The following is a 72089-nucleotide window of genomic DNA, read 5'->3' as shown; positions in this document are numbered from 1 at the left end:
CTGAATAACAACTACTGAATAACACCTGGGTCATAGAAGAAATTAAGGAAGAAATTAGAAAGTTCTTACAGTTCAATGACAATGAAAACATATCACAACAGAACCTCTGGGATACAGTGAAAGTTTATAGCTCACATACACATAAAGAAAACAGAAACAACACAAGATAATAATCTTATAAAGCAACTAAACGTGCTAGAAAAACAAGAACAAATCAAACCCCAAACTAGTAGATGGAGAGAGACAACAAAGGTTATGGCAGAAATTAATAAAATAAAGACAAAATAACTATACATAAAATAAATAAAATGAAAAGCCATAAAAGAAATCTGATAGCCCGCTGGTGATATTGATGAATAAAAGAAGATGAGATTCAAATAATAAAATCAGAGATGCCACAGGAAACATTACAACAAACATCCAAGAAATTTAAAGGATTATAAAGGCCTGCTTTCATAACCTATACTTATAAAAAGAAGGAAGACCTAGAGGAAATGGATGAATTTCTGGAGACATACAAACTGCCTAGCCTGAACCAAGAAGACATAAAAGAGTTAAACAGGCCAATAACACACAACAAGATTGTGGAAAAAATCAGAAGTCTTCCAGCAAGCAAAAATCCAGGCCCAGAGGGATTTACCACTGAATTCTATAAGACTTAAAAGTGAACTAATATCACTATTTCTCAAGCTTTTCTGTGAAATAGAAGCAGAGGGAGCAATCTCAAACTCATTCTATGAAGCCAATAGCACACTCATCCCCAAACCAGATAAGGATCCAACAACAACAAAAAATAAATAAATAACAGAACTACAGACCAAATTCTTTGATGAAAACAGATACAAAGTTCTTCAATAAAATACTAGCCAACAGAATCCAGAAACACTTGAAAAAAATCAAATTATGACCAAGTAGGCTTCATTCCACAGATACAAAGCTGGTTTAACATACACAAATTAATAAATGTAATTCATCCATCAACAGAGCCAAAGAACCACATGATCATCCCAATAAATACAGAAAAGCCTTTGACAACATACAACGTCCATTCCTATTAAAAGCTTTGGAGAAGCTAGCAATAGAGGAACATTCCTTAAACAATAAAGGCTATTTATGACAAAAGCCAACATTATACTGAATGAAGAAATCTAAAATGATTTCCCCTAAAATCAGGAACAAAGCAAGGATGTCCACTCTTTCCACTCCCCTTCAATAACACACACACAAAAAAAAACATAAAAGGATTCACATAGGGAAAAAAGGAACCAAACTATCCCTGTTTGCAGATGACATGATCTTTTTTTTTTTTTTTTTGGGGGGGTCCGGTCGTGGGGCCTGAAATCTGGCCCTGGGTTCTGTCCCTCAGCTCTTCAGCTAAAGGCTAGCACTCTACCACTTGAGCCACAGCACCACTTCCCGCTTTTTTCTTTTTTTTTTTTTTGCTTATGTGGTGCTGAGGAATCGAACCCAAGGCCTCATGCATGCAAAACAAGCACTCTACCACTGAGCCACCTTCCCAGCCCAGAAGACATGATCTTATACTTAAACAACACCAAAAATTCCATCCTCAAGCTCTAAGAGCTGATCAACCACTTTGTGAAAGTAACAGGGTACAAAATTAACCCCTTAAATCATCAGCCTTTCTGTGCACCAACAATGTACAAGCAGAAGTGGAAATCATGAAAATAACTCAATTTGCAATAGCTTCGACAAAACAAACGAACAAACAATTTTTCTAACTTGGGGAGGGGAAAGGAAATAACAAAATGCTGAAATAAGGATATAGGTTGACCCATTATAACAATGAGATGTACCAGACACTATGCTGAAAATGAACAACTTGGAAAGTGGGGAGGAGTTGGGGAGGTGGGGAAGGAAGGGATGGTACAGGAAAAACAAAGGAGGAGGTAACAATGCTCGATAGGAAATGTACTCATTACCTTACTCATGTGAATATAACACATCTGCACAGTCTTTTTACAATAAAAATATATGCAAAAATAACTAAGAATTAACCTAACCAAAGACAAAAAAAAATCTTTTTAGTGACGATTATTAAAAAAAAAAAAAAACTAAAGAAAAAAATCGAAGAGGATACCAGGAAATGGAAAGACCTTCTATGTTCATGGATAGGTAGAATTAATATTGTGAAAATGTCTACTGCCAAAAAATATTCAAATTCAAGACCATCCCTCTCAAAATCCCAATGATGCTTTTTCCTGAGATAGAGAAAACAATCCAAAAACTTGCATGGAACAACAAAAGACCTACAATAGCCAAAGCAATTCTAGGCACAAAAAGCAATGTGGGTGGTATTACAATACCAGACCTCAAACTCTACTACAGAGTCATAATAACAAAAATAGACCCAAGGATCAATGGAGTAGATTAGAAGATGCAGAAAGAAAACCATAGACTTAAAGTTATCTGATATTTGATGAGGGGACAAAGACGTATGTCTAACCTCTTCAACAATTGGTGTTGGGAAAACTGGACAGTCGTATACAGAAAACTAAAAGTGGATCTTTATCACCCTGCACTATTATCAATTCAAAGTAGATCAAAGACTTTAAGATCAGACCAAGAACTTTGGAACTACTGCAACAGAGAATAGTAGAAGTATTAGAACTTATAAGTATAGATAGAAACTTCATGAATAGAGTCCTAGGGGCATAACACCACAGAGACTTGACAAGAGGGACTATATCAAAATAAAATGTTTCTGCACAGCTAAGGACATAGTTATTAAACTAGAAAGACAGTCACCAAACTGAGAAAAGATCTTTATCAGCAATATGTCAGACAAAGGCATATGCAATATAGACAATGCTCAAGAACCTAATCCCTTCCAAATTTAATAAACCAATCAGTTATTGGGGAAGGGAGCTAAGGAGAAACTTCTCAGAAGAAGAGGTAAGAATAGCAAAGAAACACATGAGAAAATGCTCACCATCCCTGGCCATAAAGGAAATGAAAATCAAAACAACTCTGAGATTCCATCTCACCCCAGTAAGGTTGGCCAACATTGTGAATTTGAACAACAACAAATGTTGGTGGGGATATGGGGAAAAGGAATCCTATGCAATGTAAACTAAGACAACCACTCTGGACAGCAGTCTGGAGGTTCCTCAAAAAACTAAACATTGGGCTAGGAATGTGGCTTAGAGGTAGAGTGCTTGTCTAGCATGCATGAAGCCCTGGGTTCAATTCCTCAATACCACATAAACAGAAAAAGCCAGAAGTGGCGCTATGTTTAGTTGTAGAGAGTGCTAGCTAGCCTTGAATAAAAGAAGCTCAAGGACAGTGAGGCCCTGAGTTTGAGCCTCAGCACTGGCAAAATAAAGCAACACAAAACCTTCACTTAGACCTTTCCTACAACCCTCTACTAGGCATTAGCTCTGAACCTCATGAGTCAGGTTATCAAGACACCTGCATATACATATTCATTCCTGCACTATTTACAGTAGCCAAAATATGGAAATAGCCCGGATACCCCACAATAGATGAGTGGATCCAAAAACGGTGGTACCTATACACAATGGAATTTTATACAGCCACTAGAAAGAATAAAATAATGTCATTTTAAGAGAAATGGATGAAACTAGAACCAATCATGTTATGTGAGCTAAGCCAAGTGCAGAGACCAAAAAATGCATGCTATCTTTGATATGCATAAGTCTAAAATGCACTGGGATATGAAAAATTATACAGGATTCTAAATACACACAGTGAAACCAAAAGAGATTGCTCTTAGGAGAGAAACACAAAGGTGCAATGCCTATTTATATTTATATAAAATATTCTACATACTAAAACATACTCCAAGATATGGAAACAGAAGACATTTTCTTTTTTTTCTTTCTTTCTTTCTTTTTTTTTAGTTTTTCATGATTCTGTCTTCTTTACACGTTATGTATGGTGTGTTCACATGCCTATCTGTTCAGGATGGTGGGAGGGAGGGCATAGAACTGGAGGGAAACAAGGTGAAAAGTACAACAGTGGAGCTCCCTGAACACTGATGAAAGTGAACTGTATAACTCATGGATGGAGACTGGAGGGAGGGACTGGGAGAGAGTGAGGAAAGGGAAGACACTATGTATGAAAAGAAACGTATGCATTTCCTGACTCACATAATTGTAATCCTTCTGCATATCACCTCTATAATAACAATAAAGCAAATTAACTGTGAAAAAATAAGATTTTGACACTGAAGGAATCATTATTTGTTATAGATTGATTAAAAAACAATTTGGTAACTGTTAAAGCAAGTGTTTTTTTTTTTTTTATAAATAACAAAGGAGGAAAAGCAATTCTCTTATTCACACTAGCTGACAAAAGCGTAACATTTACTTAGACCCTCTTTTTATCTACTGAATACTTAACATAAATGCCATGTTTGTAGGAATCCTTCACCACCATCCCTTAAGACCACGTGGAGGCATGCAGGCACAGAAGAAAGATTATCATAAGGTTTATTAGAGGGTCATATATCCCTGGGAGAGGGAGCAGGGGTGTCTGACTCTCCAAGCTGAGGAAGTGAGGTGGAGGAATGCCTGGGTGGAGAGAGGGAGTGGCTAGCTGTAAGGCCTGAGCTCTAGGGCAGGGAGGAGCTCGGGCTTGGGTAGGGCTGAGGACCAGAGGTGCGAATAATACTGATAGTTACGATATTTCTATTTATTTGTTGTATCTATTCTCAAAACACTATACTCATTCATTTGTATCTTCATATTCTAGTTTATTCTTTTTTTTGCATTTTTCATTAAAGTATCATTTATCACATGAAATATTGAAAATGATACCAGAATAATGTGGGCATGATTATATAGAAGGCTGTGAGCAAAGTGGGCATCATTATCATCAATATTTTTCTGCTAAGGTTGAGAAGATCCAGGAACAACATGATTTTACAAAAATACAGTTCACACACACACACACACACACACACACACACACACACATACACACACACACATATATATTTAAAGTAATTGTTTTATTTTGGGCTCTGGTATAATTAAAACAATTATGAAAGTAAATTGAATTAAAACAATTATGAAAGTAAAAAAAAATGAAGAAAATGTTACCAAGTTATTAGTTCATCAATATTTTAGAGAAAACAAAAATCTTTTATATGCATTAAAATCTTTCATTTATGTTACACATTGATTCAGGTAAAATCTCCTTTAGACTACCTTCATAATACATGCAGATAACATTTCTGTGTTTCCCCAGAACTTAGTTAATTATCTATTAGCTGTTGAGCTTAGTGTGTTTATTAAGCCTCGGTGAGAACAGCCACTGTCCCTCTGACTTTATATTTTGTCAACGTTTAGTTCATGATGTTCTTGATAAAATACAGGTTATTTTTAGAAACTTACAGAATTTTTTTAGAGTGAAGAAACATGAATATGATCAAAATGATAAACCTATATGGAAATAGAATGATGAAACCGGTTTAAATTGTTTTAAGAGAGGGATAAGAAATGAGAGGATGAAATTGATCAAAGTAAATGAAGCACATGTATAGAAATACAAAAATAAAACACCTCAGTACAGGATATTTGCAAATAAAAACAAATATGACAAAAACTCCAGATAATAGGTTGCAAAAGAAAAAGATTATGTGTTTACATAATGGAGCAACTTTTTGTGTTTCTCTGCATTTGCTTTCATTCATGACTGTTTTCAATAGCCTCTGAGAAATTCAGGATAGCTGAGCACTGGTGGCCTGGGACTGAAATCCTAGGTAACCCTAGCTAATCAGGATAGGTTTTACTCCATATTGAACTCTGTCCCAAATGACCTCAAACTACCATGGTAATTCAGCTTCCTAAGTAGCTAGGATTGTAGTCAATGGCCTTGGTAGCCAGCTGCCTTGATACTGTAAGTCTGATTCCTGTGCTGTGCTTGAGGGTGGGGTGAAGACAATATAATACCTTGTCTTGACTGACTCTGGTTGGGGCAGACCTGAACTTTGGATGAATTCGTCTCATTAGCATCTATAGGAAATATGTGATATAGTTATGCCTGGATACATGTTATTAGAAAGTGATGAAGAAAAAAGAATCTAGTGAATTTATTGTCAAAAGCATGGTATTGTGATGGTGAGGTTAAAGTGATTCTTGGGAAGACACATAAGAGAAAAAACTTCCCAGAACTAGTTTTTTTGCCATAATGTAGCTTGCTGGCTTTCTTTTTTTCTTTCTTTTCTTCTTCCTTCCTTCCTTCCTTCCTTCTTTCTTTCTTTTTTTCTTTCTTTCTTTCTTTTTCTTCCTTCCTTCTTTCTTCCTTCCTTCCTTCCTTCCTCTCTCTCTCTCTTTCTTTCTTTCTTTCTTTCCTTTCTTTCTTTCTTTCTTTCTTTCTTTCTTTCTTTCTTTCTTTCTTTCTTTCTTTCTTTCTTTCTTTCTTTCTTTCTTTCTTTCTTTCTTTCTTTCTTTCTTTCTTTCTTTCTTTCTTGTCGGTCTGGGGCCTGAACTCTGGGCCTGGGAACTGTCCCTGAGCTCTTTAGCTCAAGGTGAGCACTCTACCACTTGAGCCACAGAGCCACTTACGGGTTTTTCTGCTTATGTGGTGCTAAGGAATCAAACCCAGGGTCTCATGCATGCAAGGCAAGCATCCTACCACTAAGCCACCTTCCCAGCCAAGCTGAGATTTCTTAGTGTCTTCATAGGTGTAGCTCTCTATAATACTGAAAGGAGAGAGGGGTCAATATTTGAGGGACAGAAGAGTTTGAAACTTCAGGCATCTCATTTGACTTGAGGATGCTATAGGACTTCTAATTGAAAATTTACTTGAAAAAGAGTTTTTCTTGAGTCTAGCAGCATTTTGGCAGACTGAAGAGAAGCTATAAATGAGACAAGTCATTAGAGAGCACGGTTTCCTTGTCCTAGAAAAATAGCAAGCACCAATATTTACTGTTCTCCATATCATTACAAGATGTACCAGTCACAATTAATCAATCACATCCTCTGGAGAGAGCAAATCATTAACACATCTCATTACATCTTTCATCCTCTCTGCTGACAGGAGACTTGATTATTCACGGTACGTGTGACATGACCATTTAGTATTTAATTTGAATCATAATCCAAAAAACTAAGTGAGTCTTAAAACATTAGATATCAAAAGACATTTGGCTGAGCTTATTGACACAGCCCTTGCTTATTTCTCTCTAAATAATTATTCTCCAGGAAATATTAGAAGTTTTATAAATAGAAGTTTTTATAAATAATAAATGTAGACTCAACTAATATCCTGAAAATGTGTCCATTAAACACTTTGTGACATTGTATAGGTGTGACATAGAAGAGAGCATCTGTATGTGGGTCTTTATGAGATTATTTTGCTTACATTAGATTACCTCAGGTATAGATGAATACCTGAATTTATTACCTTATTTAAAATACAAACAAACAGAACGATGCTTGCCTCTCTTGCTAACTAACCATTATTATCTTTCATCCTTTCCAGATTGTAATATCAAATAACTTTTTACTAGGTTACCCTATATTTCCATTTACAGAACACAGAATGACAATAGGAGAAATAAAATTATGTGCTTGTGGAGATTTATTGAAGGATGACCTGTAACAAAATATAGGATACAAGCCCTGAACTGGTGACTCACACCTTTAATCCTAGCTACTCAGGAAGTTGAGGTATGGTTTAAAGTCAACCCAGGCAGGAAAGTCCATGAGACTGTTACTTCCAATTAGTCACAGAAAAAGCCACAAATGGGGCTGTGGCTCATGTGCTGCAGCATTAGCCTTGAGCAAAAGGAAGGTTCAGAGTTCAAACTCTGGGATCAGCAAAAACAAACAAATAACAACAGCAATGACAACAAACAATCAGGATACAAATAACTTGAAGGAGGAAGGATTTGTTTGGCTTGTGATTTCAGAGGTTTGCATATGTAGGCTTGTATTGAGGTAGAGCATCATGGTGGTGAATGGATGGTACAGTAAGATTGCACACATAGTGGCCAGGGAACAGACAAATAGGAAGACACCAGATACCACATATACCCTGCAAAAGCTTGAGCCCAGTGACTTATTTCTACAACTATGCTCTACTTTTTAATACAACCTTCAATTATGAATTAATGGATTAATGCACTGTTAAAATTAGAGCCCCCAGGATCCAAGATCCCATTGCCTGGTATTGAGGTCTTTAACACATGAGCCTTCAAGAGACATTTTAGGTTTAAACCATAACACACATGTGATTGGAAATGATTTCAACTTTGTAGCAACTTCGAGAAGTAATGTTCATCCACCACACTGCAGTTATTTCCGTATTTTCCTCCATCAGCTTATTTTGCTTATCATCATCCTTTAGGTTCTGTCCATAATGAAATGAAGGGTCACATATTGATTTTCTTAAATTTGGAAAACGTAAGCAGTGATTCATTCCATGCGTTAGTGAAATCATACAGTTTTTCTTTCTTTCTATGTCTGATTTGTATTTCTGAGCACGTGTTTATTTTTTAAAGTCCCAAATCAGGGACTGGATGTGATAAGTCCTGCTTTTAATTCCAGCTACTTGGGATAGACATCAGGAGGACAATGGTTCAAGGACAACCTAGGAAAAAAACAGAACACCTCTCAACCAATAAGATAGACATGGTACATTCTGTAATTCTAGCTGGCTACAAAGCACAGGCAGGAGATTTCGGTCTAAGCTGGCTCCAGGCCCAAAGTGTGAGACCTTATCTGAAAAATAACATAAAAGGTCTGAACTGAGGGTTTAGTGGTAGAGCATCTGACTACCAAGTACAAAGTTCTAAGTCAAATTCCAGTTATCATAAAGAAGGCCTAAATAAGCAAAGACAAGAATAAAATACTGGCTGAAATGGAAGAGGTGATATAATTCAGAAGATACAAAGTAGCAGACATGTAGGATGAACATCTCTACAGAATTCTATAGTTAAACTATGTTACATTGGGATTTCTGTGAGAGAAATAGGTGTTACCTGCTCTTGCTTCTGGCTGAGTTCCTGTATCTGACAAACTGATGATGGCTGAATACGTGAACTGGCTTTACCACAGCAATATATTAAGTCTGTGTTCCATAGCAAATACATTTATAGGAAAATATTCAATTCAGTTAAAATTTATTTTTATTTTCCCCTTGGCATTACTTGAATTTGAACTCACGGTCTTGTACCTGTGAGGTAGGTAGGGTACCATGTGAGTGACATGCCCAGGTAGGATCTGGCATCTTTGCCTTGACTAACCTTACATCATACTTCACCTACCTATGCATCCCAAAGCTGTGATTAGAAGCAAAACCCAGCATGCCTAGTTTATCTGTTGAGATGGAAATCTCACTAATGTGTTCTTTAAATTCATCCCAAACCAAGGTTCTGCTCATCACAGTCTTCTGGGTGGCTTGGATTACAAGTGTGAGTCTCCATGTTTTGCCAAAAAAGTATCTGTTCAGTTTATAGGGTATTCCTGTATTTAAGACACTAAGGTACTTTTTAAATGTACTCTTAGTTGGTTATTTTGCACACTTCTTAACAACCCCCTTCATTTTGGAAGAGTTTTCATCTAATAGGCTTGGCAAAGTAATTATATATGCTAAGGTAACTTTCAAAAGTTAATGGAAAAAAAGTGGCCGTGGAAACTTCAGATTACATGGGTTGGTCAGAGAAGCCCTGCTTAGTTCACTGACACAGAGAAAGAAACAGAGTATTCCAGGCACAGGGTAAGGAAGTGCATATGCCTGCCCTGTGGTAGGCTAGGAGGAGAAGAATGAGGAGTTTATGGTAGAGCCAGAAGGTCTCAGTGGAGAGATAAGTTGTTAGTGTGTGAGGCAATTAGACAGTATTATAATGGAGTTTTAGTGATCTAGTAGCCTATATAAGGACTTTAGATTTTTTTTAACTTAAGTGAGATGGAACTTTGAAGAGTGATGAAATAAACACATTTTTCAAAGTGTATGTGTGTGTGTGTGTGTGTGTGTGTGTGTGTGTGTATCTGTGATGATACAATATTGAGGAGGGAGATGAGGGGTGAAGCACCATGTAGACGCCTATTGTGATATTCTTGGGAGAAGGTGATGGTGTCCTGGCAGGGTCAAAACTATGAAATGATGATTAGTGATAAGATACATGATATATTTCAGAGGAAGAGATGAAAAGATTAATTGTATAATTAATTATTAATTGCCTGTGAGATGGGACCTAGAGAGAGAGAGGAAGAGAGAGAGATTTGCTTCAGGAAGAGTATAAGATTGGGGCTTACATACTGGTTCAATGATATTTGCCAGGAAGAGAAAATCGGTGAAGGGAGAGGATTTTGAGAAGATGAAATTCATCTTCGGTTATGTTCTGTTGGATACCTTAACTAGTCACAGTTCCTCAAACACTTCATGTAGCCCTTATTTGTAAGGGATCTTTGTGGCTGAGAATCAAAGAACCAAGAACAAATCGTACTGCACTGAGAGTACTTTATAATCCCCTTGTCCTTACTTTTATTATTTGTGATTCATGTGAAGATGATTTTCCAATTCCAAATTCTATTAGGACTTCTTTTTTCCAGAAACACTTCACTCTGTCTTAATGATTTAGTTGGGAGTAATTCTTTCCTTCCACGTTGTACTTTTTAGCCACTCATTGTTCTTCATGATTATTACTAGCTTTGGTATTCTGAAATCAGTGCCTGATTTTTGTGAAATCATCATCATTTATCACAATATTCTGGTGCATTATTATTTCTCTAAGTGTGATTTAGTTTTGCCATAACTTATTTCTTTATTAAAGCTATGAGTCAACTTTATAACATCATCTACTTTTACTTTATGGGATCTATGCCAGAGATCTTTGTTCTTGGCTAACACAGCTACTTGAATGGACATTTGTTACTGACAAAGAATACATTTTCTAAAACAACCAAATCAAGAAACCAGTGATACAATTTATTTCCTTGACAAAGTAGTAGATATAGATTCCCATAAGTAGAAATTTAACTCAGAAGCTAAAACTAAATTGGGAATTTTCTACCTGTAGGTCTCAAATGAAGTACTTAATAATCCTAAATTTCAGATTTCATCTATAGAATAAAATATAGTACTATTCTTGAGTGATATTTTTAAAAATAGTGTGACAATGTAGTTCATATTGGGGCTTTTGGCTACAGTCCCAGCACTCAGGAAGCTGGGACAGGAGAAGCACAAGTTCAAACCCTGCCTGAGCTACATCCAGATACCCTTTTTCAAAAGAAAAAAAAAGTATATTATGTACTTCATGTAAGGTCCATTCCTGGATGGTGAGCAGACCCAGCCCAGTACCTGAGTTACCTAGGCAACCGGGACACCTGGAAGAGGTCACATCTGCATCCGCTGAGGTCACATCTGAATCTGATGTGGCCACACCTTTCTCCCACCTGGTCCCACCTCTTACCTGGTCCCACTTCCCTTTACCTGGACACACCTTTCCCTGCCCCTACCCTATATAAGGCCTAACTCAGGGCCAGATGCCCTGGAGTGTCAACCTTGCCTGGTCCCAGCAGGTCTACTAAATAAACCTACCCCTTACCTGAATACCACGTGCGTGGTACTGTTCTTACTCGGCTACCTCTTTTTAAAAACCTAACATAAATGGTGCCGAGACCCAGGAAGGGCTTAAAGTCAGGATAAGTGGGATTCTTCTCTGTTTCTTTTTTTTTTTTCAGGTAACCTAACACTTCATACATGAGATAAATTATAGCAGAATAGCTCAAGAATTGTATCTCTGGCATTACACTGATAATGGTTGCTATAGGCATTCAGAAATGAGAGATAACACGTTATCTAGTCCAGGACAGGCATAGAGATCTTAGTGAGAACACTGGGATTTGAACTTAATATTGAGGAGAAAAGATGAATGGCAGAAATTTCAAGCAGATAAAAATCAAAGGAAAAAACATCTTTACAGAACTGAGGAGAGTTCATAAGAGTATTTTCTGGCATGCTATGACTTTTGTCATATGAAACAAACTTTTCTGATGAAATTTTTTCCAAAATTATCTTGGAAAATAAAGTATACAGCTAAGAAAGACAAGTGACCATGTATGTAATTTCTCATTTGAAAAATTTTGAAAAAAACTGTAGGGTGCTTATGGTAATATCTTACAGATCTTTTGGTTTGTTGATTTTCCTAATGGCTTGGATTTTCAATAAAATCCTATCAAAATATAGAAATAGCCAGGCACCAGTGGCTCACGCCTGTAATCCTAGCTACACAGGAGGCTGAGATCTGAGAATCATAGTTCAAAGCCAGCCTGGGCAGGAAAGTCCATGAGACTCTTATTTCCAATAAACCACTAGAAAACCAGAAGTGACATTTTGGTTCAAGTGGGAGAGCACTTGCCTTAAGCTGAAGAGCTGAGGGACAGCACCCAGGTCCAGAGTTCAAGCCCCATGACAGAAAATATATATATATATATATATATATATATATATATATATATATATATATATATATATATATACACAACATATATATATGGAGAGAGATATCTTTTAGCAATTTTATAAGTTTTAAGAGTTTATTTTGAAATCAAAGAAGTTTAGATTGATTATTTATCTGGTGCTACCTTTAGACATACTTTAACATACTTTAATTGAACTATTTTTTGCTACTGGCAAAGTGAAAATACAAGAAAAAACATTCTGGTTAACATCTCATATGTTTTTCTATACTACCTAAATACCTATAAGTGTCATATAAAATAAAAAAACAATAGATAAGACAAAATACTAGGTAATATTTGGAATATGAATCCAGATGATTATAAATTTTGCTTTGGAGAGCAAATATTTGAAAACTTTACACTAAGGCAATGACTAACCATGTAATTAGGAAACTACAAAGCTGATAAACAAGAAGGATGTCATGTGGAGAAAATAGTATAGTTGAGTATAAGTGTAAAGATTTAAAGGGCTTGCAAATTCTGTGTGTGTGTGTGTGTATGTGTATGAGAGAGAGAGAAAGAGAGAGGAACTCAAGAGAGGAATCAATGATAAGCAGGGTGTGAAAAAGATTGTCACTGTTGTTTTTTATGTACTATCTGAGTTTTTGTTTCTTTTGTATGTTCTTCCCCCATGGTATAACCCCTGTTTTCACTATATTTGATTCAGATGCCCTACATCTTGTATCTACATTTTGTTTCTAATTTGGAGATGGGATGGGAAATAACAAAATGCTAAAAAAATGATACAGGTTTATCCATTGCAACAATGAGATGTACAAGATACTATGTTGAAAACAAACTTAACAACTTGTTGTGGGGGTGAGGAAAGAAGGGATGGTAGGGAAAAATCAAAGGAGGAAGTAACAATACTCTACAGGAAATGTACTCATTACCTTATTCATGTAACTATAACCCCTCTGTACAGTATCTTTACAATAAAAATATATTTGAAAAGACTTTGGGGTGGCTCAGTAGTAGAGTGCTTGTCTTGTATGCATGAGGCCCTGGGTTCGATTCCTCAGCACACATAAACAGAAAAAGCCTAAAGTGGCTCTGTGGCTCAAGTAGTAGAGCGCTAGCCTTGAGATGAAGGCTTGAGATGAAGCCTTGAGGGACAGCGCCCAGGCCCAGAGTTCAGGCCCTGCAACTGACAAAAATATAAAAAAAGACTATGATCTCTGAAGACATTTACCTATCATGCTAGAGGTAATGAGGAAAAAGTGAAAAAATTTTGCTGTGTTGTATTTAATTGGCAATGCCATGAAGGTGAACTACCTTGATAGAAGATCTTTCTGTCTTTCAGTGGAATGGACAGAACACAGTCCCAAAGTTTGCTCAGTGTCCTGGATAAGTCCATGTGTTACAGCTGTGGTCACTAGGGAGACACATGTGGGAGGCAAAGTAGATATTAATAGGTGGGCCTTTAAAGGAGAGACTTTGGTCATGAGTGCACAGGAATACACACCTTTGAAAGGGATTACTGGTTTCCTTTTCCTCCTCCTCCTCTTCCTTACCCTCCTCCTCCCCCTCCTCCCCCTCCTCCTATTCCTCTACTCCCACCGCTACTCCCACTTCCTTGTTCTTTCTCTGTGGCAGTCTTTCTCTGCCTCTCTGGGCAAGGCAGAATCATTGATTTGGGAACAATTTCTCTATTAAGTGTATTTTAAACTACTTTTCAGGTTACCTGATAGGTTCAGGGCAAACTCTAGTAAAAGAGCCTTTTTGAAGGGAGGCAGTAGTGGGGCTTAATCTCAAGGCCAGAGCTTGGGCATTATGCCTTGTTTTTCCATTCAAGGCTGATTCTCTATGGCTTGAGCCTCAGCTTCACTTCTTATAACAGTGATTTTAATGGAAGGGATAGTCACATGGACATACAATTTTATCACCCTTGATAACTATTGTCTTTCATTCTAGTAAATAATACAGGATGAAAAGAAAGCAGGTACAGAAAGTGAGGAAAGTAATGTTTAGTTCCATATATGAAAAATAATTAAGAAAGCTGCAGAATCACACATGTGTATTGGGTAGATCTAAGAGAAAGTGAGAGTTGGGGCCATGACTTGGCCTGGACATGAATAGCTGCCTGACTCCATCACTTGTGTGATGAGTAATAATTCCATCACCTAAAAAATGTGAGCTACTTTCAGAGTTATAGGGGATAAAGAGATTATAATAGATTACAGAGCAGTGCTACTTCAGAGAGTGAGAGACTATCATGAGAAACTCACGGAGCAAGAGATTCTGGGATAATTTCTAAGCATCTCATTCCCTAAGTGACAACAATAATTTTTCATAAAAATTCTACATCTCTTAAACTTGATCTTTATGATTTTATTGGATTGCACATGTTAATAATTGTTTACACAGAAGTAATTTTCTAACTTTTATGTCTTTAAGATAATCGCTGCAATGATCAAGAAATCATTGAAAGTTGATGACATATTTTAATATTTCATAAAAGATGATAAATCCTTTGTCACACAAGTATCCCTCATATTAGAAACTTTTCTCCATTTCACAGAACTGAGTAAAAGCTCAATATTGAATAAGAAAAACATTCTTTGATTGATGGGAAAGCATAGGTTTTAAATCACAAATTTCTTAGATATAGCCTTGACTTGATTCCCACATCTTCGTGTGAGTTTGGACAAGTTTTGTTTTTTTTGTTTTTGGTTTGGTTGTTTTAATCCCTCTGAACCTCAGTGTTCCCAAAGTTAAAATGTATTTAATAATACTTCAGTTACTGTGAGAGTTATCAGAGATAAAGGAACAAACTGATCATCCATAGCGCCCTGTACATGGTAGTTTCCAAGGCTTTTCCTGGAAGTAAATGCTCAGTATATTAGATTCCCATCTTCTCTCCTCAAAGAACAAGTGCTCACCACACAGCTTTCAGCTAATAATACAATCTTGGTGGCAGCTCCAGAAACAGACTGCCAAATTGAGACATGAAAGCTGCTAGCACATTATCTCCAATTTTAGATTGAGTGTCTTGCGATGAAACTTGCATATGAATTACTCTGAGGCTGGGTACCATCAACCTAAGACAGACTATATTTACCTTAAATGTCTTCTTTTTCTTCTCACTTGCAGAGTCCTGTGAGAAAGAAGTCTATGACAAGTGCTGTCAGAGCAACATATCTAACCATTTATTAACACAGAAAAATACATCATCAATTAGATGCATCAAGATGTGTTGTAATGTTGCTAAGAAATCAAATTGCCCAGTTTACTTTCTTGCTTTGTTTTCATGTAAATCCTTCCTTCAAAAGGATAAATTTCAAGATAAAATGTGTTTATAGACCTGGCATGTCTTTTTCTTATGTTGAAAAGTTTCCTTTCCTTGTTAGGAATGGAAAAGTCTCTAATGAAGGATGGTTGTCATTATAAGCAAGGCTTATCTACCACCATACTTTCTCTAAATTGTGATTGTCTACTCACTTATCTTTCCTTTCTCCTGACATCTAAGCATCTGGAAGGTTTGGAGTAAATTTTATTTGCCTACTGAAGACTGCCTACAACCATCCTAGAACTCATACTTATTAAGCATTTAAACAATACTAGTAGCTGGGTACTGATAGCTTACTTACCCCTGAGACAGAAATCTGAAGATTGCAGCAAAAAGTAGGAACTGGCAGTGTCACTCAAGTAGCAGAGTGCCAACCTTGAACAAAATAGCCACGTGAGAGCATGAGACCCTGAGTTCAAGCCTTAATGCATGCAAAATAAATTAAAGAAAAACTGAATAATAAAATAAACACTACTAAAGTAATGAGTACATTTAGCTTAATCAATCAAGATATAACCATCCTCTACATACTATCTGATTCTTGAGACTGATCTTTCCTTTCAGTTTGTTTGTACACCCTCTTCTCTTTCCCTTTTTACATTTCTTTTTTTCTTTTCCCTCTTGAATCTTAACCCTTTTCTTCATTATTTTGATTCCTGTAAGTTACAGCTTTCTGAAACCATGGGCTATTTTTAAATAAGTATGAGTTCAGGATCTCAGTTATCTGCCAGGTGTGGACATGCAAGTCCTTGAACTCTTCATTTGTGCCCAACCTGTAAGGCAAGTTCAATTTTCATTCTGAGGCCAGATCTTTGGTAGTTGCTGTTTGTTCTTCCTTGAATCTCACCACGCCAGTGTAGGCTCATGGAACTCCAAAACTCTGCTTGTAGAATTTCTCTAATCTTGTTCTCTGCACTACAGATAAAAATGAATTGTGTTGCTGGGTCTCTGTTAAGAAAATTTCAAAGCTGGGCGCCAGTGGCTCACACCTGTAATCCTAGCTACTCAGGAGGCTGAGATCTGAGGATCGTGGTTTAAAGACAGCCTGGGCAAGAAAGACCGTGAGACTCTGATCTCTAATAAACCACTAGAAAACCGGAAGTGGTACTGTGGCTCAAGAGGTAGAGCACTCGACTTGAGCTGAAGAGTGCAGGGACAGCCCCCAGGCCCAGAGTTCAAGCCCCAGGACAGACAAAAACAGCAACAACAACATCAAAAGAAAATTTCAGCCTGTGCCAAGGAGACATAGGGTTTCTCCTATTCCTTCCTGTAATGTTTTCAGCACGTCTGCTTTGACTCCGAGGTGTTTGATCCATTTGGAGTTGATTCTAGTGCAGGGTAATATATAAGGGTCTAGCTTTAGTTTTCTACAAGTGATTAACCAATTTTGCCAGCACCATTTTACTGAAGAGGCTGTCTTTCTTCCATCCTTTGATTGATATTTCTTGCCATTGACCAATACCTTTTCCTTTGGGATCTGAAAATAAAGATGCACCCAGTTGTTGCTTGTTGATCATGCCTATAACCATCTCTGACTCTGACCCATGATCCCCGCTGTTCACTTTTCTTTTTGAGTACATTACTTGTTTATCATTGTTATCCCTTTTCTTCGTTGTTGTTTTCCCAGTGCCCCTTCCCTTCCCCACTTCCCAGACTCCTACCCCCCTCCTCCCCACCCATCCCTCGCTGCCCGAAGTAAAGTTCGATCCCAATATACTGTCCTGTGGGTATCCTTGTTGCAATGGGTCATCCTGTGTCCTTGTTTTAGTGTTTTGTTATTCCCCTTCCCATCCCTAGATTAGACAAATGTATATACAAGATGCAGGGTATCAAAATCGAGCACAGTGACAACAGGGGATATGCACTGTTCACATTTCATTCAAGGAAGTAGTGCCATTTTTGGATGCTTCGTGGAGAGAACAATGGCTTTTAGCTTCCTGACAGGCTGGTATCTTGGTACCTGTATTTTGTTTTCTCATTTTACGTTGTATTTTCTGAGTGCCCATTGCAGGTTTTAGCTTCATCAATATATTTTTAATTAAAGGGAAATAATTTCATTTTAGGACTGGAATTTAAAGATCAGTACTCAATTACCTGGTAATAACTATTTCTAGAGGAAAGGTGAAGAACATAAAAATATATAGACAGCACCTAACAGCCATTTTCACTTCTGTACCTTTGCTTGCTAAAAACTCTGCTTAAACATTGAGGAGTGAAGTGAAAGAGGCAGAAAACTGGACTGCCCTCATCAAAGTAGGCAAGCACCCCTGAATGACTTTATTTAAAGGTATGGAGTAACATTAATGCTTAATGTAATAGAAATTAGAAGTTATGAATACTAACCACTCATTTTTGCTTCTGTGCGAATTGCTTTGTGCTAGATGATTTTATGGTTTTTGTATGATTTTAACTGTGACTGGTTTTAGTTCCTCAGTAGTGGAATGTCAGCCTGGGAGCCTAGAGTTGCTTAGTAAAAGACTTCAAAGACTTTACGCAAAGTCCTCAGAATCATCCCCAAAGCTGCAACGCCCTACCCAGAGGCCGGAGCAGTAAGGCCCTAAGATCTAAAATATACTTGGAACTCAAAAAATTAAACCCCCCAACAACAAATCCTCAAAGAAACAACTGCCCAATAAATAAGTGGGTGAAAGACTTAAAGAGAAACTTCTCTGAAGAAGAAAGAAGGATGGCCAATAGACACATGAAGAAATGCTCAACATCCCTAGCCATAAAAGAAATGCAAATCAAAACAACATTGGGAAGAAATATAATGTTTTAAGAAACCTAAGCAACTCCATTTTTGTTTAACACTCCATCTCAGTTCTGCGACTTGACTCGTGATCCACTTTAGCCCCAATGCTAGGAATTTATGACAGAAAGCCATGCACAATCTTGGAGCCATAGATGGCATTTGCTAAAGGCAGGTGTTAGCCCCCAAATGGTGTTGCCGCCCCCCCCCCCCCCAGCCACCTAGGACTAAGAGTTTCTAACCAACCAGTTCTTCAGAGCCCGGGGCAAGACATGCCATGCATTCTGTTGGTCTGGGTGTGACTTGTAATGGTCAAGCTATGGACCAAGGACATTTTGCTGTAAAGGTCAACCAATCATTATTTGCCCAGCTTAGCTTGCTTTAAATGTAAATGTTAACCAATCATGTAATTTTTTTATGTAAAAGTTCCTTAAAGTTGTTTGTTCAATACTATAAAAACTGTGCTGATTCTATGCTCAAGGCCTCTTAGCGTCACCAGTTACCATGGGTGCGGAGGACCAAGCTCGAGCTTGCAATAAACTGGCTCTTTGTTGCTTACATTGATCTTGGTCTCTGGTGGTCTTCTGGGGGTCCCCGAATTTCAGTATAACAAAGGTAAGCATCTATAATATTCTAAACCAATTGGCAGGAATTTATTAGCAGCAGTAAGGATGGTTACACATAATAGTCAAAGCCATAAAATATACATATTTGATCATGGTCATTTTGCACTCTGTTCATCTTGCTTGTGGATGGCAGTGTTTTTAATGGTTATGGTGTATTAGAATAACATCAAAAGTCTTGGTTCTAATAAAAAAGTATTGAAAGTCATTATTCATGTATTTAGCCCATTTTTCAATTAAGTTAGTAGAGTTTGTCTGATACTGAGTTGCAAGAATGACTGATGTGCTGTGAACATTAATACTTCAGTAGATGTTTGCCTATAATTCCTCCTATTTTGTCAGTTGCTTTACTATGCATTGTTTGCTTCCCACAGTTCTTAGCTCACCGTAGGCCTGTTGCTTTTGTTACGTGTGTAATGTCCATGAGTCTAGTGTCAGTACCATTGTTATGACTTTTCCCTTACAGTTTCTCATTTGGGATTTACAGTGTTGAGTCTTACCTCCATTTTTAGTTAGTCATACAATCATTTACATGTGGTTTTCTTGTGAGTTATTAAGAATAGTTATATATTTCCTGTTAAGTTTTTAAAAAGAGGTAGCTGAGTAAGAACCACACCATGCACGTGGTATTCAGGTAAGGGGTAGGTTTATTCATTGTTCTGGCTGGCACCAGATCATCTTGGCCCTCTATGCAGCTGAGAAAGGCCTGGGAAAGACCTGGGAAAGAGCTGGGGAAAGAGCTAGGAAAGAGAGAGCTGGGAAAGAGAGCTGGGAAAGAGCATCTGGGCCTGGGCTAGGCCTTATGGGTGGAGAAAGGTGTGGCCACATCAAATTCAGATGTGACCTCAGTGGATGCAGTTGTGACCTCTTCCAGGTGTGCCAGTTGCCTAGGTAACTCAGGTACTGGACAGAGTCTTTGCTGCAAGGAGGGTGGGGTAGGGTGGGGTCTGCTTGCCGTCTCCGAGCCAAACTTACATTCCAACCTTTTAATAATCATGAAGTAGGGCGTGGATTCTCTCTGGCTACTTCCTGCTGACAAGGGGTGTCGACAATAGGGATAAAAGGCTGGAATTTGGTCCCCTCCCAGAGAAGGCAGCAAGCAGCAGCTGTCCCTTGGTGGCCTTAGTCCTTAGATGAAGTCTTGAGAAGTCTCATGAGGCATTGAGGGGCTGAAAATACTAGAGAGCAAATAAACGGCAAGAGAAAGGACTTGGGGCTGAAAAATGTTGGTAGAAATGTCCCTAGCTACTTCTGACATCTGGTGACTAGGTAGGAGAAGTCAGGTAACAAAGGCAAGAATATAAATTCCTGTCCAGTTAATAGGTAGAAAGATACAGACACTAGATGGGCAGGCTTCTTACTTCTATTGACCGCCCGGTTCTGGTTAATTTTGAAAGGACAGAAACAAAGTTGCTGATGTGACATCATCTCCTCTTGCTCCTCTCCATGGTCCCTTGTTCCCCAGACTGGCTGAGTCTAGGTGCTTGTTGCTGGATGGTTTGTCCCAGTTGGTATTCAAGGAGGATTGAACTCAAGGCCTGGGCACTGTCCCTGAGCACCTCTGCTCAAGGCCACTGAACCACTTTGAGTTACAATACCACTTGCAGTGTTTTCTGGTTCGAGTCTTGAGCCGTGCTTCCAGCCTGGCTCTTTGCAAGTTAGGTGAGAGATGGAGTCTTAGGGATTTTTCAGCCCAGGCTGGCTTTGAACTGCAATCTTTGCCACAAAAGCTCTTTATTATTTCCAATTAAAGCAACAAGGAGAACAAATAGAATAGAGTTTAACTGGTCCTTATCAAGAATTGACAAACAAATATTCTGCAATGACAAAACTTGTTAGTGTAAGGTCCGCCCCTGGATGGCTAGCAGACTCCACCCTCCTCGCAGCAAAGTCTCCACCCATTACCTGCGTTACCTAGGCAACTGGGACACCTGGAAGAGGTCACATCTGCATCCGCTGAGGTCACATCTGAATTTGATGTGGCCACACCTTTCCCCGCCCTTACCCTACATAAGGCCTAGCCCAGGCCCAGACGCTCTCTTGCTCTTCTTTTCTAGCTCTCTCTGCTCTCTCTGCTCTAGCTCTTTCCTCTCTCTTTCCCAGCCATGTGGAGTGCCAACCTTGCCTGGTCCCAGCAGGTCTACTGAATAAACCTACCCCTTACCTGAATACCACGTGCATGCTGGTGCTGTTCTTACTCGGCTACCTCTTTTTAAAAACCTAACATAAATGGTGCCGAAACCCAGGATAAAGGCTGAAAGTCAGGATAGCTGGGATTTCTCTGTTTTTTTCCTCTTTTTTCTTTTTTTGTTCTTCCCTTTTTGCTCTGAGGAATACCCACAGTTCTGACGGCCTTTTGCGAACCAGTCTGTCTGTGGCGGAATCAGCGCATCGATACCATTGCTGCCTTCACATCCATGTCCACACCACTTCTCTACTCTGGTGAGTGAAACTACTCTACGGCTCTCTGTTGCTCAGTCTCTGTCCAGACGTGGCGCCACGCCAGAGAGCTCCTATGGCCTTTAGCTGAAAGGCCGGTCACCTCTGAAGCTGAGGACCCTTGGTTATGGGGGCTTGGCCATTTCTCTCTAAAGGGCTCTGGGGGAAGTTGGGACGCCGCTTCTGCCTGGTCAGCTCTCCTTCACTCACCAGACTGACTCTACTCATTTAATGGGGTGCTACGAATCACGCCTGAGCTGTGAAACCCCTTTGAAATGCCTCCTGCGCTCCCTGGAAAGCCAGAGAACCTAATTTTATGCCGTTCTCAGAAGTACACAGTTTTTGCTACTGCAATGGTAAATGGTCAGAAGTTTGTTTAATTTCAGGCTCTCTTTGCTCTCTTTCTGCCATTCATGTCCAACTTTCTACCCTTTTTTCTACAACTTTTTGGCTTGTGCCTTGAAGAGTGCGTCACAGGCTGGGTCCCAGGGACCCCCCTCTAGGTTCCCTCTCAAAGGCTAGCCAATGTAGGCTTGGTCTATTTTTTCAGGCTTTCTTTGCATTCTTTCAGAAATTCGCCATCTTGAATTCGCCATCTTGGCCAAGTGGTGGATTAAGGGTTTGGCCCCATCTGACCCTTAACCTTCCACTAAATTTACTACTCCATCTATTCTAAGGTGCCTTGCTAACAAGTTGCTCTTTTCACAGGCCCTGGTAATGGAGGCCCAACCATCTGATATGCTTTGTTAGCAAAGATGTCTAAATGTTGTCGAAATTTTAGGTTTTGAGTTTTGCCTTTTTTGTTTTGTTTTGTATATTCTACTACTGACTACATGGTTCTAAAATACTGGGCATATCTATGCTAAAATTCTCATCACATCTAATGAGTTTTGTTATTGCAGGATATTTGTTGGTCAGTTCTTGATAAGGAGCAGGTAAGCTCTACTTATTCTACTTGATCTCCTTGTTGCTTTAATTGGAAATAATAAAGGGCTTTTGTGGCAAAGATTTCAATTCAAAGCCAGCCCAGGCTGAAAAATCCCTAAGACTCCATCTCCCAACTAACCTGCAGAGCCAGGCTGGAAGCATGGCTCAAGACTCTTATCTCTAACCAGCCAAATACTGGAAGTGCTATTGTAACTCAATGTGATAGAGCACTAGCCTTGAGCAGAAGTGCTCAGGGACAGTGCCCAGGCCTTGAGTTCAAATCTTGAATACCAACTGGGACAAGCCATCCCAGCAACGAGCACCTAGACTCAGCCAGTCTGGGGAACAAGGGAACATGGAGAAGAGTAAGAGGAGATGATGTCACATCAGCTACTTTGTGCCTGCCCTTTCAAAATTAACCAGAGCCGGGAGGTCAGTGGAAGTAAGAAGCCTACCCAGCCAATGTCTATACCTGTCTACCTATTAACTGAACAGGAATTTATATTCTTGCCTTTGTCACCTGACTTCTCTACCTAGTCGCCAGATGTCAGAAGTAGCTAAGGACATTTCTACCAACATTTTCAGCCCCAAGTCCTTCCTCTTGCCATTTATTTGCTGTTTAGTATTTTTTTCCAGCCCCTCAATGCTCATGAGACTTCTCCAGACTTCACCTAAGGACTCAATCCACCAAGGGACAGCTGCTGCTCACTGCCTTCTCTGGGAGGAGACCAAATTCCAGCCTTTTACCCCTATTGTCAATGCCCCTTGTCAGCAGGAAGTAGCCAGAGAGAATCCTCGCCCTATTTCATGATTATTAAAAGGCTGGAATGTAAGGTCCGCCCCTGGATGGCTAGCAGACTCCACCCTCCTCGCAGCAAAGTCTCCACCCATTACCTGCGTTACCTAGGCAACTGGGACACCTGGAAGAGGTCACATCTGCATCTGCTGAGGTCACATCTGAATTTGATGTGGCCACACCTTTCCCTGCCCTTACCCTACATAAGGCCTAGCCCAGGCCCAGACGCTCTCTTGCTCTTCTTTTCTAGCTCTCTCTGCTCTAGCTCTTTCCTCTCTCTTTGCCAGCCACGTGGAGTGCCAACCTTGCCTGGTCCCAGCAGGTCTTCTGAATACCTGAATACCACGTGAGTGCTACTGTTCTCTCTCTGCTCTAGCTCTTTCCTCTCTCTTTCCCAGCCACATGGAGTGCCAACCTTGCCTGGTCCCAGCAGGTCTACTGAATAAACCTACCCCTTACCTGAATACCACGTGCGTGCTGGTGCTGTTCTTACTCGGCTACCTCTTTTTAAAAACCTAACAGTTAGATGTGATGAGAATTTTAGCACAGATAGGCCCAGAATTTTAGAACCACATAGTCAGTAGTAGAATATACAACACAAAACAAAAAAGGCAAAACTCAAAACCTAAAATTTTTGACAACAAAATGTAGACATCTTTCCTAATAAAGCACATCAGATGGTTGGGCCTCACTTACCTGGACCTATGAAAAGAGCAACCTGTTAGCAAGGCACCTTAGAATAAATGGATGGAGTTGTAAGCTTGGTGGAAGGTTAAGGGTCAGATGGGGCCAAACTCTTAACCCACCATGTGGCCAAGATGATGAACTCAAGATGGTGAATTTCTGAAGGAATGCAAAGAAACAAATAGATCAAGCCTACATTGGCTAGCCTTTGAGAGGGAACCTGGAGGGGGGTTCCCGGAACCCAGCCTGCATCACACTTTTCAGGGCACAAGCCAAAATGTTGTAGAAAAGAGAAAGGGAGAGAGGGAAAGTTGTACATGAATGGCAGAGAAAGCAAAGAGAGCCTGAAAGCAAACAGACTTCTGCCCATTGCAGTAGCAAAAACTGTCTACATCTGAGAATGGCATAAAATTAGGTGCTATGGCTTTCCAGGGAGCACAGTAGGCATTTCAAAGGGGTTTCACGGCTCAGGCATGACTGGCAGCACCCCATTAATAGGGTAGGGGTGGGGAAAGGTGTGTCCAGGTAAAGGGAAGTGGGACCAGGTGGGAGAAAGGAGTGGCCACATCAGATTCAGAAGTGACCTCAGCAGATGCAGATGTGACCTCTTCCAGGTATCCCAGTTGCCTAGATAACTCAGGTACTGGGCGAGATCTGCTCACCATCCATGAATGGTCCTTACATTCCAGCCCTTTGATAATTATGAAAAAGGGCGAAGATTCTCTCTGGCTCCTTCTGGCTGGCAAAGGGCATTGACAGTAGGGGTAAAAGGCTGAGATGTGGTCCACTCTGGGAGAAGGCAGCAGGCAGCAGTTGTCACTTGGGTGTTGAGTCCTTAGATGAAGTCTGGAGGAGGCAAGTCTCTTGGATGAAGTCTGGAGAAGTCTCATAAGGCATTGTCGGAAACCTGAACAAATGGAAACTCTGACAATTTTCAAACCTAGAATGGCTAGCCTTTGAGAAGGAATCGGGGGGTGGGGGGAGGGTATTCCTGGGACCCAGCCTGTGTCTCACTCTTCAGGGCACAAGCCAAAATGTTTTACAAAAGAGAAAGGGAGTAGGTAGGATAACAGGCATGAGCCACTGGTGTCCGGCCTCACACTTCTTAATTAGTAGGATATCCATTGGATTCTTGACTGTATTGTCCTCATCTCTTCATTTGTTTGTTGCTTTTCCCTTGACCCTCACTCCACTCCTTTTGAGTACCAACTTTCTCTGTTCTATTTTGAACTTTGATTCTGTTTTTCTTAGGAATTACACTATTTGAATTCTCCCTTGAATCTACTGTATTTCATACCACCCAACCTATTTATTTGTATTTTCCCACCTATGAGAGAATACATGTGAGATCTGCCATTTGGTGATTAGTTTATTTAGCTTCATATCATATCTTCCTGTTCCATCCATTTTCCTGCCAATGACAAGACTTCATTCTTCTTGTTTTATAATGCTCCATTGTGTGTCTTCATATACATTGTATATTTATTTATACATTTAGATAACATAAGGTATAAGATTTCCATATTATAAGCACAATTACAGATTCAGATGACTGATTTTCAATTCAGTTGCCCTTTTCTATTTTTAGAAACAGCAGGAGATTTTTATAAGTAAGACCTTTCTATTTTTACACTTTGAGCACACCCAGGTTACCAAGGTCTCTCTAGTATGTGGTGACTATTGTTTCGCTAATATCCCTGTTCACTTGATATCTTTAGTTTCCCCTCCTATTTTGTACGCTGATTATATTTTTTCAAGCTTTTATTTTTTTCTACTAGGGAATAGCTGAACTGTTAGCACTACTGAATTACTTCTTACTTAAAATGTGAATGTAAATGTGAATTTTTACCTCTAACAAGTAATGGGAATTTCAGTCACTTGATAGGTGGAAGATGTGTTAAAGCAGGGGTCTTAAAATTTTCTTCACTTTACAACTGTTTATGTCTTTGAAGTAAGGTTTACATATCTCCTTTCCATAGTCATTCTTCCAAACTTTCTGTTTATGGTACTGCGGTGAGGCTGATGGAGCAGAAATAGGAAGATGTTCATATCTTCCAAGATGCTTACTCTTTGAGCTGCACAAATCTTTATCATCATCTTATTTTAGAAAAGATAATATTTTATTTATATGAAGAGTCAATGAAAGCTTGTTTCACACATTCCTAGTTTGAAAATATATAAGTTAAATATCAAAAATCAGTCATGTTTATATTCAGGTTTTGAATTCAAAAGCCATTGTGTTTGTTGTTGTTGTTTTTAATTTCAACCTACCAAGGATAAATTCAATATCCAGTCAAAAGACGTTTACATGAAAAACTATGTTGTAATCATTTGGTAAGTGCTACATTTTGGATTTATTTTGAAAGACAAAAATATTAATTTTTAAAGCCTCCTGAGAAAAATGGACAATATTTAGAATATTAAATAAAAATGACCTGAAGACGTTTTTAGTTATAAGCAGGTAAAATGAAGAACATACATGTGTAGAGAATTCTTGGATAGAGAACATTTTGATTAAGTAGAAACTAAATTTCAATTTGTAATCACTGTGCTCAAGTAAAATATTTCAAAATCCTACCTACACTAGCAAAACTACTAGTTCCTTTTCTACTTCCTCATGAGGTATTTAATTTTGAGGAAATTATTCTACACCATGAGTTTAAGGCAGTTATAAGAAAGAAAATGGGATGTGATAACAGCTTCATGGCATGTGGTGTACTGGATCATGTAGTTCCACTTTATTTGGGGACAAACTTAAGTCTAATTAACCAAAGGATCAAGGACACAAGGTGAAGTCTAATGGCATCAATCCAATGTCTTGTACCCTCAGCCCAAACCTGAGGTACCTGGAACATTGTTTATCAAACATGAAGTGAAAGTGCTGACAAATTCAAATACAAGGCTGTATTTTGGAGGTTAAAGCAAAGTGTAAGCAAGACTGAAGATTTCAGTCTTTATTTTAGACAATGAATATCCATTCAAAGGGAGAAATATGTATAAAATCCTAAATATTCTGATTCTACTTAGTAGTTATATCACTAATTGGTAGATATAGTATAATGTTGTTGGTGAGTCTAGGCTAGATCTCAAGGCCATTTTTACCAGGCCTTACTTATTAAACAGATGCTCTTAGCAGTAGAACCACACTTCTAGACTATTTTGCTTTATTTATTTTTCAGAAAAAGTATCCCACTTTTGCTAATCATGGCTTCTATCAGAAGGGTAGAAGCTACTTTTTGAGTGGCTGGGGCCACACATGTGTGTCACTATGCTGTAATTTGAATAAGAAGTGCTAAGGGGTTCTGTGTATAACATTTCACTTGTAAATACAGTAAGAAAAGAGGACTACTTGAATTATGGGTACATTGTTATTGCTTATAGTGTGTAAGTGTCATCACATAGATATATCTGAGACTTCAGTCCTATATTAATATAATAGTATTTTACATATAAAGCACATACACACACACACACACACACACACACATATATATATATATATATTGTACACACACACATATATACATCAGCCCTACTCATCCATTCAAGTAACTTGGCTCCTTTTTCACATATGTACGTTGAGTATCATGAATGTGTTCACCTACCCTTCCTCTTTCCATCTTTCTGCACCATCTCCCCTCAAGCCCCACTCGCCACAGACAAAGCAAGTTTTCAGCTTACTTGTTTCATTTTGTTAATCTGATAGTTAACCCTTGAAAGGAGTTACATCGCTGCAATCTCTTTCTTCATAAGAATTTATGTTAAAGTTAATTTTTATATCGTAGGGCATAGAGCTAAGTGCACTTTAAATTAGTAATGCCTCAACAGTCAAATTTGAAACAAAAGAAACAATTTCATGGTAAAACTAAATATCTTGAACAAAATTTTATTAGGATTACTTGTGATAATAACACTGAATATTTTAGTTGTTCTATTCTTATTAATAGCATAGGAAAAATTCTGTTTGTATGGACATTTATCCTGGAGTAGTTGCTGAATAAAGAAAGTAAAAAAGCCTGAGTACTCTCTTTTAATGTTCATCCATTCAAATTAACTTATTGATATTGGTAAGGAAGACGATAGAGTTTTAGGGTTGAAAGAAGGAATGCAGTGTTTTAAATCAAGAAAAAATATCTGTGTTATAGAAATAATTAGTTTAGATCGATTACTGTTCCATTGGAAGGTTAGTGAGATTTGCTTTCCCTTCCCCAGCCAACCATACATATGGAACTTACAAAGTTTTCCCTCTTAGCTGGCTTGAAATTCCATGCAACCCTCTCCTTGTCATAAATATTTAATAAACTGACACTTCTGTTTGCCAAGGCTTTTTGTGCATTGGGTAGAGGATTTTTATAAACTGTTCAAGTCACAATACTTTAATTTTGTGCATGTGTATTATTCCAAAATTTGTTTTATGTGCCAATTAGGCATTGATTTTTAAAATTGCTTATATTCTCTATGTAAGCAAGAAGTAGATTTTATATTATAGTACAAAGAAGATAGGAAACTAGATGTATTTAATGTGCATTAGTGACTAAATGATTCATTTACTGATTCATTCATCTTTATCTTTTGGAATATGTGTTCCATGTGCTCAATGTGCATATATAGTAGAATACTATATGGCTAATTTTGAAGAAATTTATATTCTCTTGTTATTGTCTGAGCTCCCTTACTATGAACAATACTATTGCATGCTTCAACTGTCTGAAAAATAGTCCTCTTGCTTGAGTCAATATAAATCTTGTACTTTATATTGCTTTATACATATTATCACCAACACTTAAGCAAACATATTGTCAAAATGTTTATATTTTATTCTTCATTTTTATTAGACTGACAAAAAGTGCAATCTGTGTTTTAAGCAGTCTTATTAAGATATTGAAAAACCATCTATGTGGAAGGGAGGAATAGTAAAATGGAGATTCAAGGCCAACCTAGACAAAGCAGTTAATGAAAGGCTGAAGAATTATATACACATATAAAATATCTGTATATTCATAGTTACATATATAGCCAGGTACTTGTGGCTCATACCTGATTCAGGAGGCTGAGATCTAATGATCACAACTCATAGCCAGCTTGGGCACAAAAGTCCATGAAACTAGAATCTCCAATTAACTACCAAAAAAAAGCCAAGACTGGAGGTATGGTTCAAATGGTAGAGAGTTGCCATTGAGCATAAAAGCTCTTAAACAGCAGCTAAGCCCTGAGATCAATCTTCAGGATGAGTGCACACACACACACACACACACACACACACACACACACACACACACACACACACACAAAACAAAACACATATTAATGCATACATACAATTTGAAGCTTTGATATACATTGTGAAATGATCAGTACAGCACAGTTCAGGTGGTTAATTTAGCTAGCATCTCTACATGGTTGTCCTTTGTATGAGAGTTCAAGGTAAGGATATTAATCCTCTTGGCAAATTTCAAGTATATAGTTTTATTAGCTGTTTTATTTATTTTTTGCAAAGTTGTAAACTATTTCCCTTAATCCTTGAGTGACTTTCTTGAATCTGGAACACAAGTTTCAAGGCCCATTGAAGTCCAAAGACATGGAATAAGTAGCTGCTTTGTGTGGATGATTGATCATGACTTACAAATATCTGAGCACATGTGACCTTAGAAAAGTGCTTCTGAGGGCTGGGAAGGTGGCTCAGTGGTAGAGCACTTGACTTGCATGCCTGAGGCCCTGGGTTCGATTCCTCAGCACCACATAAGCAAAAAGAAAAAAGCTGGAAGTGGCGCTGTGGCTCAAGTGGTAGAGCACTAGCACTAGCTGAAGAGCTGAGGGACAGCGCCCAAGCCCAGAGTTCAGGCCACACAACTGGACCAAAAAAAAAAAAGAAAAGAAAAAAGAAAAAGAAAAGCGCTTCTGAGGAACTCTTCTTGAGTTTGAAGTATATCACACTATTAAATATACAAAATCAGATAAATACTAGTTATTGCAAATGAGGAAAACCATGAGACCCAGAAAAGGTCAGATAAGATGATGCTAAACTAAATGAACCCCAAGATAAGGACATAAGTAGTTTTTATTTCTTTCTTGGTATTGTTTCTAATGTATTAATAAGGTACCTTGTGATTTTTTTGTTGCTTAGTATGTCCCTCCCCCATGGTATAACACCTGTTTTCACTGTATTTGATGTTGGTATAATTTGTGGAGGGGAAGGGAAAAAAAAAAACCACAATTGTTTAAATAGAGATACAGGTGGACAGATTGAAACAAAGACATTATGTCGTAAAACTAACTTTAAAACTTTGGCGGGGGGGGGGGGGGGGGAGGGGGAGGGGGGGAGGGGAACAGGGGAGAGGGGGGTGGTAGAGATGAGAAGGGAAAACAAAGGAGGAGGCAACAATGCTTGATAAGAAATGTACTCATTACCTTGCTCATGTAATTGTAACCCCTCTGTACGGTATTTTTCACAATTAAAATATGTATTAAAATAAATAAATGAATAAATATACAAAATCAAAGGATCGATAATAGAATTTCATAAACTCCTTCAGCTGTTGAAAGACCGGTAACTATAAAATATTGAAAGTAATTGGAAGTTTGAAGCTAAAAAGAATCTAAGGTATACATTATCTATGGTATACATAACTATACATAAGTTATACATAACTATAATTATCTATAACTAAGGTATACATACATAATCAGAAAGATGAAGAACAGAAGTAATAAGAATGTTTAAAACTTATTTCCTACAGTTTACCTAGAACTAAATAAATTCATACAGCTAAAACCTGGCAAATCTAGTACTGTAACCCAAGTTTCTTATGAACAAATTTATCATTCTTTGCACTGTGTGAAATCCAAGTCCTATTCTTACCATGTCAGTAGTTTTGTTGTTGTTGTTTCTCCTATTCATGTTTTTCTTTATTTTTCTGAACATACTTAGTTTCAGAGCTGCAAGCAGGGGAGCTTAGGCACCCGGACCTTTGCAGTACCTGAGTAAGTTATGGTTGGCTAGGCAGGCATTCACACGTACCGTTACAAAGTTGAGAACATTACTGACAAAATGCCTGGAAGTTTGTGAACCACAAAATATCCTGACTGACCAAACTGATTCCTTTAATTACAATTAAATGCAATGATTTGAGGAATAAATAATGCAGTGATATTATAATTAATGAATCACTTGGAACGAGGGTGAATAGAAATGAGAATATTTAAAAAATAACTAGAAAATGTAGTATACACACACCACACACACACACACAATGGAATTCTATGCCTCCATCAGAAAGAATGACATTGCCCCATTTGTTAGGAAATGGAAAGACTTGGAAAGAATTATATTAAGTGAAGTAAGCCAGAACCAAAGAAACAAAGGTCCCATGGTATCCCTTATTTACAAAAAATAGTACATATGTAGGACAAGTAGAAAAGGTCAAAAGCTGTGTACTTATGACCACATAATATGATGTTAAGTTAAATGAACTCCAAGATAGGGACACAATTTTTTTTCTTTCTTACTATTGTTTCTAACGTATTTATAATGTGCCATGTGATTTTTTTTTGTTGTTTCTTTGTTATGTTCCTCCCCCACAGTATAACTCCTGTTTTCACTGTATTCTATGTCGGTGACCTGCAACTTACATATACACTTCTTTAACTCAGGGAGGGGAAGGGAAAAAAACCCAAAATGCTTAAATAGAGATACAGGTTGACCCATTGTAAAAATGAGATGTATAAGACACTATGTTGAAAAAGAACTTTAAAACTTTGGTGTGGGGGGAGTAGTTGTGGAAGTGAGAGGGAAGGGATGGTATGGGAAAACAAAGGAGGAGGCAACAATGCTTGATAGGAAATGTACTCATTATCTTGCTCATGTAACTGTAACCCCTCTGTACAGTATTTTTATAATAAAGAATGTACAAAAAAACCTTCACAAGACAATGTGATGGAAATGAACTTTACAACTTGATGGGGCTGGAGGGGGAGAGAAAGTTAGAGAAAAATGAGAAAGGGAGTAACAATGTTTGACAAGAAATATACTCATTATCGTAACCTCTCTGTACATCACATGGCAATAAAATTAAATTAATAAAATGAATTTTTAATGTTTCCTTTTAGTAAAGTATCATCAAGTGAATTTTACATTTGGTGAAAATTATGAAATGTAAAAATATTATGTATTTGTATTGCTATACTATACCAACTTAGGCCTTTACATATACTAGAATAATCTATTTATTGTTCCTTTGAAGATACATGTAATTATAATTTTAATTTAGACTTACATGTACAAATTACCAAGACCACAATAAACTTATATTAAGAGGAAAGAAAATCACAAGATATTGGACACAAAATTTTCGACTTTCCCATTAGTAGAAGTACAAAGCTCCATTTAAAATTTCACAGATATTTTAAGATCATGAAATCATTGCATTTTTCATCCATACAGTCTATGAGATATAGATAGATAGTTAGATAGGAACATACTACAAACTAAAATATATCTCAAGAACATAAGGTTTCAGTATTGCTTATGATAAAGTTCATTGGTTGTTCTGTGAGAACCAAGTTTGTTTTATTCAAGTACTAAGGTCTTTCTGTTTGTAAAACACATTTACAATAGAGACATAGTTCACAAGCTACAGTTTTAAAGAAGTAATTTGTGAATTTGATGCAAACATTTCATGAATAAGAAGGTAATCATTAGTGTATTATTATAGTAAAGATGTTATAATATTTATATCATGAAGAAAAGTCCTCTCTTTTCTCATTTGTTAATAGAGCTATGTGGTATGCTATAAAGTGTGTTATGTATGTCCTATGAACTCTAAAGTTCATTCCTTTTAGAATCGATTTCTCTTTAGAAACCAGAAATCAATTTATAGCTTGATTTCTGTCATGCCCCTATTTATTTCCCATTTTGTGATTTGTTCTCTTTACTTAGAAAAAACAAAGATGGTTCTGGTAATACATCACCTTCAATTTAAACTTCTGGGATATTCAAGAATTGTTGGACTGAATCGTTTTTAAAAGTTTCTCATACATTTCTGATTTCAGAAACCTGGGATAGGAATCCATTTCCATATGCCTATACACTATTTTTTGAGCCTCTTCAAAACATGATTCAGTAGGTTCCTGAATGTTCCTGGAGATAGTTTCTCTTGTTGAACTGTCGATGTTAATCTGAAAAAGTAAAATTATATGTAAAGCCATATTAAGTAAGCATAGTCAAAGGGAAAGATTTAAATTATGCCCCTTCTTCAGTTTAACAGGGTAGCTTTATTACAGGCATGAGCCATTGGCTCCCAGCAACAATTGCTTTTAATAGGCCCCACTCTTGGATCCTATAGTTTGTTTAATCTCCTAGTATTTTATGGAAGGTGGATATTTACTTTTAAGAAAGTAAAATGTTTACTTCTTATAATTCTTTTTGTATCCTCTGAATAAAGCTACTCAGGAGGTTGAGATCTGAGCATCGCAGTTCAAAGCCAGCCCGGGCAGGAAAAGTCCATGAGACTGTTACCTCCAATAAACCACTAGAAAACCCGAAGTGGCACTGTGGCTCAAATGGTAGAGTGCTAGCCTTGAGCTGAAGAGCTGAGGGACAGCGCTTAGGCCCAGATTTCAAGCCCCACGACCAAAAAAAGAAAAAAAAAAAAAGAAAAAAAGCAATTGTTTTGGAGAATGTAAAAGAATTGTTTGGCACTCTGTAAGTGAGGAAGTTTATAAAATTGAAGTCTCTTTTTAGGTAAAAAGGAAGTTAGTGGTCATTTGAAGTTTTATTTCCTTAATAGCAACAAATGTTGCTTTAACTATGTCCTGAAATGGGAAGACAGTGAGGAGAAGTAGGAAAGGAGAGGGGAGAAGTGGTTATTTGGGTAAACTAAAAATTTCCAGACAAGAGACTTGGGGGAATAAGTAATTAATGCAGGACTCTTTCTGCATAATAGAAGCATTACATTCCACCCTTGAGCCATTCCTCCTGAAAAGTACATTTTACTCCTGAGTCAATACTTTGCTCAAGCAGTTGTAAGTCAGTGGAAGTAAATCAATGTGGATGAATATTTGGTTTGCTAGTTTTTTTTACTGAGGTTGGCAATCACAGACTGACCAGTACCACTGGAGATGGGAATAGTTGTAGCATCTTCTAGCAAGGAAATTTTTTCTAAGGATTGTCTTTTTGTTTTCTTTTTTCTTTTCTGGGAATTATTTAGATCATTTAGTGGATAAAGACCTCAGATGTCACAGCCTAATTTTAAATCCTAATTTACCTCTGAAGAAGTGTGCAATACTGGACTGATTACTTAAAGTCTTGGATTTCTAGATCTTTTCTCCGTGAAACTTAGAACAATACTGAATGTGTGACCTGTGAGAAGGTACTCATATGCCAAAAGCCTGGCATGTGTGGATGCACGGATAGTCATCAGCACCCCCCAAGGGATGTGCCAACCTCGACTACCCATTATTACCTCTCTAGGAGACTGTGGCTGGATATAGATCTTATAAAGCTTCTTGGCCTTAGAAATTCTGCTTGATCGTGAGGCAATTTTCTTATAGGTTTCACATGCCATCCAGAATTTTATATTCTCTTCACTGTGCTCCATTTTTAAATATGCAGCATAGACTACCGGACCATCTAAAATAGTAAAGAAATCATTTTATTTTCATAGATCAACATTATCGTAAACTCTGAGGTATATTCAATGCTTAAATCAGACTTCTGAATAAAAGATTCCAAGTTATGTATCAAGTACTTTATACCGATAGCAACCACAGTGATGTGGATGTATCTGAAACGCCTTTGGCAATGTGGCTAACTGCTGAGGTCATCCCTCTGAGTCACTCGGTGGAAGCTGTTCACCAGTGTAGATGACAGATTGACTGGGATTGCCACAAAGACTCAGAAAATAGGACTTCTGCTGGTCTGGTAGTCTGAATTCTCTCTGGTTATGAATTGACATAGCACACTTAACTCCTCACACCATACCTGTGGATAAGATCAGGTTTTCAAATCTAAATAGGCAAGTCAAGGTTGGAAGGAAAGTATCCAAGCTATGGAAGAGTGATACGCTGTTCCGTTTGTATGTCCTGATGTGTTCTCATTATCCAATAGCAGGAATGCAGATAAAGGTGAAAACAGGAACTTTATGTTCATAATAAATGAGAAATAATGACCAGGCAAAAAAGTAGAATTCAGAACAGATGTTTCTGAATCCAGTACAGAGTAGTGGCAGACATGGCATTACCATTGATTGGCTCAGATGCTAAGAAGTTGTTAAACTGAATTTCTCATGAGAGAAAACAATGACACAGATGGGAGGAGTTTGGGGGATTTTCTGACTGAGATACTATTTCTTTTCAGCTCATACTTGAAGATTTTGTGAGATCTCACAAATCTAACACATTACTCAGAATCTTCAGGATGTTCAAGTATTTCTAAAACTCAAGATGAACACTTTGAGATAAAAAATGTCTTTTATTAATTACAAAGTCTCTTGGTATATCTGAGAGATCCAGTTGCTCAGTGATAAAACAGCAAACTAATTTTCAATTGAGGCTAATAGATACATTTGTGGATTTGGCTTTGACTATCAACTCAACTCTGAGACCCATTAGAGACAATTAACGTAGGTTTATTTTTTAATATAAAAATCTTATATAATTTAATGTATATAGTGTGTTTGTATATTAGAACATACAAGTGTGCAACTGTCACCACAAGCAATGCTTTGAGTATATCCATCAACTCTACAGAGTAAGTTTTAGATTATCAGAGTATTGCTGTGTATCATTAACTTACTTGAATTAAGATAACCAGACCAAATGGAAATGATGAGAAAAGTCATATTTTCCTGGTTTATCACATCAAAGATTGGATCAAGTTCTGTAGGATTAGAAAGCCGAGCTTCTTGACTCCTTGGTTTCTATTGACTGGCAGCAGCAATAGAGGAATAAAGGCAATGATTAAAGGATTTTATGTGTAAGAGAAATAACATAGATAAAGGTAGCTTGCTTCTGAGAAAGAATTAAATATGGGGAAAGCTGGTATCTGCAAAAACTCTGACATCCAGGAAAACACAATCTTAGATCATGACTTCCTATTATCATGTGAGTAAGTATAGCTTTCAGATCATTCAGGAGTAGCTGTGACAGACAAATCACCTGGGACAAGAAAATGGATAAGGCTGGGCTAGAATATGTATAATTCAGCATAGGAAACCATGTAGATTAGATAACACTACCCACTGGAGACATATGCTTTATCTTAGACTTCTTATTTTCAAAAGGAATGATAAAATGTACCTTGCCACACTGTAAGCACAGAAAGCTGAGGGCAGAAAATAGCTGAATGGGTCAGCAAAACCAGATGTAAAACAAAAAGTACTTTCTGGTTTAAAAGATCAAATTGAAAGGCAATTTGTTATATGCTGAAGGTAAAAATAATGATAAAATGAAGAAATTGATATAATTGCTCTTTAGAGGAATTTTGACTGGATATTTTATTTGGAAAAGAAAATGTAAGAGTTGGGGTTAAAAAATGAGCAATCAAACAGAAAGTAATAGATACCTGGTAAAATCCACAGATACCATGGAATGAGATAGCCATAAAGGCTATTTGGATTGGTAAGTGGATTAGTGGATGGGTTAGGAAGGCAATCAGGAAACTAGTGTTAAGATTCTAAATTGTAGCACTGGGATGCCAGTGGCTGTAATCCTAGCTACTCAGAAGGCTGAGATCTGAAGATTACGGTTCAAAGCCAGCCTGGGCAGGAAAAGTCCATGAGACTCTTACCCTAATAAACCACTAGAAAACTGGAAGTGGCGTAGTGGCTCAAGTGCTAGAGTGCTAACCCTTGAGCTGGAGAGCTGAGGGACAGCACCCCAGCTCAGAGTTCAAGCCCCATAACAAAAAAAAAAAAGATTCTAAATTGTAGCATTCTGAATTTATATCTGTGTTTGATGTTTAACCTAATTATATATGAAATTGTTTATAGATGCTGTTTTCAGAACCTGATGGACATCTATTCTTGCTTTCTTTAACTTCTTTCCTGATAGAGGATGAGTGTCTCTATATTGTTGCAAGCTGGACTAATTGTTCATGATTCTATTTTATTATTATTATTATTATTTTCTGGTCATGGGGATTGAACTCTACTCTAGTCCTGGGCTCTGTCCACTTGAGCCCCAGGGCCACTTCTAGGTGTTTCTGTGATTAATTAGCTATAAGAGTCTCATTCCTGCCCAGGAATGAGAGTGAAACTGATGTTCACAAAAACTGATGTATACTTCTTGAACCTGTGTGATGTTTCAGCTATTTGTCTAGCATACAGACTAAAGAGATTTATGTGATTGGAATGTTTACAGAACTCTATATATTCGGCTAATGTTTGTGCATGCTGCAAGTTACCCACACAGGCCATTGAAACTGCACAGGTTTCAGGATTCTTAGTATATAATCAAAATTAAAATTGAATTACTCAGTTTAGAATTTCTATTGACTCATGTAACAAGGGACTAAACAAGTCAAAAAAGTATTTTACAAATCAGGCAATTGAATCAAAGGTGCCCATTCTGAAATTTTAAATGATACTCATTTCTAAGCATGGTGCTCAAAACACTACACTTCTGCTTGAGGAAAAGGAAGGAAGCATGAGCAACAGAGTTGCTCATTTGAGAATATGGAAGGCAAAGCTTTAAGTCATATGTTACGTTTTCCTGTTCCATGAAGAATGAGAATGTTGCCCTTAGTCATATCTAGCTTATGAAGATAGATTCCAGCACCCCTGGTAGAGAAGAAAGACATGACATTTCTTTGCTCTCAGTCAGAGAAGTGCCACATCTATCTCTTGATTCTATTTCTTATGTAGTGGCAGACTTTACACCCTTGCATTAAATTTAAAGGTGAAAAACAGCCATGAGTATACTTTAGAAATGTGTTTAAACCAACTTTAAATTCTTTTTGTTTTCAGTCAGTGCCACAAAAAAAATAACTTCTATTACCATAATGTGTATGAAATTCTGTGTTCTACTAAAATTTTCTGACTTGCCTGCTCAGGTAGTTATCATTTTTAATTTTTCTGCTACTGTTCTTTTGCTGTAGCCTTAGGAAGGTAACTTAAAGTAATGTGTATTGTTATTAATACTAAAAACATCTAATAAAGTAAATAACCACTATTAAAAATTTGTTGTATTTCTTTTTATTCTTTAATCATATATAGTCATGAATCTAGCTATTATTCATGCATCTGTACCAGAGAAGCACATGTTATTTTTAATATAATGTGGGGAGCATTTTTGTATCACAATGGCTCTTTCATACTTAATAATGTATGTTTTACTTTAGATGATGATATAATGCTACAATTAATCTGTATTATTATTTGGTATGCTTTAAACCATCTCTGGATAGTAATAATTCCCAGTGCAATATAATGTTAATATACAGCTGTTATACTATGTTGTCAGGGAATAATGACAAGTAAATAGCCTATAGTATGAACAAATATTTCTATCCATATATTTTTGATCTGCATTTGCTTTATCTCACCTGTATAGAACTGTGGATACAGAGAGCTGCCTGTAAAGTTAACAACACACTGGTATTAAACATTTAGATTTCTCTTTTCTATCATAATTTATCCAACATTGAAGATTTTGGTAAATAAATCCTTGCAACTCTTTGCTCTTAGAACATAATGAGAAGGAATAGTTTCTAGGTTGAAAAAGGAGATGTATCTCTAAAGCTTCTTTGGCCTAGAAATCCAAGGTAATTTTCTGATTCTTTCATGAACCTGGGAAATATTTTTAGTTTGAGGGCCCTCTGTATCTATGTATTTTAATAAAACATATATATATGTATATACACACATATGTATACACACATTGATAGATAGATTAATAAGTGATAGATTTCTTTTAGAAAGATTGCATTATATTTCATTGTCAATAGTGATATCCAGTAATATTGACTCCGTCTTGTTTGTTTATGGGGTAATGCCAGTGATACCTTTTTTCTTGGTTAGGTCAAATGTACTTAATTTATATTTATTCATTTATTTTTATTGTCTTTAAGTGTTTTGATTATAAACATTTCAATTCAACGATTCAGTTTGTGAGTACAATGCACCCCTTCCATCATTCTTCCTCAATTTTGCAAATGTCATCCGTCCCCTCAAGTTACATGGGACTTGTTTTTGTTTATTTTTATTTTTTGCTATATTTGTAGATCATCTACTATAACAAAGTTTCAGTTCATTATCTGGTATTACTTTTGGTCATTTACTAGGGCAGGAATACTCTCAATCCTCAGGCCTCTGTTGTATTCCCCCCACACACATTTTTTATTTTTTCTGGTCCTGAGGCTTGAACTTTGGGTCTGGGTCCTGTCCCTAAGATACTTTTGCTCAAGGCCAGCACTCTACTACTTGGGCCACTGCACCACTAACAGCTTTTTCTGTGATTTAATTGGAGATAAGAGTCTCACAGGGTTTTCTGGCCAGGCTAGGTCTGAACGGTGCTCCTCAGATGTCAGTCTCCTGAGTAGATACGATTACAGGCATGAGCCACCACTGCCTGGCTCCCCTGTTATAGCCTATCAACAAGTTTCCACTACCCAAAAGGAAAAGCCAGGGTCTCCTAGCCATGGTGGCAGGGGTCACTAACGTGGAACTCTCCATCTCTTCCGTCCTTCCCTTGTCACTCTTGGGTCATTCTGAGTGTTGTTTACCACCCATTCTGGAACCACTATTCCAGAGGTGAGACACATCTATGCTTTATCGTTCTCAATTCCTGGAAAAATACCTCTGAATCCCTTTGTACTTTGTACTGGTGGCTAGATAGAACATAGTACTCATGTATTTTAATTATTCTTGCATGTGCCCTCTCTCCCTCCCTGCTTACTGTGTGTATGTGTGTGTATGTATGTATATATATATATATATATATATATAAATAATTATATATATATAATAATTATTGCTTTCCTTCTTATATCCTCCCCCTCACCTGAGAAACATTGAAAATTAGGATTTTAGTACATTTATCTTTATATATTACATTTATCTTTATTTATTACATTTATCTTTATATTATTACATTTATCTTTATATATTACATTTATAATCCAGTACTGGATTAACATTATTTTTATTTGTCTTTTGTATTCTTCATGCTTCTGCTCTTTAAAGAGCTTCTCAATAGGTCTTAAATAGAATAAGCTGTAATCACTCCTTGTCCAAAAAAAGGAGCATAAGATTGCACCTAGCATGCTATTAATTTTGCATTTTCTGAGAGTGAGGTTCTGACTGCAGAGCAATACCTATAAAAGGCTAGGTTTTCTCCTTCCTGCAATGTGAAGAAAAATAAGGAAGATTGAAGAAGAAAAAAGGTGTTGCGTGGAAAAGGCTGAGACACGGCGATGCCCATATAAGGATTGAGGCAGATAACCATGGAAACCACAGTGGTTAACAGGAATTAGAATTAATGATCCTGGAAGAAGCTGCCAGTACAGAAAGAGCAGAAGACAAAGAAAGCTGAAATAATGGCTCAGCATCTGAGATCTGGATTCCCAATACCCATCAGTACCTTCCAATGTCCGTTCCGTGACATATACCAGTTAAAATGTCCCAGAGCTGTGGCAATCACACACTATTCAACTAAGCACTTCTGATGTTGTCTATAGGTAATTATGATAATTCCGAAGTTGAGGGAAATAAATAGTACACTGAAAGATGACTTTGACTAAGATTAAATGATTGATGCAAACTCAGTGATTCAGAACCCTTGCTAGTCCACATGACCTAACAGTATCTGTGCTCTGCATCTGAACTGGATTAACCAAGTAATACACACCAGAAAAATATACATGAGCACACTGACTTTAAATCACACTGCATTTTGACTTTAAATCTACAGTGCCCAACAATCAACTGGCCCTTTCCCAATAGCCTGGCTCTGTAAATCACCAGAAACTGCTTTATCCTTTTGCTCTTTTTGTGATGCCAACGTAGCCTCTCCTAAGCAATCTGCAGTTTGATCTTGCTTTGAACTTCACTGAGAACTTATATAAACAGATGGTGATAGCCTGTCCTCAAATCAGCCAAACTTCCTCCAACTGTACTTAACTTTTCAGTTTCCCTTCTGAGAACAAATTGCCCCTGTTCTTTTTGTACTGAAAACTTCTTTTTCTAGTTTTTTTCCTTCATTACTTTGATTTTTTTTTTTTTTTTGAAGAGCTTTGCTCTTACAATCATCATTACTTTCTCCTAGGCCTTTGTTCTCTGCTCTATCTATCATGGAGAAGATTGCCTCCCTATTGTTTTCCAGAATAACTAAATTCTCATCAATCACATGAGTGAGTTCTCCTTTCTTTTCAGGTTCACAGATCTTGTTATCTTTTTGTCATTTTATTAATAAACATTTTTATTGAGGTGATATGATGGCTTATTATGGTTTTGATTTATATTTCCCTGATAATTAGTAAGGCTAAATATATCTCACATCTTTATTGTTGAGAAGAATCAGTCTAGCATATTTTCCCCGTAAAAATGCAGCATATTATTATTATTATTATTAGCTATTAGTTATTGTTGAGTTATTTAAGTGCCTCATGTATTCCCTTTGTGGATAAATAGTTTGTAAATATTTTCACCCATTCTTTAAGTTGTCTTTTGACTTTGCTATCAAGAAGACTTTTAGTTTGATGTAATCCCATTTTTGACTTCTTGGGTTTAGTACTCAAGCTTTTGTTGTTATATGGAAAAGTCTTTCCAGCAGGGTGCCAGTGACTTATGCCTGTTATCCCCTAGCTACTCAGGAGGTTGATATTGAGGACTGAAGTTCAAGTCCAGCTTGGGTAGAAAAGTCCCTGAGACTTTTTCTTTTAATGTTATAAAGAAAAGCATTTATTGTTTTTTTTTAATAGTGTAAAAATACCGTACAGAGGGGTTACAATTACATGTGCAAAGTAATGAGTACATTTCTTTTTTTTGGGGGGGGAAGGGGTCCGGTCATGGGGCCTGAACTCTGGGCCTGGGCGCTGTCCCTCAGCTCTTCAGCTCAAGGCTAGCGCTCTACTACTTGAGCCATAGCACCAGTTCTGGCTTTTATTTCTGCTTATGTGGTGCTGAGGAATCGAACCCAAGGCCTCATGCATGCAAGGCAAGCGCTCTACCACTGAGCCACCTTCCCAGCCCAGTACATTTCTTATCAAGCATTGTTGCCTCCTCCTTTGTTTCCGCTCCCCCCCCCCCCCCCCCCCCCCCCCCGCCCCTGCAATTAGTCTATTTGAGTGTTGTTGTCCTTATGACTCAACTTTGGTGGGTTACATATCTCTAGTAATTTATCATTTCCTTCTAGGTCTTCTCATTAGATGATATCTAGGTTGCTTAAATAATTTCCATTGACCCTTCCAATTTCTTAATCTTTTTCAATATGGATTTCATTTATTTCTTCTCTCATTCTTTGCCCCCTCGCCCAGTTGATCTGCGATCAGCAAAGTTCTCTTCATTATCATTTTGCCTTGAGATTCTGCTGCAAACACCTCCATGAAATAGCTACTGTTCTTTGATTCTCTCTCCTGTCTGGAAGCTCACCAGGCTTCTAGTCAGATGCACTCTCAGTGGTTGGCTGTTTCTCACCATTCAGATCCTTGCTTCATTTTTCACCTCGTGTCGCTGGTCCTTAGATTGCTCCATTGACTTCTACTCTTGTACCTGACTTTTACGGTCATGCCAGTTGATCTTCAAAGCTTTTACCACTTTCTGGAATTAATTGTTCATGGATTTATTTGCTTGTTAGTCTCTTCCCTCTAGAAGGAACATATAAGCAGAGCACAGTGACCTTGTACATGTCTTTTGTCCAAATGTCTTCAGTCCTTACATGATCTGCGAGACACATGCAAGGACTCGGTGAATCATACATGAGGTAACTGAGGAATGAACCTCTTTTTGTTTGCATGAAACATGATTTACTTGATTTTCAATGAGGAGTGCATTCTCATCTTCAGAGAATCACTTAATTGTAGTATCTAATTTCTGCTTTTATCTAGCATTATAGCTTCATCTGTTATACTTTCCAGTTTAAGAGTCCTTGGATTTTAGTTGACTGTAGGTCTTTGTCATTTAAGTCATTTCTTGTGTCTTTTCAAGTTTCATCATATGTCAGTTAAAATTAGCCACCAGAAATACCATTGAATTTCATTTTTAATTTGTATTAAGTAATGACTAATCCTTTGAGAGCACTTTTGGTGTCAGTGCCAAATCTCAGGTAATTTTATGGGAAGATAAACTTTTCTTGACAACTTGTTAAATCTTGTCATTACTCATATTGATATGGTGGAGGAACGAAGGATGGAAAATAATATTTGACTTGGATTGTGTAAGATGGATAATGAATGATTTTAAGATATAAATGTCACCATGCTTTCTGTGTATAAGCCTTCACTGGTAACTAACTAGCTATTTTAGCTTCTGTAACTTTGTTTCTGCTGTTTTCTGAACAATGTGTGCCATAACCAAACTGAGCCATCACAGCCTTCGGTTCTTTTCCCTCACTCCCTGCCCAATCTGAGGCAACTCCCAGCCCTGGAGGGAAACTGAGGACTTCCTCAGGCAGGAAGTTTAAACTTAAGAACTGATTAGTTGGAAAGCACAAACAGCCTTAGGGCCCTAGGACATATGATTGTACCTCGCCCTCTCCTCCCCTTTCCCCACCCCAGTCAGATAAGGCTTAAAGGCCAAAGTAGGCTGGCACTCACATTTGTTCCCTAGGATCCCAAACTCAAGAATGCACCTGGCATGTCAGTATTTTCTCGCTCAATAACATCTTGCACATTTCTAATCGGGGAAAGTGTGGTCTCACTGCCAGCCGATTTTTGAACCCCACTACATTTTCTGGGGGCTCGTCCAGGATCGACAGTGTGATGGTCTCCCGGGTGAGGTATCCCGTAAGGAGACCCTGGCCTCCCGTGAGGGTCACTGGCCCCACCATGGCCGAGCTGCCTTTTTGCAAGTTTGAAGGCACTTGCCTCCTTGTTCCCAGACTATATTTTTGATCGTGGACTGTGTGGTTTCATTGCCCATGGATTTCTCGGATCCCACTACAATATGTCCATTAAGATGGTATTTTCTCCCCTAAAAGCTTGGATTTTCAGAAATTAATATTCAGATTCTAATATTTGTAGACTGGAACATTTTACAGATTCTTCTACTTAATTTAATATACAGGATTTTTTAAAAACTGCTGTTAGGTTATATGTCAAATCCTGTTGAATTTTATAAAGCAGATTTCTTTATTAAGTGCTATTGCTACTTATCTATACTAGGCTCACTTCCAAAATAGTTGCCTCTCTGTAAAATATTGCCAAATAACCCATTATGTAGCTTTAGTAAAAAAAAATTGTAATATTAATTTTTAAAAATATGTGTTGCTCTTGCTTTTGCAAAGATATTCAAGGTTCTTCTAAAACTTACTTTAATAAACATTTTCTATTTCACAGTTTTGTTCTTTTCTAGACTTTCAGTTGTTTTTGGAAAAAAGAGTATTTTTCCTTTGTGTTTTATGTGTTCCATAGCATATCATTTTTTTGGTATTGTTTTGTTTCAAGCACATTGCCTGAGACTTACTAATATAAGAATTGCCTACCATCTTTACTGACTAAATTTGAGCTAAGGCACATATTATTTAATCAATATCTTTGATGTTTTAAAAAACTTGTTTTTCAACTATGTGTCTTTGGATACTGTCTAAACTTTATCTAGAATACTATTAATTTCTAACAGCATCTCTATTTTCCCATAGTTTTCTTCTCAAATTGTGTTCTACATCTTCCTTCCCACAAAATTCTTGAATTTTTCTCCATCTATTGAGACTCAGACTAATGAATTCCCTTTGAATGTGAATTCTTTGAGATGTGTAATCATAGAGACAGTGTTTTAACCTCTGTAAACACAGCCATTTGTAGATGAATACCTTAGACTAGTGGATGCCCTTTACTAGAATCCTTGATTAATGTTAAAATGTTTGTACATCCAATGTGCATATTCTTAATTTTATCTTTCTTTTTGGTTAATCTATAGAATGATTTGTTATCTACTTTTTAGTGCATTATTTTTAAACATAACTTTAATAATGCAGAATTCTACCATCTATAGCTGGCATTTAAAGAATATTATGATGTCTTTCTTTTAGTATCTCTTATGAGGACCTCTCTTATTTTAAGATACCAGATGTCTAAACTGGTAATTCTGCCTAAGCAAGCTTCTACTTCAGATCCATGCCAAATAAGTAACTCTCTTCTCTTTGTTTATTAGTTCCCCAATATAGGCACAAAACATTATAGAAGATGGCTAAGTATCTTGATCTTTTCTTGCTAATACTAATCTTTCATCTATTCACTCAACATTTATTGCATGCCCAATAGGTACAATGATTTAGTCTGTCAGAGGGATGAAGGTGAGTAAGAGATAATCTACTTAAAAAAAATTACAATCTACTTAGCAAGCTGCTACGGAAAATCCCCATTACACAAACTAGCCAAAGTTAAAAAACAGAATAAGTAATGATGTTAATAAAATAGAACAGAAAGAGGAAAACATTATTCCAAGTGGTTTCATGGAAAAGGTAGAACTTTAAATTTTGCTTTCAAGTATGTGAAGAATATGTAGATGAGAACTCAAATACTGTGAGCCAAGGCCTGTGGCAGGAGAGCTGCAGGGGAAAAAAATGAAAAAAATCTACAATGCAGGAACCAGTGTTTCACATCTGCAATCCTAGCTACTTAAGAAGGTGAGATCTGAGGATTGAGATTTGTTGTTGTTTTGTTTTGTTTTTGTTTTTTTGCTGGTGTGGGGCTTGAACTCTGGGTCTGGGCACTGTCCCTCAGCATTTCAGCTCAAGGCTAATACTCTACCACTTCAGCCACAGCACCACTTCCGATTTTCTGGTGGTTCATTGTAGTTAAAGAGATTCACAACCTTTCCTGCCTGGGCTAGATTTGAAACACTATCCTCAGATCTCAGCCTCCTAAGTAGCTAGGATTACAGGCGAGAGCCACTGGCACCCAGCTTGAGGATTGAGTTTTGAAAGAAGCCTAGGTAGGGAAGTCTGTGGGACTTTAGCCACTTTTGCCCAGCCTGTATCAGGCATTGAACTAGAAGTTTTATATACAACTTCTCCAATGTTGTGCAGACAGATGATACGATTGTTATTTTCCAAATGAAGAGTAAATCTCTTAAATGGAGTTGATTCTAGCATTGTAGTGTATGTGGATTGCAAACTAGTGTGACCAAAATTTCAACTATTTACAGAGAAAGAATTACTAAAGCCATTCTTTATAATTCACACTTGTACTTGCAACTTGAGTTGCAGAACTATGAGGAATAGCTGAAGAGTGAGAAACATAATGTTAAATTACATCAAAGAAAGAATGTGTGGTCACAAATAATCATTGGCCACCCTGTTACAAACATGATGTGAATGTAGACACTTGTATGTAGTCAACACAGACATATATACAGTCCTGTTCCCATTAAACACTGAGCAACTTTAAGGAGATACAGAACATCTTTCAAACTTACTTTTACTTTTGAAAGCACTGAGGGCCAAACATTTTTAACTGTGTTTAAAAAACTAACTTTAGCAGGCTATGGAAAAACAGAGAATTTCAGAGTGTGTTACTATTTCAGCAAGATTCCCAAAGATATATATATATATATACATATATATATATATATATATATATACATATATATATACATATATATATGTATATATATATATATATATACTTGTGAAGAATAAATACTCACATACTCACAGTGACAAATCTTGGTTTAATTAACACCATAAAAAATAACTGTGGTTGGCACGACATACTATTTTCAGATTTTCTTTTTTTAACTATGCCAGTTGCCATTTAGAAAGCAGAGAGAAGAGAACAACTTTCTCCCCAACCAACTTCCACCCTAAAAATAAAGTGAGCTAGTCATTCACTGATAAAATATTCATAATACTCACATTTTGTTGCCATCAAATTTTCAAAAGATTGGGCCCATTCTGATACTTCTTCCAAAGTGAGGCTTTGAAAAGGAACAAAAAGCACTGATTGGGATAAAATATTCCCAAGGTTTGGCTGGACTAAATATTATTATGTTCCTTTGAAAACAACTCCAAAGTATAATCATAGTAAGCTTTCTTTATTTGATGATTTAGCATATATGATTTTGACCAAGTGAAGTTAAAATTGATAGACTAATAAAAATAAAATACACTTCAAACACAAAAATTTAAATTCCTATGCATGCATTATGCAGATCCTTAGATATAAGGAAGTTCTCATTCCTACATTACATGTCTAAATGGTGTTATTGTATGTTTCATTTGTAGGATCTGATGGGCATTTTCCCTGCTCTTAATTTTGTGAAAATCTATCATCTAAAAAGCACATGGTGCCCTCAAAGCAAGTTACATTTGCTCTGAACTGTATAAACAAAGTTATTTTCTGTTTAGAAATCATCTGAAAGCTGCTTGCCTTTTTTCATTTTTGTTTTATTGGTGAGCTTCATGAGGTGAGCTAACAGGGGACTGTGTATTCTCACATGCAAGTAATTTTATTCTCTCTTTTAAAATATTTCATGTTTTCCCTGTTTAAGGTGCATTCTTAATTTTCCTGCTTTCAAAAACTAAATAATACTCAAATAGGACTGCAAATCCAAGCAAGATTTATCCACTAGATGGACTGCTAGTGTCATCCCAAAAGTTTGTCTACAGATATAGTTATCAGCATTAGGTGATTAACACAATGTAAGAAGATAGGCTAAGGAGATTAAGAAAAAAAATAATCCAGACCATAGTAAGATATGAGTAGTCCTTGGAAGTTCAACCTCAGATGGATCCCAGCAGTCTAGGTTGTACTGTTTGATCAATAAGAGGCTTAACAGTGAGCTGTATTAAAACAGTTTTCAAAGTATTTTCCCATGAGAGTATCTGATGTTCTTTCCTCTTATTAAGATCATTAGAAAGAATAACCTGGAATAACCTTTCGACCTACTGAAACAGAAAGAGCTAAGAATAATTATTGCTCATGCATCTGTTCTACTCACTCCTGTTCTACGGGAAACAATAAAAAAATCTACAAATTGCTGGGAATCTTAAAATTAGTTGTTGGAAATTGTTGGTAAGAGAATTCCTGGGCTTCTTAGCTTCATGACATTTATGGAGATAGATCATGGTTAATTATGTTTACAGGTATAATTGTGAAATGGAATTTGGTTTTATTTGAACTTAATTTTAGCTTTTAATTTACTTTTGACTTCACAAGTTTCCTGGTTGCCTACAATTATCCAGATGCTCTGCTAAGAATTATCTTAAGTACCTTGGTTCCTTCCCCACCTGATTTTCCTCATACAAGTTCTCGTATAACATGTCCCCTTATTTCTTCCTGGCAAGTAAACAGTGAGCAGCATTTTCAAATATCATCACGTTGTGAACAGAGAGATGTAGAGTGCTAAAGTCTAAAAGTCTTAGTTTCTAATCCCAGTGCTGTACTTAAGAGTTTCTAATCATATTACATCTCATTATTTACAAAATTGAGAAAACTGTGTCAATGTCACAGAGTTATCAAGAACGTTCAATTTGGTTGTGGATGCAGAGAATTGATCAATTAGTCTTCGATAAAGATGCCCCCTATCCCTTTCTCATAGTGTGTCTGTGAAGTAGGTGGAAGACGTGCAAGTTATGATGCTGATACTCCGTGGATCATTGGAAGAAAAATAAGTCAATCTCAGTTCTCTTGCTGTGTCTTTTTGTGATGTGCCTTTGTACTCAGCAGCCTCACCCAATCATGTAACATGCACAGCTCTTGGTCTATCTCCTCTGCCTACTACTACTGCTTATCTATGTCTACCACCTACTAGTTTGCAGACATTTTTGGATATTTAACCTGAAGCACATAGGACAGGAGCTGTAAACATAAAGATTATATGGCTAGAACTACAATTTGCACTTGGACTCAGTTAAAAACTCATTGTTAAATGAATAGGGATCTTTAACCTGAGAAATTTTCAAGATAATACATCTGAATAATACATCTCTAGCATTTTACTTTCCATTTGAACATAATCACTCTTCTTCTTATTGCTGTAATTTTTTATTTATTTATGTATGTATGTATACATTTATTATGTATGTATGTATTCATTTATTTATTTGTTGTTCATGGGGCTTGAACTCTGGGCCTGAGTACTGTCCCTCAGTTCTTCAGCTCAAGTCGAGCAGCAGTACCACTTCTAGCTTTCTGGTTGTTAACTGGACATAAGAGTCTCATGGATTTTCCTGCCTGGGCTGGCTTTGAACCATGATCCTCAGATCTCAGCCTCCTGAGTAGCTAGGATTACAGGCATGAGCCACCAGTGCCTGGCTGTATTTTTTTAAGCATGTTAAAACTTACCCAGCACTCCCCAGGTTAAGGAAAGAGTTTGAGAAGAACCTGGTCTACATAGTCAAATCCTGTTATAAACAAATAAGCTCCAAACACCTTAGATGAGATTGGAAACTTATTAGGATCTTATTGTTCTTTCAGACTTATAGCCTTCCTTTAAAAATACTGGAGTTTCTTACATGAAGGGATTGAATTGTGAAAACATTTTTGGATGAAAAGAATATTAGTAATATTGATAGATTTTTAAAAATTAAGTTGCTGGACACATGGTGGTTTATACCTCTAACTCCAACTACTGTAAAGGCTAAGATTAGAGGACTGAGGTTTGAAACTAGCCTGGGAAGAATAGATTGTGAGATGATTATTCCAATTTAAAAAGCCAGAAATGGAGGCATGTCTAATGTGGTAGGGCACTAGCTATGAATGTAGGACCTAACCAAGACAAGAGGCCTTGATTTCAATTTCAGTATGGCACATTTTCAAACACACCTCACACACACAGACACACAGACACACACAACAAATTGGCTTGGCTTGATGAATTCTGGTGTAACAAAAAAATAAAGAAAGCCGGATGTTAGTATCATATATGATTGATCTTTTGGTGGAATTACTCACATGTAAACACATTTTATTTTCTACTTAAAATCTATTAAGATTGTAATTACATAAATGTATGCTTATTCATTTTGTTACTAAAATACTTTAAAATGGTAACAGAATTTCAAAGCTACTTACTTCGAAGGAAGTCTGTTAGGTTCATCTCTGCACATCTTGCAAATCCAGCAATTACGCCTGCTCATTTTCCTAAAGCAATATAATACATATGTGTATAATTTAGTCATGAAGATATTTGAATGTTAGTCAATTGTTAAATAATATATGAAATTAAGGATTACAATAAAATAAGGATGAATTCTTGAATTTGGTTCAATGCACTTACAGTGAGCATAAGAAAAACAGGGGAAAAATATGACCCATCTCTCATTTATTGTCTATAAGAATTTGGGTGCTTAGATGTCTAAGGAAATTTATAATTCGTTTATCTGATTTCTCATAAAATGGGGTTCTAAAATATAGAACTCTCGAAATTATCTTTTTATAGTTCAGTGACAATGAATTCGACTCGTAAGTCTTCCTTTTTTGGAGAGTTCTTATTTTTAGAAGCTTTCTCAGTACATAAACAAAAAAAACTGCCTCTTGTAATTAGCTGAATAGAATAGTATAAATGGCTAAAGAAAAAAAAGTTCACAATGTATTCTGTGATTGATGTTGTTTAATAAAGTTTTATCCATTTTGGGAATAGTAACTTTTATTTTAAAATTCAGGTGTAGTTTACTCATCTCTAGTACATTTATATAGCAATATATGTCTCAGGGAATTTTTGACTGTGAAAAAACGTAAAACTTTTGCTAGCAATAAGTAATTTCATACTTAATAGTGAGGGCTAGAAATTGTTTGTTAAGCTTAAAGATAGTCACAGAGTGAATTATTGACAAAAAGAGCAGTGAGTTTTTATGTGTCATTATTGGTTCATTGAAAACAAGTACTGAATACTTGAATGCCAAAGTCTGGCTGCTAGAGAGTGAGCTTTTTCTCCTCTTCTTGTCCTTACTGACGTGTAATTAGACTACAGAAGAAACCTTGACCCAGGAAGTTCAAGGGCCATGAGTGAACACAGGAAAGCCTAGCCACTTCGCTTTTAAATGAAGGTAAAGTGTCCAGAGCTAGAACCAATCGGATGTGCAGAGTGAAAGAGCATGTGCTGAGTCAAAGAGGAGGCTACGTGGTTAAAAGTTAAGAGATAATAGACCTTTCCCTATTTGAAGAAAGGAAACAAATTACCACATGCATTTAGAGCATGGGAGGGGCTGAGCTGAGAGGAAAGGCTAGAGACAAGACAGGATCAATAATTGTGCCAATTATGACCATAGACACAAGAAAGTGATGGGAGATGAGGTTGCAAGGATAGACTGACGTTAAGCATATGCATTCATAAATGATGTGGGTCTCACATTAAGGACTTATAAAATCACTGAAGGGTTTAAAATATAGAATTGTCATGCTAATATTTGAAATTGGCTTTGTGACTAGAGGAGATTATAGGGTAGCAAGAGGGGAATCTTGAAGATTACTTTGAGGGAATTGCAGGTCTCTGTGTCAGGGATGAGGAGGAAGAAGAAATAGAGGAATGGGGGAGGAGATAAATAGATTTTATACATTTTAGAGGAAGCATGGTTAGACTTCATTAGTAGATTGGATATAGAAGACAAGAGGAAGGCTAGGATCAGTGGCTCAGCTTGTAACATCACCTACCTGGAAGACAGAGACAGAGAGGATAGCAGTTCAAGACCAAGCTAGGCAAAAACTGAGTGAGACCATATCTTAATAACAAAGCTGTTAATAAATGGTGTGTGAGTGTTTTCCCAGATATGTGGAATGTATAGGTGGGATGATTGAAGTACCAGCCTGGCCTGGGTAAAAAGCAAGAGACTATCTGAAAAATAATCTAAAACAAAATGGGTTGAAGGTATGGCTCAAATAGTAGAGGTTTTTCTTGCTTGTGCAAGGCCTTAAGTTCAAACTCCAATATTGTCAAATGAACAAGCAACAAAGCTGAGAGGGGTAAAATGAATGAGAAAACAATGAGAACTTGTTGGTACATTGGTAATAGATTGTGAGGGGAAGAAAAGGAACAAGTTGGGGCATATATTAACAGATGCATAGGAGGAACTAAAACCAAAACAAAATATGAGACGTGAGGAAAGAGGGTAATGTAAGAGAAGACAGCCCAAAAAATTGATTAGCATACAAATGCACATTTTAGAGAAAGACTATGAAAAAGAAGCTTGAAGGAGAAAAATCAGAATAATGTGTTCTCAGAGAATGTAATAATGTGCTTATTGAAAAGGAATGATTGGCCAATGGAAGTGTTCAAAAGAACAGAATAAGAGAACAAAGACCTAAAAGAAACTATTAGCATGAATGTCTGCAGTGAAAGTAATTTCAGGGTAGTAGATAGAGGAAAAAACTATGGAAGGAAACAAGTGGAGACAAAATCCAGGCCATTTAGAGCTAATTGCAATTCCTATGTCATCTTTCCCACCAACTTCCTATTTCCCTTCCATTCTTTCTCCTCTCTCTCTTTCTATTATTCTTCTTGTCTTTTGTTGAAATTGTTGACAGACTGGAGGAGTAGGGACAAAGAAGGAGGACTATTGTTTGATCAGTCTGAATTTCTGTAGATGATTATTTTTTTTTCTGAAAAATCTGCAATGCGAATGAAGATGGCAAATGTTAGCCATGCACTGAGTTAACAACCATAGGAAAAAGAAGAAATATCAACAGGATTTTAGGCTGCAAGAAAGAAGGAGGGGAGACTGACAAGTGATGAGGTGACAGTCCAAAAAGACAGTTCTCATTAACTGGAAATAAATGAAGAAAGGTTAAGTGCTAATTCAAGTATGTTAGGAGGTTTGGAGCAAACAAAACAAAGCAAATGGAAACTAAACTTATGGGAGTTATGTTCTGACAGATATGCAAGAAATAATCATTATAAAGCTAAGTACATTTACAGGGAAGAATAAAATGAAAGGAGATTTATGACTTTTGATAGGTTCAAGGTAGTTTAAGCAGAAAACAATTTATTATAGGGAAATGTCTATGTAGCTAGATTTTAGATTATCTTAAATGCAAGATTAAGATGGTGGACACTAGGTTGTTGATAATGGTAATACACTGATGTCTTTAAATGATGAAAATAAAGATAAATCTGACTGAAAATAATTAACATTAAAATAATTGAGCCTGAGAAAACTGTATGTTGACTGGCTGTTCATAATGAGTTGTATATAATTTGGACTGATTTACTAATATAGAGTAGCATAGTTTAATTTTCAAGATTTCTCATCTTTGTGATAATTTACAGAATGTTCTTAGCCAATAGCTATTGATTACTGTCTAAGTGGGAAGACTGTTTTGTATCTGTAATTAATTATCCCTGTCTTCTGGTAGGACTAGGTTTCTGCTATATCCCATTCATTTATCAATGGACTGTGTATGCCATTGTCTCTTCACTTGATCTACTAGAATCCCAGGCATACATTTTCATCTTTCTGTTATTGCTGATCCTTGTGTCTCAAATAGATAACTGTGTATAGGTTATCATGTTCATTTTTACATTCATGGAATTGTTTGGTTAACATGTTCTTCCTAAGTTTTATGCCATCTTAGCATGCAACACTCACTGAACTAAAAAGCAGAAGTACAATAAAGGTACTTTTTGGATTCACTTCAGCAGAAGGGCATCTGAATGCTCATAAGAGGAGCGAGAGTACATTCAAATAGATCTTGTCTCTGAAAGCAGACAGACACATGCACTGAACTTAGCCTCTCATATGCTCTCAAATTCTTTATTGCCTTTTCTCTATAATGGAACAAGAAATACAATATTGAAATAAAGCCTTTCCATTCCAGTCTATCCGATCTTTCTTTAGCATTTTATGCTCTGTCACTCAGGAAGTATTTATGTTAAGCTCTTTTGTTGTTTGCACAGGAAATGTATATTCTGTCAGATTACATTTCTTCCTCATCTAAATTTCAAATAACATTTCTAGTTTTCTTTATTAATTTTATTCATCCTTTAAGTGTGAATAAACTCTCTGGAATCCTTCTCTTCATTTTATTGCCCTCATGTTTCTATTATTCATAATATTTAGTAGCTGATATGGATTTAGAGATAGGTAAATCTGTTAGAGGTTCACACTATGTGTCATTCTGAGAGCTTAAATCTACCAGATAGGTTTTGTTTCTCCAGAAGTGTTCTGATATACCTCTGTCTTATTATTGGAAGGAATGAGAGGACTATCCAAGTAAATTGCCCCATAGGGAACAATTATGTAATTGTCCCCTCTTGCAGAGATGCCTGATGGAAAATGAGGGAGGAAGCTGAGAACCATGTAGACAATGCTTGTCAACTATGGGATACAAATCAGAGCTCTCTGTATCTGGTGGAAATAATGTTCCCAAACTCTAGCAAAAGGTCTGCAGAGACCAGTATTAGCCCTGTGCTGACTTATATGACTAATTCATAGGGACATTACCTGGTCCAAGCCATTCATTACTTGGACAACACTAGAAAAAGAGTGGGAAAAAAACTTTAAGTACATACATAGACACATATAGATATAATTAATGTTATTCTTATGTCTAACCTACTATGCCTACCAAATGAGAAAATATCGTGCTCAAATGTCACGTAGCAATAATACATGATTATTTTTAATATGTATTATAGGTCAAACATTCAGAACATTAGATTATGGAACACAAATAGAATATAATGTCATAAAAGCAGCATGAATTAGAATTTAGAAAACATTTAGTAAAATAATAAAACAAAGGGACCATGAATATTGTGCTTTATGAAGTTCTCTGGTTTTCCATTGGCTTAAGAAATAGAATTCATTGGTTGTTATCATGGTGACAAGATTTCTGCTCCCTGGCACTGCCGACCACCTGGTACCCTGCTCTTTTCCACTATGATTTCTGCAACTCAGTGTTTAGTCACATGCCTGGGCTTCTTTCCTTTCTGCTGATCACTGCTAGATTCACAGTCACCATGCAACACTGCTTTGGAATGTCACAGAAACAATCCTCCCCATGCCTTCTGCTCTGAAACAGCGAGGTAAACTCATCAATATTTAATCCAGGAACAAGTGAAAAGCTCAGACTGGCCACTTGATTTTTATTCTTCCATCCAAAAAACCTGATAAAACTTACAGGATAAAAATGGGCATGTAAGACTTAAATATAAAGGAAATCATAGATTAAATAAAGGGGACAAAGTGAACAAAAATATTTCAATAATTTTGGAAGATAGAAAGCAGATGGAAGAGAAGTAATTAAAATTTCCATGCCTCTAAAATGAGAAGAGAAAAGGCAGCCTTTGGAATTTCATCTGACTAAATGAAGAACATATAATTCAGTCTGAGGACAAAGAAGTTCCCAAATATCTATTTCCAAAATAACTTTTTCTTTAAAAAACTGTCTGCAATCTTGCATTCAATAGCATATGTCATTAAGAAATTTCTATCTATAGTTATCCCAAAATATGAAGGGTAGTATGAAGTGTACTCACATTTATAACTGAGAAGTTGAGAAGTGTGTGTGTGTGTGTGTGTGTGTGTGTGTGTGTGTGTGTTACTGGAAACTTGAAGTCAGGGCTTTCAGGCCTCTCTCAGCTCTACCATTCGAGCCAGACCTTCACTTCTGTGTTCTTCCTGGTTCATTGACAGTGAGAGAGAGCCTCTCAGATCTATCTGCCAAGGCCTCGTTCAGTCCCAAAGCTTCAGATACCATCCTTCTAAGTAGTATGACAAACATCAGCTACCAGCACCTCTCTATAATGGAACATTTTAAACAAATACATGTGTTGATTGCAAAAAAGGGTAACCTCTAAATTTGAAAAAGGGTAATTTTTTAGGATAAGGATTCCACCAGCACATGCTTTAGATAAACTTGTTTAAATAGATCAAAAAGCAAAACAAATGGGGCAAAGTCATTCTCTCTGATGGAGGGAGGCATAGAATTCCATTGTGTATATATACCACATTTTCTTGATCCATTCATTTATTAATATATAAAAAAGAATAAAAATAGTTCCCCTAAAAACAAAACAGAACAAAACAAAACAAAAAAAAAGAAAACATGTTTTAGCCAGTGGCTCACACCTATAATTCTAGCTCAGGAGACTGAGATCTGAGAATTGCAGTTAAAGACCAGGCAAGAAACTCTATGGAACACTTATCTCCAATTAACTACCATGAAAGCTAGAAGTAAAAATGTGGCTCAAGTCTTAGAGTGCTAGCTTTGGGCAATAATACTCAGGGACAGTGCTCAAACTCTGAGTTCATGTCCTAGGACCAGTGAGTGCATACATAAGCACATGCTTATGCTCTCTCTCCCCCCCCCATACACACACACACACACACACACACACACACACACACAAAACAAAACAAACAAGCAAACAAACAAACAAAAAAAACCAGCCAGGCGCCAGTGGCTTACACCCGTAATCCTAGCAGTTTAGGAGGCTGAGATCTGAAGATTGCAGTTCAAAGCCATCCCAGGCAAGAAAGTCCATGAGAGTCTTATCTCTAATAAACTATCAAAAAACTAGCAGTGGCTCTGTGGCTCAAGCCTTGATCACTAGCCTTGAGCTGAAGAGCTCAGGGACAGCGCCCATGCCCAGAGTTCAAGCCCCACAACCAACCAACAAAACAAAAACAACCCAGCAAAAATATGTTTAATTGGATATAGCCAGCTGAGGAAAATGTTAGTTACACTATAACCTTCAAATCAGACTAAAAGTGAAAATAAAAATTAACTCCAGTGTGTCATAGAACTTGAACTCACTTTTGGCAAAAAGATAGCTTCTAGTTTATAATTACCTAAACTGACAAACATAGAACTGACATATATTTTGGTTAAATTCACCATCCTTCACATCAAGTATAACCATCCTTTTTCTTATGTTGGTGGTAACTTTCCATTAGCTTCAAAATAAAATCAGAGTAAAACTGAAAGAACACTAAAAAGATTAATTTAAGTTTCTTATAGAGAGCATATTTGGCAAGGATTTCTATAAATTCCCTACCTTATGACTTAAGTGAACGATTTCCTATCTTAATGATGGATGATAAGTGATTTTTCATTTATTAACCTCCTACCTAAAATGATGTTAAGTTTAAGAATAATTATATAAGTAGTTACACAACCATATATTTAATTTGTACTTTTCAATTGTTTGTTATTTGAATATCTGGTGCTTATATCAACATTATGCATCACAGCATCTTTACCAGAAAATAAAATTTAAAGATATGATGTATCAGCTTATTATTGTATTTGATTTTCAGCACCTTCTTGGTAAAACTGTTTGTACTTTCAAAACCTGAGTGAATTCTGAATGTTTTTATTTCCATTATGGTTTTATCTGTAATGTTTTTAATCTAATAATTATTTGATATAAATGTTATATTGTTTTGATAGAATCTTATAACGATAGAAATATATTAGTGATAAAATTAGTTGAATATTTTATGGTATAAATAGACTAACCTTTCAGTATTTAAATACAATATTAAACTGAATAAATGTATTGCTTTAAAACAATCCTTTTGACAACTTTAATTAATTTTAACAACCCAACATTTAGTATATTCTTTATCAGATTGTATAAAATTCAGAAAAATTTCAAGCAGTTTACATCTTAACAAGTTTCTGTATGCCACAATTCACAATATTCTTGTCCTTTAACAAGGTATTTTGATAATCATCCTTAAGCACAAGAGGAAGGAATGAAAAAAATCAAATCTGTCCTTTAGGGTCCAAATTAGAAATTTTATTTATATATAAATGTGTCAGTTTTAAGTATAGAAAGCCACAGATGGGCCAAGGAATATGCATTTTCAATTTTGTTGGTTTTATTCTCATGTCAAATTCCTTGCTAACTCTTTAAAAGTGCTGCTCTTGAAATCGATATCCACAAGTCATTTCTAACAACCTAACCTTCTTGCATATAGCCATCTTAGAGAATCTTACACTTACATGTAAATCCCACGAAGCAGTCCACCATGCTGTTTTATTTCCTTTCTGTTACGATCCTTTTGAAGTCTTCTGAAATTTCATGAGACACCCAGCATTTTATTTTTCCTGGCAAAAAAAGACTTTACTGTCTCTATAATTACCTTCTGTGGCCCTTTGGGCTGGGCTAGATATGAATGTTCTGCTTTTACCAACACATATCTATGCAAAGAGAGGTTTCCTGAATATGGAAAGTAGTGCCATGTTGCTGATAAAGATGTTTTATCTCACATTATCAGAACATTGGACCTGACCAGATGATTGGAAGTAATCATTCCAATAACTATTCAGTGACACAGTCAAAATAACACACATCTCAAATTTTAGAAAATATGTAACTTGAAGCAAAAACTCATTTTTAAAATAGAACCATACAGAATAAACAAAGCTGCCACTGAAAACTTTGCTATTTGTTGAGGATTACTAAAATCAGCATCTTTAGAATAATCAAATTACTGTGGACATGCAACAATAGAAGGACTGAAAATGTTAAAATGTTCTGTTTTCTAGTGAAACCTGGTCTTCTAGGGCAGGTTTTAGATTGTTGGTCATTACTAGGTTTGTTTCTGTACCTGATCAAATACAAACAAAACACAGTGCATCAGATGAACTCTAAAATGGTAAAAATCCATGGTAAAATCCAATCATATATGCTTGAGTGAGTATATGCATGTTTCTGTATGTCTGAGAAAGACAAAGAAAGTGAGAGAGACAGATAGACAGACAGACAAGCAGACTGAAAAAGGACATGTGAGTTAAGAAATGCTGGAACCAAAAAAAATTACATTAATTGAAGTAAGCCAGGTCCAAAGAAACATGGGTCTTATGGTTTCCCTTATTTGCAATAACTAGTATATGTCTGGGACAAGCAGAAAAGGTCAAAAGCCATGTACATATGAATAGATAAGATGATGTTAAGTGAAATGAACCCCAAGTGTTTTTTTTTCTTTCTTGCTATTGTTCCTAACATATTTATAATGTACCATTTTTGTTTCTTTGTATGTTCCTCCCCTATGGTATAACCCTTGTTTTCACTGTATTCGGTGCCTTGCATCTTGTATATACACTTCTCTAGCTTGGGGAGGGGAAGGTAAAAAACAAAATGTTTAAATACACATACAGATAGACCCATTCTAACAATGAGATGTACAAGACACTATGTTGAAAAATGAACTTTACAATTTAGGTGGGGAGGGGGAAGGCCGAGAGTAGTTGTGAAAGAGAAGGGAGGGTAGGGGAAAAACAAAGGAGGAGACAACAATGTTTGATAGGAAATGTATTCATTACCTTGCTTATGTAACTGTGACTCCTCTGTACAGTATTTTTACCATAAAAAGTATTTAAAAGATAAAGAAGCTAACTAGAGGTAGCTATGATGCAGGCATAGAAAGCATGGGTACTTAGTGTGGAGTGGATTTTTGCTTAGAGCATCTATTTTAACTTGTAGATAGCTGTACAGCTTCTTATCTCAGAAGACATACCTGCTGAGGTGAATCTCTCCAGGATACCTTTAATGTAACCATTAAATTTTTCTTCACCAAATAATTCATTTTGAGAGATGCAGCAAGTCTCCTTTTATCAAGGATTAGACACAAGGAGCTTCCTGGAAACTACTGGAAGTGATACCCTGTAAGAGAAAGTTTGAAAGTTCATTTATATCAAATCTTCCAAATGAATTTAAATCAGCTATCATGAGGTGCCAATAAATAAATGGACTGGTGGGGGGGGGGCACAGAATGGAAGGTGACAGGTTCTTCTAAAGAGATTCCAATGGAGTTGTGGAAGATTTGTAAGCATTTTTAGTTTCCCTGAAATAAATGTAGGCAAATTCGAGTATTGGCATATGAAAAGTAGTCTTTGGTACATGGGAGACTAGGACAAATTCAGAGCTTTCCAGTTAGGGCATATAACAGGATTATTATGCTTTTCTTAGTATTGATTGATAATCTCCAGTTCTTTTTATTTTTTTTCTTTTTTTTTTGAAAGGCTAAATCCTTCTGATTAACTGTGATCTGCTTACTTTTGAGCATTTTCTGCTACGATTTTAGTCAAGTGTTAAACAAAGAACAAATGTGTACAGCATTACAATATCTAATGTCCTTAGTAGGATTAAAATCCAAAATGAATTTAATAATAACTTATTAGAACCTATTTATGTTAAGAACTGTCATTTATATCGAATATATAAGGAAAATATAATTACTGGTTTTTGGTGGTAGCTTAAGAAATAAGTCTACTATTTACAATGTCCTATTGATACTATGCAGTTATACCTTTATGCTCATAGGCAGCACTTTCCAATATATTTTAGAAGTGAGATAAACTTTTACACACTGTAGAATTCTAGTGAAATGCATGCCGTAAGCAGCAGGTTATTTCAACATTTGTAGGAAGATTGGAATCTGCCCATACTTTTCTTGAATTCATGGTAGTGACTGTTAGCCTTCTCTGCCTGAATCTCCTTTTCTCTACTTTGTAAAACAAACTCCATTTGTTTATCTTCATAAACTTATTGTCTACATGAGGCCTAAAACTAAACCAGAGAATGGACCCATCTTCTAGTCTTAGCCTTTCTGGCTTGTGGCTAAGTAAGAATAATTTAACTTTGGCTTCTAATTTGTATAAACCCATAACACAATGGCAAAATAAATTCGATTACAAGGTGTCCAACACTGTTTGCTACATAATATGCATCTGAATAATGATCAAAACTAGCAGCCAGTTCTATCTGCAGTTACTCAAATGACTTTCTTTAAAAAATGGAGAGAGTAAAGGAGGGAAATTATGATCAGATTTCTATATGTTCATGTATGAAAATAAAACAATGGAGATTTCTGAGACTGGTTGTGGAATGGAGAGAAGAAAGAGAAAAGAAAATAGAGCAGTAAGATCAAGATGCATTAAGTGCATAAATTGACATGTCAAAATCAAACCCCTTGCACAGGTAACTGATTCAAGTTTAAAATAGATCATTTTAATTATACTCATGATATCATCATTCTATAAAGATCTATCACTATCAGCCATTCCTTGGTACTATGTTCAACTGTTCTGCATACTTTCTTATCCTCCTGTGAGTCAATATAATAGTAATACACTCTAGTTGGGTTTACAGCCTAGAGTTTTCTGTTTACTCCTGAACTCTCAGTACATCGTCAATCTCTCCTTTCCAAGCAAATTTCAAGGAATTTAGAAATGAATTGTTTCTTCTTATGTAAGGAAGCATTAGCATAGGTAGGGCAGTGCCAAAAGGAATATAGTCCTCAGTTGTTTACTTTTATCTAAGTTATGTCTTTTTGATTTTTGTGTATCTATGGGGTGTATTCTATGGACTCCACTCTGAACTAGGCTAGGATGACTCACAAGGAGAAAATCTGCACTGGCCCTGTTATGTAACATAAGCTAGACCATTCCAGCACTGTTTTAATGTTTTATTGGCTTCTGGTTACTGAAGTACATAAGTAGGGTAGATTTGATTTATTTAATCAAGAAAGCACAGTATTGCATGCCTTGAAAAATACTCTTTTCCTTTTGCAAGATAAATCCTTACTATATTTTCCAAACTGGTCACAAACTCAAATGTTCAGTCCTTTAGCCTCAGCCTCTCAAGTAGTTGGGATACAGGTACATACCAATATATCTGGTTGCAGAGGATCTTTAAAAATGAGATTTCTATCCTAGCATGTTATCTATAAGCCTGGATAGTTGAGAGTTGGTTATCCAGTGTATGTAATTTAGAGCTCAACCTGGCAAAATCAGTTAATATCTGTTAATATCTGCCTGTAATTCAAGCTATGTAGGTGGTTCAGCAAAAAGTAACTTTAAAATAGGCTGGAGGCATGGCTCAATTTGTATATCATCTTCACAAGATTTATGCCCTGAATTCAAACCTCATATTGTCTAAACAAACCAACCAACCAAAAACAGATCTCTAGGCAACTGAAACTACTACTTGCCAAATATGGCTATAATTTAAATAATAATCATTATAGCATTGAATGTCCTTTTTTAATTGTGGTGTTCTTTTACTTTTAAAAAAATTATATAGAGGATGAATGATATTTTCTTCTATATTTTCTAGGTGTTTGGTAAAGATCTGCCAAGATACATCTTAGTTTTCATACTTACTTCATAAGAAATAGTGTTTTATTTACACTTTTAGATAAAAGTGAATGTACTAAAATATCAAGGAAATGGAAACTTTAGCATTTCTTTTTTACGACAGATGAGCAACAGGGCTACTTGAGTTTTTGAAATGAATAATGACTTGAAAATTCAGAGCCCATTGACCTGTAATTATAGTTCTGAGGCCTGTCTGGTTTCAAAGAACCTGATTAACTTATTGTCCTTTACTGCCCCACTGCCCTGTTTCTTTTTTTTTTTCTTTCTTTCTTCTCCTTCTCCTTCCTCTTCTTCCTCATCTTCCTCTTTGGTTCTATAAACCTGGCTTCTTTTGCATATGCAAAGTAGAATAGAGCAAAACAATCTTGTGCTATATTCCCTGTCCTTTTCCTGCTATGGAGTTCAAATGGCTTTTTTGTTTTCCCCCATTTCGCTATTGAAAAACTTGCTGACTTAGTCTTGAAACATGTCTGTCTTCTAGGCAGGTGTGAATGGCTGTGGCATCCATCATTCCCTGAAGCCACTTGGTGTTCAGTGATTCAAGGAAGCATGTAAGTGAAGCATGCATTTGGTGATGACCCTTTGCAAAAGGTAATTTAAAAAGAACCATGTTCAAAATCCAGTGTATATAGTACAAAATTAAGAAAAATGCGAGGAGGATTAAGGCAGGAAGGGACACTGCAGAATGCTTAAAGGGGTATCATCAGTTAAAGGAGTCACATCAGGAATATATTTATAAACTGCCTGGTTGAATGCCATCTCTTATATACAAATATTTTAAAATAATTTTGTTAAGCATTTAAAAAAAGAAAAGGAAATAGGTTTATCCAGCAGCAGGTACATTAGACTTCAAAGGGCATGAAACTTAAGATAGATTGTATTCCTTCTCTCTCTCTTTTCACCTTGCATCAATTGTGTTTGTAGATGTACTGTTGAGGCTGGCTAGATTTCCAGTAAGTATTCAAAGAACAAGTAATGTATTTTCCTTCAAAAAAGACTAATCAACAAGTATCATGCACATAAAGTTCTGTCAGAGCAATTTTCGTTTACACACACACACAACACAGATTATGGGGTGCAATTTGACAAGGATTGTATTGTATGTTTTCTCATGCTGGTTACCTTCCAGAGATAGTTTATCCTTTCTACTATAACCTTTTAATAATCTATAATTAGCTTAGATGTTTTGATATGTTTCTGGAAATACTAAGCTTTGAAAGTGTAATATACACAAATACATATTTCCATAAAGCATGCAAATTTGAGCAATGCCGTCCTTGTCACTGTATCAAAATAAGGAACTAGAAGGAAATGTAAAGCAAATGTTTGCCTTTAGGATCTGGAAAATAACATAATAAAATTGTGTCTTAAAATTTCTGGAAAGACACAATATTCAAATCAGATTGAATGAAAAGCTTTAATATTTAGGAAGGACAAAATACTTTAAGCTTTGAAAAAGTACTTTTATTATACTTCCTTCTATTAAAAATGTTTGTTTTTAGTCATCTTACGTTTGAATATTTGGAGAGGGAGTTGCTTCAACAGCTCTCAAACTAGTACACAAAATAAATGTTTATTTCAGATATTGCAAATGTATCCTTAAAACAATTTTATACAAAAGATCAGTAATATTTTAGAGAGAAAATTATATCCACAGGAAAGTGAAGGGTGAGTGCCATTATAAGAAATATTGCCGTAGAGGCCTAGAAATACACAGAGCATCTGAAAGCTCAGCACATGGTCAAAAGAGTGTATCCTAATGACTATTATAGGATGAAACTGAGGAAATGGGTAGAGGAAGAATAGAACACTGGGGACCTGCCTGCTGTACAAGAAGTTGCGTTTTGCTTAACAAAGAAAAACTTCAGAGCTTGCAAACATTTACTTTACCCAAAGGCATTTTCAAATAGTATGGAACATAATACACAGTAAAACAACAATTTTCGTTTAACTTTATTGAAATATTTCACATGCAGTTTAGGAAAAGTGGCATTTTGATTATATTTTTCCCAGGTAGGTATGCTGCTACCCTACCTCTTTGCCTTCCTAAGTCTGTGGGCAGAGGGAAGAGGAAATGTGAGAATTATAGCATCATTCTTCCTTTTCCTTATACCTTGACTGTACAATAAAGGCAACTTTTACAATTAAGGTCATTTTTGTATTTAAATGCTAGTCAAAGGAAGAATTTGTTGTCAGAATCAGATTCCCATTTTAAAGTGACAGGATGGTGATGGGAGGTAAATAGACATCATTTTTGAAGGACACACAGCATATATTGCCTATTATCAGAGTACAATAAAGTAACTTACAGACATTCCATAAGCATACATATTAAAGAATGGTTACTATCATTAAAAATTACTTAGGCTGCAAAAGAATTCTATAAGGAGTTTCCTTTAACACACTCTTCTAGTTTAAAGTTCTGACTCATCTAGTTAACTCCAAAAGTTCAAAACACCAGCCATATCTGATAATGCAAACAATAATATACTTAATAAATTTCTTACTATTTTATTTTTACTTTCTGCTCAGGGCCACTGTGGTTTGGTAGGGTGAGTGATACTATCTGTAGATTGGAAGCAGATTGAGTGTAATGTCTAGAAATAAGCACATGCCAGAGACAAGGGGGTTAGAAATTCTGAAGCAGTGGTAATTAAGGAATATTCCATTAAGTCTGTTTTAAGTCAAGTACTATTCCAAAGGGAACAGTGTGTGGTTTTATTTTTAGCCTGTTGTTTATTGATTCAGGCTGCAGCCTCTAATTGTTGAAGTGGCTTTTAGGCTGTAAATGTGTTACTGGTTCTAGATCATGAGAAATTATTTTTTTCCTGTCATCCTGGAGGAATAAAATTAATTTCTCTGTTAAAGTGTATTCATCCAGGAAAAGTTCTACTTCAATTTTGAAAGATACTGAGATTCATACTGCTTTGTACACAGCATTCATTTGACTCATTTGTAATAGATTAGTCAACAAAAATGCAGCCAAGGCATTTCAGACCATACTGAGTGGTAATACAAAAAACTAGACTTTTCATGGAACACATGGTGTAATTATAAATTAACTTCTTCAGAGCTTGGTCTCCAAGAAGTTGAGATAGAAAGTTAGCAAGTGTCAATAACCTATAATATAAAACTAATGGAGTCAAAACATTGGGAGAAAAATCTTTTGACAGTTGCTTTGGGAGAAAAAACACTTCCTAGTCAATAAGGACACCAGAAAACATATCTGTACAGATATTTAGAATGCAGGAATGAGACACTACTCTGACTGTGTGCATATTGAATGCCAAACAGTTTCATTGGATCAGAGGTTGATATATATATATATATATATAGTTAAAATATTTATATATACGTTATATATAATATACACAAATCTTTCTTTTTTATCTTGCACTAGACTTCACAAATCATTTAACTAGTATTTCTGAAAAGGATAAGCCATCAGAGGATGGGTATCAGAAGACAGATTTCATGCACATTTTTACTTGGGTTGTAGAAAATTAATCTCTATTACAGGGGTTAGAGAAAAGTTATTTAAATAATACCCCTAACATTTTGGCTATGTAAAATGTCAAGTGAGCATTTATTTGACTATGAAGGTACTGTGATTAGAGTATTAATGATAATGTTACTGGTAGTAATGTTCCTGGGTGACAGAAAGCATTTAATTTCACAGGAGGGGCATGAGGAGGTAGTCTGGTTAGCAGAGAGAGAGGGCTAGGGGTCACAAGTGGAGAGCCCCAACAGCAACTGCCAGGTGACAGGTGTGTGACAGCCATCGCCAAAGCGGTCTTGACACTGGCAGTTGACTTGGAAGGTTTGATGAAGAAACACAATTTAGAGAGTTTCCTTGTCCTTGACTCACTGGTGCAGAAAAGAAAGTCATTTGACTGTCAGCATTTCTGATTCCTTATCGGAATGATTATTTGCACTAGCTGCCTTCAAATAGGAAGAGTTTTAATCTGATAACATCCATCAAATGCTTAAAAGATAACTCCTTATCAGTAGGAACCATAGCCTGTTTCCTTCAACAGAAAGAAATGATTTCGAGGTCAGAATTTCATAAGCAAATGTGGTTTGAAGAAATTTAGAAGTTCAAGTATTCTAATTGGCTGTTCTCTAGGGAGACATCCATGGGCAGTGACAACTTTCTTCCCATAAAAGCATAGTATCTCCCCTTATTTCTTCCTAATATTAAGTATGGGGTCAGATACACGACATGTCAGTCCCTTAGATACTATACATGGGCCCTGATTTATCAAGAAGATGAATACAAATGATATTCTGGGAAGTCTTCAAGCATTACAAACAATTTATATTGCCTCTATAAAGTTTGACTTACTCATGGCCAAGGGCTCATGAGTAAGTGAGTGGAGCCACGTCCAGTGGCCAGGCTGGAATCAGGGTTATTCTTTTATCTCCTGTAGGTATTATAGGCAATCAGATCTATAATTGGTAGTTTGGGAAATTCTGTTTCATTTTGTGATAGCAGTTGTCTTCAGTATACTATAGAACATTTATTAATTAGTGTGCTAATTGCAATCATAAGTTATACAATGTGCACTGTAAACTAGGAACTGCACTGTCTGTTTTTAACTGGCTGATCTGATTATCTTCATTTTCTTTTACAAAAAAAAAAAAAAAGGAAATTGAGTCATGTGGCTCTCAGTTGAATGGACTTTAGTATTTTTTCAACTGACCACAAGTTTTTGTTCAAATCTAAGCAGACTCCAGTGCCATTTAGAGAGATTTTCCATTTTTTCTTCACCAGAAAATAGAGTGAGAAGTATTTTTATACTATAGCAGTTAGTTTTAATATTCTGTAGGAACCCAAACATAGTTGATCCTGTGTTGATATTTCAAAGACAGTTAATAATTTTGTGTTATACTTGTGAGTGAGCAAGGAAGTAGGTACCTAAAGAAGAAATTTTGTAAATTAATTTTATTACTTTATTTAGACATAGGTGACCTTGTGATCACATCTCATTTTGAGATTGTACTCCCTCTTGTAAAAATTCACATGATTCCCAGGCGCTGGTGGCTCATGCTTATAATCCTAGCTTCTCTTGAGGTTGAGATCTGAGGATTAAGGTTCAAAAGCCAGCCCAGGCAGGAAAAATCTGTCAGACTCTTATCTCCAATAGACCACCAGAAAACCGGAAGTGGTAGAATGCTTGCCTTGAGCTGAAAAGCTGAGGGATAGCGCCCATACCCAGAGTTCAAGTCCCATGACCAACAAAAATAAATAAATAAATGATAAATAAAAATAACAAAATAAAAGAATTCAGGTGATACAAATGAGAATAAATTTGAGAGTGTTACTTTTATGGAAATACAGTGATGACAGATGTCCACATCCATATTTGCCTGCTCATTGGAGCACATACGCAAAATAGTTTGATTATAAGACAGGAAAATATTGTAAATCAATATAAAACATGTAAAAAAGTGAAAGTGGATTTTGTTTTTTGGTAAATTGCCAAAGGAAAGAAAGGTCAGAACACAGACACTCACTTTTCTCCTTGGATGCCAAGAAGAATGGATTAGAGATAGAAGGAACACAGAAGAGGGTCGTGAGGGGACAGGCTATGGACTTGATATCTTTCCTCTACAGCTCTTTTCTGACATTATTCAGAGGCAGAGTTAAAGTCTCTCTCTCTCTTCTTTTTTTAATTGTGAAAATACCGTACAGAGAGGTTACAATTACATGGGCAAGATAATGAGTACATTTCTTATCAAGCATTGTTGCCTCCTCCCTCTGCCTTTGTTTCCCCTTTCCATCCCTTCCCGCCTCTCTCCCCTTCCCCTCCTCCCGGCCCTCCCCCCTCGGCTGGCTGTAAAGTTCGTTTTTCAGCATAACGTCTTGTACATCTCATTGTTGCAAAGGGTCCACCTGTATCCTTATTGACACAATTTGTTTTTACCCTTCCCCTCCACAAAGTATGCCAACATCAAATACAGTGAAAACAGGGTTTATACTGTGGGGGAGGGACATACAAAGCAACAAAGAAATCATCTTATAAATACGTTAGAAAAAAATCACAAGAAAGAAAAGCCATTTGAATCCTTATCTTGAGGTTCATTTCGCCTAACATCAACTTCCATCTTCCTCCGTTCCCTTGATGTGTCTTTACATATAAACTCTAGGCAGTGATGCCATTAGACTTCCTTTACCTGATATTATGTTATTTCTTCAGCCAGGATGTTCTTGCCTGGCTAAGTTCAATGCAAGGAAACAAAGAGTAAAATTGCACATGAGTTCCTCTTTGACAAGTGCAGTGCCCGTTTCTCGTCACTCCCCAGAGGCCACTTTTAGGAGAACTTAGCCTCATATGCTTTGAAACTTTTCCATCCACAGCCCTTGTGTGTCTGTTATTACTTTGCCTTTTAAAATTAGCGTACTATTTTAGAAAATAAAGCAGCTTGAGAGACACAAGGGCATCTGCTTTGCAGAAACTACTAAGCAGGCCCTGTTGTTCCACATTGAGTTTTGTTATTACCCCAAATAGGCAGATATGCAAATATGTGACACATGCATCCATTACAGTTGTGTCTGGGAGGCCCTTCTACAGGTCTTGAAGACTGAGTTCATAGATTCTAGAATGTGGTGTAGTTTAAAAAGCAGGATGATACTTTTTATTTTTTTGTCGGTCGTGGGGCTTGAACTCTGGGCCTGGGTGCTGTCCCTGGGCTATTCAGCTCATGTCTGAGACCAGCAAAAAAGGTCAGATAAGTTGATGTTAGTTGAAATGAACCCCAAGATAAGGATTCAAAAATTTTTTTCTTTCCTCTGATTGTTTCTAACATATTTATAAGATTATTTCTATGTTGCTTTGTATGTCCCTCCTCCACGGTATAACCCCTGCTTCTACTGTATTTGATGTTGTTATAATTTGTGGAGGGGAAGGGAAAAAACAAATCGTTTAACTAGGGATACAGGTGGACCCATTGCGACAATGAGATGTACAAGACGTTATGTCGAAAAACGATCTTTACAACTTGGGCGGGGGGTAGGGGGGGATGGGGGGAGGACACTGGGAAGGGGAAACAAAGAGGAGGCAACAATGCTTGATAAGAAATGTACTCATTACCTTGCCCTTGTAATTGTAACCCCTCTGTATGGTATTTTCACAATTTAAAAAAAAAAGCAGGATGATTCTGAGATGTGATTTCATGGCACTTGGACCTTGCATTGTGTCACCACAATACAATTAGATTTCACTGTGAATAATGACTTCATTTTGCAGCCCTAGGTTTGAGAATTTAGGTTGTGAGTTGAGTATGTCAGAACAGTGGGTCTTCTGATTTTACAAGTCTGTGTCCCATAAAACCTTTATATTTACTTTTGTGTTGCTGAGCTTATCTCAAGGGAGCATTTGCACACTGACTTATCTGTGTCTTCAGGAGACCCTAAGCTTTTTGAAAATAGGTCTTCTGTTTGTCTGGCCCACTATGAGGACCTCAGAACAAATTAGGACACAGTCCTCAGCAGTTACTTAATAAACATTTAATTCAATTTGTATGTTTTTTATTGTGAAAAATACTGTACAGAGGGCTGGGAAGGTGGCTCAGTGGTAGAGTGCTTGCCTTGCATACATGAGGCTCTGGGTTTGATTCCTCAGCACCACATAAGCAGAAAAAAAGCCGGAAGTGGTACTGTGGCTCAAGTGGTAGAGCGCTAGCCTTGAGCTGAAGAGCTTAGGGACAGCGCCCAGGCCCAGAGTTCAGGCACCATGACTGGCAAAAAAAAAAAAATACTGTACAGAAGGGTTACAATTACATGAGTAAGATAATGAGTACATTTCTTATCAAGTATTGTTACCTGCTCCTTTGTTTTCCCGTGTGTTAGGTCTTTGTATTAGTGATAAGGAATCTAAAATTCAGACGGGCAAATAGCATGCTTAGGGCTGAGCTATATCAACTGGAACTGTGTTTTAGTGACTGCAGATTCCATATATGTTAGTCACTATATCACACTACTGTGTTTAGCAGAATGTAGATTAACATAAAATTTATGCCAGATATGGATGTATGTTTAGCAGACTTACTAGAGATTAGTAAATTTGTAGATTAATTGGCAAAAGATATAGTTTCTTCAAAATTTGTATAGAAAATTCCTTTTGTTAATTACATAAACTTCTGTGTGTGTGTGTGTGTGTGTGTGTGTGTGTGTGTGTGTGTGTGTGTGTGTTGGTCCTTTTGTGCTTTGCCTAGTCACTGTCCCTGAGCATTTGTGCTCAAGACTAACACTTGAGCCACTTCTAGATTTTTGGTGGTTATTTGGAGATAAGAGTCTTACCACCTTTCCCGCCTGGACTTGCTTGGAACCACAATCCTAAAATCTCAGTCTCCTGAGAAATGAGATTACAGGCTTAAGCCACCACCATCCAGTATTACATAAACTTCTTTCTCCTTAAGGGGAGGGGCAGAAATAAACACATAAAACTTACCTATAACTGTTTCTTGCTTTTGAATTAGCATGATACTTAGATATTATAAATATAGGAATGGATGGTATGACTTTTACTGTTGGATTTAATTGTTATTATCAAGTTTTTTGTAAGAAAGATATTGGGTAGGATTAGGGGTTAGGGCAAAATGGACTACAGAATAGTATGGTATTTGTCTTATTGTCACAAACTTACAGTATAATGAAGAATAAGATAGAAAACTATGTACATATAACCAGATAAGATGATGTTAAGCAAAATGAACCCAAAAATAGGGACACAAGTACTCCATACTACAAACACAGAAAAAGCCAGAAGTGGTGCTGTGGCTCAAGTGGTAGAGTGCTAGCCTTGAGCAAAAGAAGCTCAGGGACAGTGTCCAGGCCCTGAGTTCAAGTTCCAAGGCTGGCAAAAAAATGTTCCAAGGAAAGAGCGAAAGAAACTGTCATGAAATCATAGGAAACTGGCTTAATTAATGTAAGCACTGGTTAAGTGACTCCATTTTCTTAGGAAGTAAGGATGTTTTGTGTATGGAATCCAGGAGGTCTGGAAAGGGAAAGGATTTTTTTTCCTGGATGCTAAGTAGAGTATTTTAATAATCCTCAGAATTGGCAAAGACAGCCCAGGCAGCGTATGTGTTGAATTATAGCAAAATCACGTCAGAGACTGTGAATAATAAAAGCCACTCACAAGGAAGTTTGTTTTCCCTTTTTGCAATGCACATATGACTAGCGGCTGAAAAAAATATTTTCTACTTAAGTTTTTACTTCATTTTCCATATGGAATTTGTCACAGTAAATGAACTTTTCTCAAAACAACATATCCTGTATGCAAAAATATAGTGAATGCTGTCTGAATATCAGACAGCCCATCTTGTCGAGGGAATCAACTAGCTTTTCCTTAGATGGAATGGGAAACATAGTGAAATCACTCATGTAATAGAAATATTTCCATTGTACACAAGGTCAAAGATACTTCTGTTAATAGAAAAAAGACAATATTAAAGAGATTAACTAATGGTACCGTTTTAACAGCCATTTATACAATGCTAATTTTCTCCATTTGCCTGTCAAGTTTGAAGTTCCCTACTGCTAGTTATCAATGAACAAATATGCATATATATATTATGAAAATGATCATAAAAGTATTTTCATAGCTTTCTGGATGTTTGATTTACATACTTAAATTTCATTCATGTTGAATATAAAATTCTGTGAATTTTAGTAAACATGGAGTTGTGTAACTACCACCATAAACCAATTTTAGCATCTATCCACCATTGCCAAAAGACATAGCATGTCCATATGCACTCACCAAGTTTTCACTCTCTGTTTTCCTTTTGTGAAAGGAATTATAATCCTTTCTGTCAGAAACTCAGATTCAAAATTGTCTTTGTTTTCTCTTCAAAAGAGAATATATTAAGTTAGACAAACTGATTCATGTTTATACTTTATATTGATAATGTGTGGTTCAA

General features: G+C 36.6%; 1 protein-coding gene across 1 annotated transcript; it reads right to left on the bottom strand.

Moving 5' to 3' along the window:
• Positions 1-32167: 32167 nt before the first annotated feature.
• Rgs13 (regulator of G protein signaling 13) lies at positions 32168-58146 on the bottom strand. Its single transcript, XM_042674463.1, has 5 exons — positions 58005-58146; positions 50130-50198; positions 46970-47031; positions 34423-34589; positions 32168-33136 (listed from the first exon to the last, which is right to left on the bottom strand). Coding segments are annotated over exons 1-5 (483 nt in total). The 5' UTR covers positions 58007-58146; the 3' UTR covers positions 32168-32953.
• Between the last annotated feature and the right edge of the window lie 13943 nt (positions 58147-72089).

The sequence above is a fragment of the Dipodomys spectabilis genome, unplaced genomic scaffold, assembly GCF_019054845.1.
Source record: "Dipodomys spectabilis isolate Male_0828 unplaced genomic scaffold, ASM1905484v1 ptg000019l, whole genome shotgun sequence".
Classification (NCBI taxonomy): Eukaryota; Metazoa; Chordata; class Mammalia; order Rodentia; family Heteromyidae; genus Dipodomys; species Dipodomys spectabilis.
The sequence above is the reverse complement of the archived record's forward strand: the minus strand, read 5'-3'. Positions and strand labels throughout refer to the sequence as shown.

Excerpts from the sequence above, each read along its gene's own strand:
- Rgs13 (XM_042674463.1), bottom strand. Across the intron at positions 47,032-50,129 it reads CCTAACAGACTTCCTTCGAA|CCTCACTTTGGAAGAAGTAT; the intron begins GTAAGTAGCTTT and ends TCCTTTTCAAAG. Across the intron at positions 33,137-34,422 it reads AGCCACAGTCTCCTAGAGAG|ATTAACATCGACAGTTCAAC; the intron begins GTAATAATGGGT and ends TTACTTTTTCAG.